Here is a 72,089-nt window from a genome sequence, read left to right on the forward strand (position 1 = left end):
CTAGAGAGAGGACTCTTCTCCAGAGCAAACAATAATGATGAGAGCTGCACAAGACCAGTGTGGACAGTGCCCGGGGAGCAGAGGCAAAGGGAGAGACACTTGCCTTTCCATGTCTATCAACAGCACAGCTCCCAATGTCCTTACAATGTGCTGTTTCCCTTTCCCAACTTCCTAACAAACAAGTAACCTTGCATATGAACATATTTTCATTTCAACACCTATATTTCTTATCTTTCCTAATAATTTACCACTGATTCACGATCTTTTCTGTTAGAAAGTCTATTCTGTTCTTTACAGAAGTGCAGTTAAAATATGTTTCATTTTAACAGTTTAACATTTAAACGTTGGCACGTTTCCTATGAATTCCCTCCAAATTGATCCTGATGCATGTTTTCCAAGAAATAATATCCTCTCCTTCATACTTATTTTCTTAAAGGCTGGCTATTCTTTGAATATACTATTGATAATATCTGAGATGATGAGTCTTTTTAAAGGGCTGAGTTAGAGTCATACCTAGGTAGCTCTTATACATTCATGGGAACATAACCTGTCTATAATTTCCAGATATTCTTAAAAGTATTTATAAACATTAATAACGTAATGTCAAGTGAAATGAAATATTCTAGATCACAGCCATAGTAACAGATCAATAAATTGTGGCTATCCACCCAGGCATTCTTCTGAGAAAATGAATAGACCAGGGAAAATAATGGAGTTAAAGTATATAAACATCATGAAAGTCTGGGTATAACAAACAAAGTGTGTGTTTCTGGGAGATTAGCTAACGCAAAACTTAGATATAATTAGGTAAAATGCACTTATGGTTTTAAACGGCATGGTTGTGTCACACATTAGTATACCATAGAACTAGAAATCTCATTGTCAGTAACATTTACAATATATTCAGACACTTAACATGTCACTACAAGAATTCTTTCCTCTAATGTGATCTGTGTATATATCTATCCATATATATATATTCTGTATTATAGTTTATAACAAGTTCACTTAGGTTTTATGAATGATATACTTAATAATGATTTGCAAATTTACATTAATTGCATACTTATGCAAAATTCTTTTTTTTTAAATTGAATTAGAATAACTCCTGTAGTTCCTCAACTAGACAGAAAACAACTAGAAAATAGTATTAATTTTTACAGCAAGGGGATTTTCTGATTTTATTAAAGGTTGAAAACCAAGGCCAGGCAGACAAATGCATCTGTCTAAAAGTTTCAATAGCTTACGTAATCACTACTTATCTGAAATATTGTCTAGGATTCATTACGTATTTTCAAAAGGTTATTTATTTATTTATTTTGAATGATTGAATTTTATTTTATTTTTTTTTTATGCAGCAGGTTCTTCTTAGTCATCCATTTTATACACATCAGGGTATACATGTCAATCCCAATCTCCCAATTCATCCCACCACCGCCACCACCACCCGCCACTTTCCCTGCTTGGTGTCCACACGTTTGTTCTCCACATCTGTGTCTCAACTTCTGCCCTGCACACCGGTTCATCTGTACCATTTTTCTAGGTACACATTACCACATTTCCACTTACTGAAGTCACTGTCAACACTACATATTTACTCTACTAACCAACTAATTCAACTAAAATGAGACCTGGTAAAACTCATCTTTGCATACCTGCAGAATCTGATTTTTGAAACTATATGCAATCCTTACTTACATTGTTTCACAAATCACTGCACTGCTCAATTGCATTATTAACCTTTATAATTGATTTTAAATCTAGTATATCTTACATCTGAACTCTATATATTCATTAACTTTTGACTGACTGCAAAATTAGTTGAACAAAACTCAACTGTTATTTTACCATAAGGACCCCAGAGTTTCACTGGTTCGTGTAGCAAATTGTATCTACAGGCTTTCAAGAGAAGCCATTTCAACTCAACTTGATCAAACTTAACAAATATTTCTGGAACATTCCAGAGCCTTCAAGATGCTAGGCGAATAAAGATGCGTATGTTTTAATTCCTGTCTGTAAACATGTTTTAAACAATAATGCTAAAAGGAAAGTAAGATGCTGCAGGACTGCTATTTAAAAGCTGCAGCAATTGTCTGCCTCTGGAAGACAATTGGGATTTACCTTTGGGACAGAGTACCTTCAAGAGTGACAAAATTGTGGGGGCTTCCCTGGTGGCGCAGTGGTTGAGAGTCTGCCTGCCGATGCAGGGGACACGGGTTCGTGCCCCGGTCCGGGAAGATCCCACGTGCCGCGGAGCGGCTGGGCCCGTGAGCCGTGGCTGCTGAGCCTGTGCGTCCGGAGCCTGTGCTCCGCAACGGGAGAGGCCACACAGTGAGAGGCCCGCGTACCGCAAAAAAAAAAAAAAAAAAAAAAAAAAAAAAAAAAAAAAAAAAAGAGTGACAAAATTGTGGAGCCCTTTTACTCATGTAGCTGTAGAGAAAATACCTTCTGATTTTTCCTGAAGGTCTTCCCAAATGCAGATATCGAAAAATCAGTTATATTGGGTGCTTCTGACGATTTAGAATGATTTTCCTTTCTTATATTTGGAATTAGATTTCCCAATGTCTAAAGATTATTACTCTTAGAATATACTTAAAAATTTTTGTCCTCAGTTGTCACAGAGATTGGAAGCTAAAACCAGAAATGCTAGTGAGGATTAAACTTCTTTTTAATCTCATCCTTTAGAAAAGCCCATGAAAAGACAGTTGTCTTGGTTTGGGTTCCCCTCGAAGCAGACTCTGAGGTAAGATTTTGAATCCAAGTAATTGATTTAGAAGTGATACCAGTGTGACAAAACATCAGTAGGAGAGTAGACATGAGGCATGGGAGAGAGAGAAAAAACAGAGTTTGCATGAGGAAGCCAGTGACCACGGAGGGCAAGTGGAGCTCAACCCTATTGGCAAGATCTGAGAGACAGTATAGATGATACCTGAGAGTTATCCAAGGAGGTAGAAGTTCAGGTTTTTATCACTAACATCTTGTCCATTATTAGTCTAGGGCACATTTGTGAATATCAATCCTTTGGCACTTTCAGATAGCCCCATGGCCAAGAAAAAACCTTCAAGAATCATGGTACTCACAGTGAGCAGCCTTTAGTATATAGATGTGTATTAAAGAAAAATAAAGACTAGAGAAACCAAAGATTGAACACTAAGTAGAAAAAAAAAAAGTTTTACTGCTAAGCAGAGAACCTCATCTAACATGGAGTTCAGGAAGGCTCCTGAAGAGGAAGAATGGGGTAGATGTGGAGTGGGTCTTTTAAACCCCAAAGACCCCAAACTCTCTCTGTCCCGTGTTAGGAAAGCCAAGTCTCCGGATGTGGCTGAGGGGCTAACTGTACTGGAGTTTGTTTGTTATTTAAGCTCTGAGTTAGCTGCAGATGGTCAGCCGTGAATGTGCAGTGCTCAATCTGAGTTGGTGGTGTTTAGGTGCTTCTGCTTTGTACCTGAGGTCTCCACTGTGTGTGACCCTGCTTTCTGTGTGACCTCCGAGAGATGGGATTGCGCTGCCTGTCAGGTCTGCCCCAGTATCAGCAGAATAAGTAAGGGTTAATCAGGTGAGTGCTAGCGAGAAAAGAACACCATTTTTGAGAAGTGTTGTATTAATCTTAGCATCTGGGGAATAGGCCACATCCTTCCCACAACTGGACCTGAAAAAAAAAATGACGTCCCCGCAACTAATCATCATGGGACTTGGGAGTCCCAAGGAGGAAACTAGGTGAGATTTCCTTAGTCTTAATTATGTGGTTTCTAGCAATTAAATGTTGTAGTGTTAATGTAAGGTCTGTCCATATTGTAGAAATCTGGGATACAACAAAGGTAATAATTTGTAAATGGAGATAGGTTTAACAAGGTTTGGCCTAAAAGTGTGTGATTGTTTTTTTGTTTTGTTTTGTTTGTTTGTTTTAGTCTAGAAATGTAGCCAAGAGAGATTAAGATTATTGTAAAGATGACGAGAAGAAAGAAGATAGCACCAATGAATGTTTAATATATATATATATATACAATTATAAGAATGTAAGAGAAAGACACATATTTTATATTTACAATAACCCTAATTATATAGATTAGGAAATAGGCATTTCCTAAAGACCTAGAGATAAAAATTTAATCCAAGACTCTCAAATGCCAAATCTGCAACTTATTACAATATACCACATAATCTGACACCCCAGAAACACCCAGAAACACAACAGCGGCACTTATAATGTGCCATCAGTTTAATTAATTTTGCCCTGTTAATATTAGTAGATTCTGAATCAGAAGAACCTATGGGGCCAATGAGACACTGAGCCTGTTAGCATACAATCCCCATGTGTCAGACCCCCATGTGTCCTGGTTGAAAAGTGAAGTTTGTGTAGAATACTTCCACTCAGAGAGAGGGGGCCTCAGAAGACCCTGTTTAATTGAATATTTAGTCAGTTAAATATCATCCTGATCCATGTAGTTGAAACATTCAATGGCAAGAATGAAAGTCACTTCTCATTTCTAAAACCAAAAAGTATATTTACAATATGAGAGGTAATTTTCTTTTGTTATATTTAAACAGATGAGACCCAATGGTCTTATAAAAAAACAATATATTTATTTACACTGCAAAAGGTTATTTGTAGTAAGGTAATTTTATATTAGTTTTCATTTTTCTCTTTTTGGAAAAAAATGTAAATTAAAACTGAACGAAAAATGAAGCGAACACAACTTTACTTCAATAAATCTTAAGCAAACTGAAAGGAAAAGGAAAAATAATCTAGTCCAAATAGTTTATGAATATATTTCAATCTTTAGTGGTGTGTTGGTGGGAAAAACTGCAAACAAATCCTGAACACTTTTTCAATAGTGTTTTTTTTTTTTTTTAATGGTATGGGTGTAGCAACTCTGAAACTATAAAATAAATGTATTATAGGATTCAGCAAATAAGTAAATATGTTGATATTTTGGGGGTCAGAGTTCTCACTATGGGGGAAGAGGCATTTAAATCAGAAATAGGGGAAGGTAAAAAAGAATCTTATGGGGGGTTGCGTGGAATTGAAGGTATTGGTATGGGCTCATGATTTCTAAAATGTGTGCATATGTATATATATGTGTTTATGTGACATATATACAGGTGCTTAATTTAGTGTATAGTTAATATGTATAATTAGATGTATGAATATATATATATATATATATATATATATATATATATATATATATATATATGCATAGCTCTAGACAGCAGCCAGGTCTAGAAGGAACAACACCTCAGCAGCAATGAGTATACCCACCACCCCACATCTTGCTCTCTAATAACATACATCTCCTGCTAAAAGGAAACAAGACTTCTAGATTGGGGCAAGATTGGTACAAGATGAGGCTGGAACAGCTTGCTATGCCAAGAAAATTAAGATGTGCTCAAAAAAGTCATGGAGCATCTCACAAAGAAAGACTTTGGGCCAGCTTGAAAAATCCCCCCACTGGCCAAATATAGAGCAATTTATGCCCCCAAATAATTAACGACAGTAATGAATTGTAGATCATTTCTAAAAAGTAAGCATTCATGATTCTAAAGCAAGAGTAAATAGACAGATAAGTAACTGAGAGAGAAAGGAGGGCTTTCCTTACTGTAGACAGTGAAAGGCCAACTGGCAGATATGGAGAAGTGCTGGAGTTGGATCAGGAAAGGATCAATGTACACTAAATCTAGAGAGAAATTTTGAAGAGGTGCAGGATATTTGCATTGTCGTGAGGTGTCTTTCCAAGGATTGTTCAGTAATTCAAGAGGAAAAACAGTAACTATACGGTGGAGAAATGGGATGACACTTTGACAATTTTGTCAAAATTAGCATCAGCAAAAAAGCCAAAGGTCCCCATGTGCCTCCCATGTAGTGCCCTGGGAAGGATACCTTTCACTATTACAGCATTGCAACTGGTAATGCATCTGAGTCTAATCATGAAGAAACCTCAGACAAACCCCAAATGAGGAACATTCTAAGAAAGGGGAGGGGAGAGGATATATTCTTCAAAAATGCCAACGTCATGAAAAACAAAGGAAGGTTGTGGAAATGTTCTAGATCAAAGGAGAAGAAATAGACATGCCAACTAAATGCATACCTGATTCTAAACTAGGTAGAAATTTTACTATAAAGAACATTATTGGGGCCATTGAAAATATTGGAATATGGTTGTAAAATTATATAAAGCTTTGTATTAATGTTATAATTTACTGAAGTAGATATCTGTACTGTGGTTATTGTAAAAGGATATCCTTATTCTTAGAAAAGACATACTGAGAAGTTTAGAATAAATGGCCATTATGTATGCATTTTACTCTTAAATGGTTCAGGAAAAATTATATATAATTATATTAATTTTAATATATAAACATATAATATATTAATATATAACATAAATACATATAACATTTATCATTAATACTTATTAATATCTCTTTATATATATTTATATGTTTATTATATAAACAGAGAGAGAGGAAGAGCACATGGCAAAGCAAATGCGGCAAACTGTTAACAAGAGGTGAGTCTGGGTACAGGGTACATGGGTATTCTATGTGCTTTTTTTTTTTTGCCACCTTCTGTATATTTGCAATTACCTCCAAATAAAACTCTTTTTAAAAAAAAGAATCATGGGTTTTAACTCAGAAAGATATAGGTTGGAATCCTGAGTGATCTTAAGTCAGCTACTTCATTTTCTCTGTCTCAGTGTTCTGTTCCTTGAAACAGAGATAATTAATCACATCACTTCACAATATTATCATGAAACAAAATGAATTGCTGTTTGGAATACAGCAAATAGGTGATCAGCAAAGGCTAGCCCTTCCCTCAGAGCCCAAATTCCTCTCCCAGATAAGTATCATTAAATCTAGTTTCCACAAGATTGATTAAATTTGCTCAGGTCTTTTAAGTAATTTTTACCTAACAATTTAAATTTGATTTAACCTAATAATGCTTTTAAAATTACACAACGGTAGAGATTTTAAGTCTAAATTATGGTCTTACTCTGATAGAATGGGAAGTCTTTCAAGTTCAGAAATATTTTGTATTCATGTTGGCATTCCTAGCAATATGATTCTTGGCACTTAATAGATGTTTCACTGTGTGTTTATTGACAAGAGTACAATAATCCATGCAGATATAACTAAAGTTTGACATAATTACGGAATTGAAAAGATGATAATATTTCTGCATTGTAAGATATGCATCTGAATACCTTCAGGATTAAAGAGCCGTGTGGCTAGTCTGAGGTTACCTGAACTGACTGAAGTGCCTCCTTTAGTTTCTGCTCTAACCATTCAGATCTAGACCACATACCAAGCCATTTTTCTTTCTCCTGCAACCCATACTGGTTGTTTCAAAGAGATTCAATGCCAAGCATTTTATGTAGTCTGCAGTCTTATTCCATAGAACAGCTTGGCTCTAACATTTTCTTTTTTTAACATCTTTATTGGAGTATAATTGTTTTACAGTGTTGTGTTAGTTTCTGCTGTATAACAAAGTGAATCAGCTATATGCGTATGTATATCCCCATATCCCCTCCCTCTTGTGTCTCCCTCCCACTCTCATTATTCCACCCATCTAGGTGGTTGCAAAGCACCAAGATGATCTCCCTGTGCCATTTAGCTATTTCCCACAAGCTATCTATTTTACATTTAGTAGTGTATATATGTCAATGCTACTCACTCACTTCATCCCAGCTTACACTTCCCCCTCCCTGTATCCTCAAGTCCATTCTCTATGTCTGTGTCTTTATTCCTGTCCTGCCCGTAGATTTATTAGAACTATTTTATTTTTTTGGATTCTGTATACATGTGTTAGCATACGGTATTTATATTTCTCTTTCTGACTTACTTCACTCTGTAAAACAGACTCTAGGTCCATCCACCTCAATGCAAATAACTCAATTTCATTTCTTTTTATGGCTGAGTAATATTACATTGTATATATCTGTCACATCTTCTTTATCCACTGGTCTGTCAATGGACACTTAGGTTGCTTCCACGTCCTGGCTATTGTAAATAGAACTGCAATGAACATTGTGGTACATGTCTTTTTTTGAAATTATGGTTTTCTCAGGGTATATGCCCAGTAGTGGGATTGCTGGGTCGTATGGTAGTTCTATTTCAGTTTTTGAGAACTCCATACGGTTCTCAATAGTGGCTGTATCCATTTACATTCCCACCAACAGTGCAAGAGGGTTCCCTTTTCTCCACACCCTCTCCAGCTTTAATTGTTTGTAGATTTTTTGATGATGGCCATTCTGACCGGTATGAGGTGATACCTCATTGTAGTTTTGATTTGCATTTCTCTAATGATTAGTGATGTTGAGAATCTTTTCATGTGTTCGTTGGCAATCTGCATATCTTCTTTGGAGAAATGTCTATGTAGGTCTTCTGCCCATTTTTGGATTGGGTTGTTTGTTTTTTTGATACTGAGCTGCATGAGCTGCTTGTATATTTTGGAGATTAATCCTTTGTCAGTTGCCTTGTTTGCAAATATTTTCTCCCATTCTGAGGGTTGGCTTTTCGTGTTGTTTAAGGTTTCCTTTGCTGTGCAAAAGCTTTTAAGTTTCATTAGGTCCCACTTGTTTATTTTTGTTTTTATTTCCATTTCTCTAGGAGGTGGGCCAAAAAGGATCTTGCTGTGATTTATGTCATAGAGTGTTCTGCCTATGTTTTCCTCTAAGAATTTTATAGTGTCTGGCCTTACATTTAGGTCTTTAATTCATTTCAAGTTTATTTTTGTGTATGGTGTTAGGGAGTATTCTAATTACATTCTTTTACACGTAGCTGTTCAGTTTTCCCAGCACCACTTATTGAAGAGGCTGTCTTTTCTCCATTGTATTCTCTTGCTTCCTTTATCAAAAATAAGGTGATCATATGTGTGTGGGTTTATCTCTGGGCTTTCTATCCTGTTCCATTGATCTATATTTCTGTTTTTGTGCCAGTACCATGCTGTCTTGATTACTGTAGGTTTGTCGTATAGTCTGAAGTCCGGAAGCCTGATTGCTCACGGTCCATTTTTCTTTCTCAAGATTGCTTTGGCTATTTGGGGTCTTCTGTGTTTCCATACAAATTGTGAAATTTCTTGTTCTAGTTCTTTGAAAAATGCCATTGGTAGTTTGATAGGTATTGCACTGAATCTGCAGATTGCTTTGGGTAGTATAGTCATTTTCACAATGTTGATTCTTCCAATCCAAGAACATGGTATATCTCTCCATCTGTTTGTATCATCTTTAATTTCTTTAATTAGTGTCCTATAGTTTTCTGCATACAGGTCTTTTACCTCCCTAGGTAGGCTTATTCCTAGGTATTTTATTCCTTTTGCTGCAATGGTAAATAGGAGTGTTTCCTTAATTTCTCTTTCAGATTTTTCATCATTAGTGTATAGGAATGCAAGAGATTTCTGTGCATTAATTTTGTATCCTGCTACTTTACCCAATTCATTGATTAGCTCTAGTAGTTTTCTGGTAGCATCTTTAGGATTCTCTGTGTATAGTATCATGTCATCTGCAAACAGTGACTGTTTCACTTCTTCTTGTACGATTTGATTCTTTTATTTCCTTTTCTTCTCTGATTGCTGTGACTAAAACTTCCAAAACTATGTTGAATAATACTGGTGAGAGTGGACAACCTTATCTTGTTCCTGATCTTAGAGGAAATAGTTTCAGTTTTTCACCACTGAGAATGATGTTGGTAGGGGGTTTGTCATATGTGGCCTTTATTATGTTGAGGTAGGTTCCCTCTATGTCTACTTTCTAGAGAGCTTTTACCATAAATGGGCGTTGAATTTTGTCAGAAGCTTTTTCTGCATCTATTGAAATGATCATATGTTTTTTCTCCTTCAATTTGTTAATATGGTTTATCACATTGATTGATTTGCATATATTGAAGAATCCTTGCATTCCGGGGATAAACCCCACTTGATCATAGTGTATGATCCTTTTAATGTGCTGTCGGATTCTGTTTGCTAGTATTTTGTTGAGGATTTTTGCATCTCTGTTCATTAGTGATATTGGCCTGTAGTTTTGTTTCTTTGTGACATCTTTGTCTGGTTTTGTATCACGGTGATGGTGGCCTCGTACAATGAGTTTGGGAGAGTTCCTCCCTCTGCTATATTTTGGAAGAGTTTGAGAAGGATAGGTGTTAGCCCTTCTCTAAATGTTTGATAGAATTCGCCTATCTGGTCCTGGGCTTTTGTTTGCTGGAAGATTTTTTAAGCACAGTCTCAATTTCAGTGCTTGTGATTGGTCTGTTTATATTTTCTATTTCTTCCTGGTTCAGTCTCGGAAGGTTTTGCTTTTCTACGAATTTGTCCATTTCTTCCAGGTTGTCCATTTTATTGGCATTTATTTGCTTGTAGTAATCTCACATGATCCTTTGTATTTATGCAGTGTCAGTTGTTAATTCTTTTTCATTTCTAATCCTGTTGATTTGAGTCTTCTCCTATTTTTTCTTGATAAGTCTGGCTAATGGTTTATCAATTTTTTTTTATCTTCTCAAAGAACCAGCTATTAGTTTTATGATCTTTCCTATTATTTTCTTCATTTCTTTTTCATTTATTTCTGATCTGATCTTTATGATTTCTTTCCATCTGCTAACTTTGGGGTTTTTTTTTTGTTTTTCTTTCTCTAATTGCTTTAGGTGTAAGGTTAGGTTGTTTATTTGGGATGTTTCTTGAGGTAGGATTTTATTGCTACAAACTTCCCTCTTAGAACTGCCTTTGCTGCACTCCATAGGTTTTGGGTCATCGTGTTTTCATTGTCATTTGTTTCTAGGTATTTATTTCCTCTTTGATTTCTTCAGTGATCTCTTGGTTATTTAGTAGCGTATTGCTTAGCCTCCATGTGTTTGTATTTTTTACGTTTTTTGTTTCCTGTAATTGATATGTAGTCTTATAATGTTGTGGTCAGAAAAGGTACTTGATACAATTTCAATTTTCTTAAATTTACCAAGGCTTGATTTGTGACCCAAGATATGGTCAATCTGGAGAGTGTTCCATGAGCACCTGAGAAGAAAGTGTATTATGCTGTTTTTGGATGGAATGTCTTATAAATATCAATTAAGTCCATTTTGTTTAATGTAACATTTAAAGTGTGTTTTTAAAATTTTGGATGATCTGTCCATTGGTGAAAGTGGGGTGTTAAAGTCCCCCACTATTATTGTGTTACTGTTGACTTCCTCCCTTATGGCTGTTAGCATTTGCCTTATGCATTGAAGTGCTCCTATGTTGGGTGCATAAATATTTACAATTGTATCTTCTTCTTGGATTGATCCCTTGATCATTATGTAGAGTCCTTCTTTGTCTCTTGTAATAGTCTTTATTTTAAAGTCTATTTTGTCTGATATGAAAATTGCTATTCCATCTTTCTTTTGATTTCCATTTGCATGGAATAGCTTTTTCCATCCCCTCACTTTCAGTCTGTATGTGTTCCTAGGTCTCAAGCAGGTCTCTTGTAGACAGCATATGTGTGGGTCTTGTTTTTGTATCCATTCTGCCAGTCTATATCTTTTGGTTGGAGGATTTAATCCATTTACATTTAAGGTAATTATCAATATGTATGTTCCTATTACCATTTTCTTAATTGTTTTGGGTTTGTTATTGTAGGTCTTTTCTTTCTCTTTTGTTTCCCACCTAGAGAAGTTCCTTTAGCATTTGTTGTTAAGTTGGTTGGGTGGTGCTGAATTCTCTTAACTTTTGCTTGCCTGTAAAGGTTTTAAGTTCTCCATCAAATCTGAAAGAGATCCTTGCTGGGTAGAGTAATCTTGGTTGTAGTTTTTTCCCTTTCATCCCTTTAAATATGTCCTGCCACTCCCTTCTGGCTTGCAGAGTTTCTGCTGAAAAGTTAGTTGTTGACATTATGGGGACTCCCTTTTATGTTATTTGTTGCCTTTCCCTTGCTGCTTTTAATATTTTTCTTTGTATTTAATTTTTGATAGTTTGATAATATGTATCTTGGTGCGTTCCTCTGGGTTTATACTGTATGGTGCTCTCTGTGCTTCCTGGACTTGACTATTTCCTTTCCCATGTTTCCCAACTTCCCAGGGAAGTTTTCGACTATAATCTCTTCAAATGTTTCCTCTGATTCTTTTTTTTCTCTTTGTCTTCTGGGACCCCTATAATTCAAATGTTAGTGATTTTAATGTTGTCCCAGAGGTCTCTGAGACTGTCCTCAATTCTTTTTATTCGTTTTTCTTTATTTTGCTCCCTGGCAGTTATTTCCACCATTTTATCTTCCAGGTCACTTATCCGTTCTTCTTCCTCAGTTATTCTGTTATTGATTCATTTTAGAGTATTTTTAATGTCAGTAATTGTGTTGTTCATCATTGTTTGTTTGCTCTTTAGTTCTTCTAGATCCTTGTTAAATGATTCTTGTATTTTCTCCATTCTGTTTCCAAGATTTTGGATCATCTTTACTATCATTACTCTGAATTCTTTTTCAGGTAGGTTCCCTATTTCATCTTCATTTATTTGGTCTTGTAGTTTTTTACCTTGCTCCTTTGTCTGTAACATATTTTTTTGTTGTTTCTTTTTTTTTTTGATGGGTGGTTCTGCATTCCTGTGTGTTACTGGTTGTTTGTCCTGAGACGTCCAGTACTGGAGTTTGCAGGCAGTAGGATAGAGCTGGGTCTTGGTGCTGAGATGAGGACCTCTGGGAGGCCTCACTCTGATTCATTCCTGGGGTCTGAGTTTCTCTGTTAGTCCAGTGGTTTGGACTCAGAGCTCCCACCACAGGAGCTCAGGCTCTGGCCTGGGAACCAAGATCCTGCAAGCTTTGTGGCATGGCAAAAAAAAAAAAATAATAAGGAAGAAAGAAAGAAAAAAGGAAGCAGTACAATATCAAAGAATAAAAGACAAAATAGAATTAGAAAGATAAAAATTATATTAGGAAAAGTAAAACTATATTTGAAACCACTGCAACTTGGTAAAATAAAACCACAGCAGAAAAAAGAAAAAAAAAAGGGGGGGGGTGCGGGGGGGAACAAGCCAAAGAGAGAACAATAACAAAGTATAAAGAATAAAATAAAATTAGAAAAATAAAAAATTAGGAAAAATTAAAATATAAAAGAATCAACAACAGTGAATTAACAAGGTAAAACAGCACCGCAATCTAAAAGAGGAAAAAAAGAAAAAAGCCTTGGCTATGGGGGCAGAGTTTAGGCAGGGGTGGAACTTAGGCAAGGGCAGGGTTTAGGGTGGGGAGGGACCTAGGCGGTTGCAGTGTGACATTCAAGCCTGGGGCGGCACCTCTGATTGGGACTCCCGCAGAAAGGGAGAGGCAGCACGTGGAAAGGAGGGCCTCTGGAGTGTGGAGTTCCGGAGTTTAGAGGTAGGAACCTGGTGAGGGTGTGTGGGTGGGGTTTAGGCCCAGCCTGGTTAGAGGGGTCTCAGAGGGGGTCTCAGAGTGTAGAGGTGGGGCCCTAGGTGGGGGTGTAGGGGTGGAGCTTGGGTTCTGCGCATCAGGAAGGAGGCTCCGAGGGCAGAGGATTAGGCCTGGGAGCCCAACAGGCTCTCCAGTGCCTAAGTGGACAGGGAAAGCACTGGCCCCGTTCCCTTCTCTTCCTTCACACCCCTCCCCCCACCGTCTCCCCCAGGGTCTCCCCTGTCACCGCCAGACACCTAACCGTGGGTGGGTCCCGCTGGGTGTAGGAACCCCTCCCCTCCCCTACCCTCAGGGGTGCTGGTCCTGTAGGTCTGGCCTTTACTTTTGCTCCCCCTTCCTTCCCTCCCACTTCCTCAGGACCTGCGTGGCTGGAGCGGGACTTGGTGGGCAGAGGATCAGGCCGGAGATCTCAGCAGGTTCCCGGGGGCCCAAGTGAGCAGGGGAAACCTGGCCATGCTCCCTTTTGATCCTCTGCCCTCCCAAAGGTTCCCCAATTTCCCCTTTCAGGCATGGGATCCCTTCCCCTCCCCCAGCCACCTCTCAGGGGCGCCATTCCTGTCCCACCTCCACTTCTCCTCCCCCTTCACTCCCCTCACATCCCACAACCTACCTGGTCCCTGGGGGTTCCTCCCATCCCCTTAGGTGTCCGTGGTCCCCCCCCAGTGCCTGGTAGGTGCCCTAGTTGTGATGAGATGCGAATTCCACTTCCTCCTAGTATGCCACATTGACTCCATCCTCGATTCTAACATTTTCTTAAAATTTCTGTATATATATTTTTTTTCTTGAGGCAAACAATGTTTAAATTGAAATCAGTCTTTGTTTCCCTATTTCTCATTTTGAGTCCAGGAAATGTTTTTAAATGGAACCAATGAAGGCAAATTTTTTTTTTTTTTTTTTTTTGCGGTACGCGGGCCTCTCACTGTTGTGGCCTCTCCCGTTGTGGAGCACAGGCTCCGGACGCACAGGCCCAGTGGCCATGGCTCACGGGCCCAGCCACTCCGCGGCATGCAGGATCCTCCCGGACCGGGGCACGAACCCACGTCCCCTGCATCGGCAGGCGGACTCTCAACCACTGCGCCACCAGGGAAGCCCAAGGCAAATATTGATTGAAGTTGCATGTGTGTGGTAGTCCATTTAACACAGTGGTTCTTAACTGGTGTAATTCTGTCCCCAGGGGACATAAGGTAATGTCTGGAGACATTTCTGGCTGCCAGAACTGGGGGTGGTGGTGATGCTGACATCTAATTGGTAGAAGCCAAAGATGCTTCTGAATATCCTATAATGCACAGGACAGCTCCCAACTAGGAAGAGTTATCCAGCCCCAGATGCCCATAGTGTTGGAGTTGAGAAACCCTGATTTAAGTGAAGGGGAAAGATTGCCATTATGAACATTTAGGCAGATTTGATTTTCAGACAGAAATGAAACTATAAATTACTGAATTGGAGTCATACTTGCGTTTTGTAGCAACTTTAATTACATTTCAGCCTTGCATTTTACCATTACAATAGGTCCAGCATAGATGCTTACAGATTATCCATACTATCACGTGACAGTGATGCTTTCCATTTATGAGAGCTTTTCTAAGGCTTGTCCTACTGTTTTCAGAGCCATCTAAAGTTTGAAAATCAAAATCAAGCTACTTTTATGGAAATTACTTGCATTTCTCATTGATTTCTAATATTTCCCACAGCCTATACAGCATTTGGTGAAAATGTTTTCTATTTTCTTACCTTAGTATAGAGGTTCTCCACTTAAGATCTATGTTGGAATCTCCTGCAGAGCTTTTAAAACTCCTACTGTCTGGGTCCCACCCCAAACATTTTGATTTGATTGATTTGGGGTGAGGCCTGGACATTGATATTTTTAAGAGGTCCCCAGATGATAGTAATATGTAGCCAAATTTTAGAAACATTAGTATATTGTCTTTCACTAAATTTACCCATGACAGTTATGATATTTTAATTATTAAAGTGCCTTATTGCAAAACTATGACTTTTTTCTTTTGAAATCAACAAAATAAAATAATACACTGTGAATAGATTCTGAGAAATAAGTCCTTAACTACCAGGGTCTGTTATTGTTCCAGGAAAAAATTTTTATTAGCCTCTTCCTCCATCATGTTAATGAATGTGGGGATGATCCTATTAGGCTGAGCTCATAAAAGGAACTATAATTTTCTTTGAACCTTTAACTTTTGTCTCAGTACCTAATTACTTTATATAAGTTGTCAATATCATGGAGCATATACACCACCTCAAGTTAATTTATTATTCCTAAAGGTGTTCTAAACTTTATGGCAAGTGTTTATGGATGTCATGTCATCCAATTCTCAGAATATCTCAGTGAGGTGGTCATTATTTTCCTCCTTTACAGATGAGAATTATTGTTTTACTTGCGACACCTCTGTTGCCTCTGACTGGATCCGACTGGATTCTTCATCCCTCTTTTCACCCTTATCTTTCCAGAGGTGTTGGAACTGATATATCCAGGTGTCCTTTACTCAGAAAACACACATCTGAGATCAGGAGGGCAAGTCACTAAGACCTCTTCTGGAGATGAGCCCTGAGCTTCCACACAGTTCTTCAGGCCAAGAACTTCTATAAGACCTCTCCTCTAAGCCTCTGTGTTTTCCCTTTTGGTACTGCTTCTTTCTGAATCATTCAGTTTTCATTGTTCTACCAAACTACCAATTTAGTCCATTAAGACATTTGCCACTTGCCCTGGCCCATGCATCTGGAGCCCCTTAGACTTTGACATTGACTCATTTCCCAATAAATAAAGCCAGAATTCATTCTCCAGCTGGTCTGGTAGGAACAGTGATTCCACACATGGCCATGAAGGCACTAATGATTCCCTGTGCCTACTCTCCCAACATCTTCACCTGACACATAAATCATCTATGGCAGGTTGTGTATGGCGTTTGCAGCCGTCCTGGAGAAATCCCACCATAGACATGATGTTTACTCTTCAGCCGATTGTGCTGGGATACAGTCAACAGTCAGCTTCATGCATCTTTTTTATCTGGCCTTTAAGTAGGCATTTGAGAAATACGTGAGGGATAGAGCAAAGTTTATTATGTCACATCCACAGAACATTTTCTTCTGACAAATGGAGTGAAAAGATTGAAAAACTGAAGAGCTACAGAGAAAAGTGAGCAAGGTGTCTTAGAGAAATCTCCCTTTTATGTGTAGCCATTTTAACACATAAATATCAATCGTAGCAAAAGGTTTTTGTTTTAGCTCTCTAGGGATTACTGCATAAAATGTGCTTTGGCTTTTCTGCTTAGGTAGGCTAATTAGATGAAGAAATAAGGAAAGACTAAAAACCCACTGACACATACATGTGTGAGCAGGGGGTGGGGGGGGGCTGATGTGATCAGAGCCACCTGCCTGCTTCTGCCATATTGGTCAATTCATTCTTATGGCCTTTGACTTACAGGTCTGTAGGTAACTTTCATCAACCAAACCCACATTTCAGGGGTTAGATTAAATAAGTTATTGTTTGTCCCCCACCCTCCACATATGTGCTAATTAAAAAAAATTGTCAATCCAGACTACAATGACAAAATAGAATTTTTTATGCTTGGCTACCACTTTATTCTCTCTTATTTGTGTTGTACTTCAATTCTATCTGTTTGAAAATAAGCTTTATTCCCATTTTCACTATTTTTCATGGCTTACAGATTTGTATGCAAGCTATTTGGATAATACCTTACTGTAAAACTGATTTAAATGCAAACAAAAAATAGCAACGGCATTTCCTTTGAATTTCTGCTCTAGAATTTTGTAGTCCAGAAGAGGTTATGACATTTAGAGAATGTGTTATCATTCTGTACTCAAAAAGATAGGAAGAAAGAATATAGGGGAACAAAACAGAATTTCAAGAAGGGCCATACAGCTAGAAGAGGTCTGGGAGGGCAGAATATCTTGGAATCCTTTCAGAAACCTGTTCCAGCTTCTTCCTGAGAGAAGTTACTATCCCTGCACATATGTGAGTACACAGGGCTGCAGAAAAATGGCAGGACAGAGAAGACCTATAATTATACTACAGACACAGGTTTATAAAGGGACTTCTTTAAACTATTCCTTGGGCTTTAATTACTGGCTTATTGCTGAAGGGAGAATAGAGTGACCAGAACTGGAATTTTAATGGAGAAAATGAAACAGCAGTTGGACAATTCTTAGTAGGGGAGAAGTGATGCACTAAAGATGTAAATTCTTTGGATTTAGTCTCCCTCCTCTCAATCCCCAGCTCTAGGAGACCTTAAGGTTTCCTCGGCTGCTGTGGTTTGCAATGAGGCATTTAGCTTTCAGATGAGAATGCTAATCTCATTTGTTAAATTCCATTTTAGAGCTCTTTGGGCAGCTAGATTACCAGACAGTAATCATGCATAGTTTACCACCATGTGTCTTTAATAACCCAGGCCTTTGTGTTTATGGGTTTAGCGTGGATTAGAATATATATCAGCTGAATGTTAATAGATTTAATCAATCCTTTCTTAATTCACGAGATTTTTTTTACACTTGTAAATGCACATTTAGGCTTTGACTTTTGCCCACAGACACTTTAGAAAAAAGCAACAGAATAATTTTATTGTATCATTGTCAACATCACTGTCATATTATCTCATTTAATTTATAATAAGCACTGATATCACTCCATTGTTCTGGATGCTGTGTGAGCATCTACAGATGCTTTGTTTTTTCTTTCCCCTAGGTCATAAACAGAGGCTTCACTCAAACTTCCAGTCAGACTCCAAATAAATATGAAATATTGGCATAAAACAACAAATCCTCTTTTACTACTGCAGAAGAAAAAAATACAAACACCCTCTGCTGATGGAGTGGCCACACATATACATTCACACATTCATATAGGCATACACATGTCAGAAAACGTATATCACACTCAGAATGACTGAACCAAACATTACATAAGAAACACTGTTTACTTAGTTTTTATTACCTTTTTCAAAGGAGCGCTACAAACTTTGAATGAGACTTATACAGTGCTACGATCTGTGCTAGGTTTCAGGGGTGGAAAGAATAATCAAGCATGGACTCTAGCTTTGTAGACCTTCAAGTCCAATGTATGCTTAGGAAATGAGGAACTTGGTTCACTGCTTGGAAATTGCACACACACTACAGGTTATTGATACTGCTCAATAACAGTACTGTTTTTCCAAACTAGTTACTTCGTGAAAGTAAATAGAACAGAACACTTTGTGGATGAGAATGGAAGAGTTTTTTATTTTACTGTATGTAACTTTCATCAACCAAACCCACATTAAGTTCTTCAATCCTTAGAACAATGTCCGAAAATATACAGTGGGTACTCCTAGCTATTTCCTACAAAACAATTGGTGACTAGCATTATTCAGTGATGTAAGAGCACTAGACTAACAGATTCTGTGTGTGTGCATGTGTGTGTGAATGTATACATCCAAGCTACTTTTCGTGTATGGCCAATTGTGTCCATTTCCTATGGTAGTTGTGATAAATTGCCACAAATTCGGTGGATTCAGACAACACAAATGTATTATTTTGTGGATCTAGAAGCCAGAAGGACTAAAACCAAGGCGTCATTGGACTGTGGCCCTTGTGGAGCCCTGGGGGGAATATGTTTCCTTGACTTTTCTAGCTCTTAAGGGAACCCTGTATACCTTGACTCATGACTACTTCCTTACCTTCAAAGCCAACTGAAGTATCTCCTAATTCCTCTCTCTCTCTCTCCTCCCCTCTCTCTCTCCTTCTCTCTCTCATTCTTCTTCCATCACTACATCCCCTTCTCTGACCCATCTTTGCTTATATTTCACAGAGATAGTGTGAAGATGTTTAACTTTTAATACTGATAAAGAACAAGAAAACAAGCAAATAAAGTAACCTTAAAATGAACTTACCCATTTCTTAGCAATGAATATGGTCTTTGGTTTCACTATGGCAAACCATTGTGCTGTGACTATAATCTCTTTTGGGCACTTTCTCTGTAAGGAGGCAGAGAAGCATCTCTTTTGCTCACATTTCATAAGGAATGACCTTCACCACAGACTCACTTGGCATTCCTTTGTATAGCAAATTGAGTGGCAGAAATGCTAGGTATTACATCAACAAAGTGTAAAACCAAGAGAGAATTTAAATAAGAGATTGGGAGACTACCAAACCTTTGGGATGGGAAAAAAAAGAAAACTTGGTAAAACCATACACTGCTTTAGACATTCAGTATTTGTGGGTTTTGAGGGATTTGCTGATGGTGTAAAAGTTTTCTTAACATTAAATATATGGAACTTATTTGAATATAAACAAATAGTAATAAGTATTAAATAAGATTAAAAACAAGAGACTTTATGAGAGGAGAAGCCACCCGCTAATTTAAGATACAGGTGAAGAAAAAGAAGGAAACATTTTCAGTTATTTTTTTAAAGACATATGCAAATGAGTGACAGAAACTAGTGGTTCGTGCCAAGTGGAGTGAAATGAGCCAAAGAATTGTCTTGGTATGAAATTTTCTTCACATTTCTTATCCATAAGTGGATTTAGTGACATCAAAGATGACAAGTATGAAGAATGAAAATAAGTAAGACTTTATCTTTTGCTACGTTTGTGACATGCAAAGGAAACTTTAGAACTGCATAAGTCCTTTTAATTTTTTTAAATCTTAAATTTTAATATAAGAAAACTAAAATATTAAAACAAAATAAAACCTTAGAATACTAATCTATCACATATATATTTGGAGTTAGATGTGTCAACTGAAAGACCATTATACAAATATTTATTTGTGAATAGAAAGCATAGTAGCCAAAGGAAGATTATTTTAACAAACAGATACTAAAGAAATAGATGAATCAACCATCACAGTTGAAGGCTTCAAACCCCTTTATCATAAATGGACAGATCCAGCAGGCAGAAAATCAGTAAGGACATGACTGAGCGCAACCACACGCACTACTTCATCCAACAACAGAAGAATAAGCATTCTTCTCAAACTCACATGGGATATTCCCCAAGATAGAGCACATCCTGGGCCATAAAACACATCTTAATAAATCCAAAAGGATAGAAATCTTAGTGTCTTCTCTCAGACCACAGTGGGGTTAACTTAGAAGTCAATAAGAGAAAGATAACTGGAAAATACCAAAATACATGGAGATTAAAGAACGCATTACTAAATAACATACAGGACCAAGAAGAACTCTCAGAACGAGGTGGGAGAAATGACAGAGTAGGAAGATTCTGGACTCACCTCCTCCCATGGACACACCAAAGTTACAACTACCTATAGAGAAACTCCTATAGAGAAACTATCTCTGAGAATAGCCTAAGGACAAGCAGAAAAGATTTTCTACAACTAAAGATAAAAAGGAGAAACCACAGAGTTGGGGAGGAGGGACACAGATGCAATCTGGCCAGGACCCACACTCCTGGAGCAGCAATCCAGAGGCAGGAAGGATATCACAGCCTCGGAGGTTTCCCCCGAGGAGTGAGGGCTCTGAACCCCACATCAGGCTCCTCAGCCCGGGGGAACTGCATAGGGAAGATGAGGCCCCATTAACATCTGGCTTTGAAAACCAGTGGGACTTATGGCTGGGAGTGCTGGAGGGCTCTCGGTTACCAAGACTTTGCTCTGAGAAGGTGTGCACAAAAACACACTTGCTCCCAGTCCCAGTAGAGAGATTCGCTGGTTAAATTTAGAGTGTGTGTAGGCTTCCTTGGTGGCGCAGTGGTTGAGAGTCCACCTGCCAACACAGGAGATACGGGTTCGTGCCCCGGTCGGGGAAGATCCCACATGCTGCGGAGCGGCTGGGCCCGTGAGCCATGGCCACTGAGCCTGCGCTCCGCAACGGGAGACGCCACAGCAGCGAGAGGCCCGCATACCGCAAATAAATAAATAAATAAATAAAAATTTAGAGTGTGTGCCCAAGAGGCAGAGAACTGTTGGAACTTTCTCTAGGTACAGAGGAGCTAGTGTGTGCTAGCTTTCTGTTTGTTTGTGGCTCACCCTCTATCTAGCTAGCCCAGCACTAGCAGGTACCATTTCTGACTCTTCACATCTAACCTATTAGTACTGCTTGCCCCACCCTGGGTTCACCTGCAGACCCGACACTCCTAAGCAGCTGCCCTCTCTGCCAGACCTGGTGACGGCCCTCAGTCAGCAGCTGAACCCCCTAAATCAGCCCCCAGCCCCACCATACCTGGCACCAGAGCCCTTAGAACCTGGTCCCCTGCCCCACCACTCCCAGTGGATGCACTTGGCTGGCACCAGAGACCCTCCAAAGCAGCCCCTCACTCCACCAGTCCTGGCAGAAATCCTTAGCCAGCACCGCAGCCCCTCTAAAGTGATTCCCTGCCAGACCCAGTGGATTCCTTCAGCCAGACTCGCATTCCCCCAAAGAGAGTTCCACCCCCCAGGGGCTGGCCTCATACACCAGAGTGCGTGCAACAATTACAACCAAGCCATACGGCCAGCTGTACCAGGGTCAGCTTTACTAGCAATCTCGCAGCAAACACAGCCCAGTCAACACAGGAGGACATACACAGCTCACACAGGGGACACTCTTGGAACACCCGGCTCTGGTGACAAGGGCAGACCACACTACTGGGCCACACAGGACACATTCTACACAAAACCACTCCTTCAAGACCAGGAGACACACATGATACACCTAATACACAAAGCAAACACAGAGAGTTAGGCAAGACGAGGAGACAAAGAAATAGGTTTTAAACAAAAGAATGAGACAAAACTTCAGAAAAAGTACTAAACAAAGCAGAGATGAGCAACCTTCCAGATAAGGTAATGGTCATAAAGATACTCAATGAAGTCAGAAGAATGGAGGAACACAGTGAGAACTTCAACAAAGAGACAGGTAATATAAAAAAAGAGTCCACCAGAGCTAAAGAATACAATAATGTAAGTGACAAATACACTGGAGGGAACCAACAGCAGATTAGATGATGCAGAAGAAAGCATCAGTGAACTGTGGAAATCACCTAATCACCTAATCAGCAAAAAGAAAAAAGAAATAAAAGAAATGAGGATAGTTTAAGGAAACTCTGGGACAACATCGAGCTTATTCATATTTGCGTTATTGGGTCCCAGCAAGAGAAAAGAGAGACAATGGGACAGAAAACCTATCTGAAGAAATAATGGCTGAAAACTTACCTAACTTGGTGAAGAAAACAGACATCCAAGTCCAGGAAGCACAGAGGGTCCCAAGCAAGGTAAAGCCAAAGAGACCCACACTAAGACACATAGTTAAAGTGTCAAAAGTTAAGGATATAGAGACAATCTTAAATGCAGCAAGAGACAACTAGTTACATATAGGAGAACTCTCATTCATGGCTGGTAGAAATGCAAAATAGTACCACCAGTTTGGAAAATGGTTTCCTACAGAACCAAACATACTCTTACAATATGATCCAGCAATTACATTCCTTGTTATTTACCTAAAGAAGTTGTAAACTTATGTCCACACCAAAAACTTCACACAGATGTCTATAGAAGTTTTATTCTTAATTGACAAAACTTCCAAGCAAACAAGATGATCTTCAGTAAGTGAATGGATAAATAATATGTGGAATATTACTCAGCACTAAAAAGAAATAAGCTATCAAGGCATGAAAAGACCTGAAAGAAATTGACTGCATATTACTAAGTGAAAGAAGTCAATATTTAAAGACTACATATTGTATGATCTCAACCATATAACATTCCAGAAAAGGAAAACAATGGAGACAGTTAAAAAAAAAAAGCAGGGGCTTCCCTGGTGGCGCAGTGGTTGGGAGTCTGCCTGCCGATGCAGGGGACACGGGTTCGTGCCCCGGTCTGGGAGGATCCCACGTGCCGCGGAGCGGCTGGGCCCGTGAGCCATGGCCGCTGGGCCTGCGCGTCCGGAGCCTGTCCTCCGCAACGGGAGGGGCCACAGCAGTGAGAGGCCCGCGTAACGCAAAAAAAAAAAAAAAAAAAAAAAGCAGTGGTTGCCAGAGGTTGGTGTTGGTGGGTGGAGGAGGGATGAATAGTAGAGCACAGAGGAGTTTTAGGGCAGTAAAAATACTTTGTATGATACCATAATGATGAATACATGTCATTCTACATTTCTCCAAACCCATTCAATGTATAATATTAAGGGTGAAACATAAACTCTGGTCTTTGGGTGATTATGATATGTCAATGTAGGTTCATCAATTTTAACAAATGCACAACTGTGGTGAGAGATGTTGACAAGAGGGAAGTTATGCATGTGTGGGGCAAGCGGTATGTGGGAAATCTCTGTACCTTCTGCTCAATTTTGCTGTGAACCTAAAACTGCTATAAAAAATAAAGTCTTAGCAAGAGAAAACAGATACTGTATTTTGATACAAAGCACATTATTTTTCCCCTCTGAGATTGTGAATGAGAGTTCAAAGAACTGTATATTCAGGAATTAAATGCAGCCATAATTGCTTCTGGCAGGGGTGTGAAAGAATCATACTGTTTCCTGTGTAGGAGAAATCAACCTCCTGACTTAAGCCTGAGTTTCTAGCTTTGTGTAAGAAATTGGTGAAAAAAACATCTATGGAGTCTTCTACAAGGCTTAGGTAAGTTGAATGCTTAAATGTTCAGACATAAATGTTACATAGCCTGTGGGGAAAATTGCAATGTCATTCATATGAATTCTATTGCTACTGTCTTGATTAGCACTTACCACAAACTGATTGTATTTGATTTCCTACAAAGTGAGAAAGATATGCTAGGGTATTAAAGAAACAATTAGCAGTCTTATCAAAGAGATTGTTTAGATGAGTTGGGGTTTTTTTGTTTGTTTTGTTTTGGTTTTGGTAAGTTGCACTGCATTCATTTTCCAGGAAATAAATTATTCATCTAATTTAATATGACCTTACATTATCTAGGACAGCTAAATATTTTGTGAAATTAATATCAAGCTAGAGATGAGCAAGTTCATTTCCAAATCACTTCCAAGTTAACAGGTGTTATATTTTAATAGAAGAACTGAACATACAATGATTATTTTAGTAATTGAAAGATAATATATATTTTAGACATTTCTTTCTAATATGCAGCTTTTTCAACTATAATTATTAAAATATATTGATTAGTCTAGTTATTAACCTCTTTTTAAATATATGTGTATGTATACATACACATTTATGTATTTACATAAGAACATACTGTAGTGTTACTAATGACCTTAAGAGGTAAAAAGGAAGCAAGTTATATTTCTTTCTTTACCTCTGCTGCTGTGCTTGTCTTACTGTCACTGAAACATTTGTTTAATAATAATAGTAAAACAACAGGGAATTTCCTAAGTTAAGACTACCACATTTTGGGTCCTGCAACTTTATTTGAAACCACAGAAGAGAATAATTTAAAAATTTTCTTTAGAATATTATTAATCACTTAACATAATTATTATATAAAAAGTGATGGGCAGGGTGAATAAAAGTTATGTCACAAGTAAGTACAGCATCTAGGTAAGGGCATTGATTTCGCCTTGAAAGTGTGGGCACAGAGGTTTGAATCTTGGCTCTGCAATTTCCTAGGTATGCAACATTGTATTATCTGTTGAAACTCTGACTCTACTGTTGCCCTCTGTAAAATCCTAGCAAAATTACATTGTGTATAAGGCTGTTGAGAGGTTTTAATTAGATAATGTCTGTTGAGTACTTATTCTTGTATCTTGTACCTAGTAAGTACTCAAATAATATTCCTGTCCTTACGAGCAGAGAGCATTTTTCTTTTCACATCTGTTGTCTATGGGAGAAATTGCAGTTGTTTGTTAAATAATTTGGTGCTTAAAATTTTTTTTAAAAAACGAAAAGGAACATGATATTTTGACTGTCTTAAATTGTGCAAGTCCATATTCCTTGAGACAGTGATGAATTTCTGATTTCAGAATTCTGTTTTCACTACAGGTTAGAGCTGGAACATTGATATATTAAATTGGATTTTCTTTATTTAATCTTTTCGTCAGCAGCAGCAAAATATGCTTGAATTTCCCTGTTGAGTATTAATGTACACTTGCTTTGCCATTTACTTGCCTAGGAAAGACATTAAAGTACTTTTGCTTAGCAAATGTTATATTGTTGGATTAGAGGCAACCCTACAGATACACTGTAAAGTATAATTTAATAGCAAAATGCAATAATACCTACTCCAGTTCATCACCATGTGGCTGTTTCTATACAAAGCCTCCTAAGATGTGTTGCAAACTGACATATCTTGCTAAAAATCATAAACAACAGACTAGGCACTCGTGACAAGTGACTCCCATCTACTCTCAATGAAGCTGTCCTCATTTTAGAATTTCAAATCCAAACTTCTGCTGGAAGGTATTGTTGCTCTTTGAATTTGAGGATAGTGCCTGGAAATTGGTAATATCTGGTTCAGTAAATTCTCGTAATGTGTCCATATGACAATACTCAACTCAAAAGGGGGGATACACATCTTTTAAAAGTATTCTAGGGTTCTTTATATATATATATATATATATATATATATATATATATATACATACATATATATACACACACACATACATACATATATATACATACATACATATATATGATGTATATATAGGCTTTATCATGTCATGGCATGTCCTCTGGTCAACAAATTTCAAATGCTGTCTTATTGCCACTCAAGTTCCATAGAAAATCAGGTAGAAAAAGGTTTGACAAACATATTTTAAATTAACATATACACCTTTCCAAGGACATTAAGAGTTTGGAGGGAAATTGAAAAACTTAATCCCTAAAATGCTCTGGTGGAAAACCTTGGGAGAGCTGAATGGTAAGAATTTGAGAACAGACTAAACTCCTCTCATTGTGTTTAAACTTAAGTGTCTCTATCACCATCAGAGCACAGAGTTTCTATTCCTTTGTTTCTCATCGGGAAACAGTAAATTCTAGCTTTGTGGGAGAGCAGGGCAGAGGGTACAGTAAGAACTTCAGCTATGGAATCAGGACACCTGGCTTAATCTAGCTCTGCCGCTGCAGTGGGGTATGAATTTGAATCCGAGTATAACTCAAGCTCTTTAAACTTCAACTTTTTCGTCTGTAAATGGGCACAGTAAGGATCACCTTTCAGGATTGTTCCACACCCCAGATGATATAATGTCCAGAAAGTGCATGCCATACAGTAAACACTTTCAATAATGATTGTTCTCGTGATTACTACATTGGCAGACAGAATGGGGTATAGTAAGATAATAAAATACTGGATAAAACTGTGTGCTTTTGTTCAAATCTGTGTAAGAAAGGGAGGCCAATACTTTGTTATCCACTGAGATATCATGGATATTTTATATATTAATTAAAAAGATAGATACTTTATATATTAATTAAACATTTTAAATTCTTTCAAGTCTGATTTTAAAAGATCCAGCTGTCCATTGTATCATCTCTTTGCAGTAGAACACAACGATTTCCTCCACTGATGGCCTTTATCATTAGCTATGTAAGTAATTCCATTTGTGAATGGATCAGTCAGAAGCTGCATTTTACTCCTAGTCTACAATCTAGTTAACAGAGGATCTCCCTAACACCCATCGCTGAGGGAAGATCAATCCAGCCACAAAGAAAATAATCCCACATCCATATGCATGGATCTCTTCCTCTCTGAAACAGAAGCTTACTTTACCCAAACTGCCCTACAGACTTGCTGGTTCAGAACTTGGTATGAGTTCCTTCCTCCTTGGAAGTAATCCAAAGAATCTTATTATAAAAAAATGCCAGAAGGCCTTAAATATTAATAAAACTTTATCTACAGCATTTTCCTCTGTGCTTGGTTGACTATTTTATCCAGTCATTTGGGGGTTTTTAATAAGCACTTTTATTACCAAACAGTAATTCCTATATTGGATGTCCATCTCTAAAATGTTTCCCATAAATATCCCATGTTAATTATCCCAACAGCACATTTAGGAGTCATGATGGATAGGATGGAAATACACAAGGCTGTGGTTTGCTTTCACCTCCTGTTTTCCCTAAATGGGTTGGAATCAATTTTACATAGAATAAAATAACCACTTCTTTCAAAGATTTTAACTTTCCCCCACGGATTTAAGATTTATATAGGCAACTTTACATGAACCTTTTCCTTTGTAGAAAATGGGAAGATGAGTCAGAGCAGGGTGAGTGGGGTAGGGGAGGAAGAAAGGTGAGTCATGGTCCAGTGTTAAAAAAGGGAGAAAACAGATGCTTTAATTGTGTCTATTAAGAGGAAAAGAAAGAGATTGATATTCTATTCCCTGGCAATTCTACTGTCCAGGAATCTCTACTAACCAGTTTAACTGAGCAACTACTGTATGACCCCAGACAGGTAAGGACTGGTTTCCTAAAATCTGTCACTTTAGAGGAAGGCCCCGTGGTAGTTCTTCAGCCAGCTCCCTGGTCCCAGAATGAGGGCCACTACCAGATATAAAATTCGAATCACATGCCTTCTTCAGGGTCTGGCCCTAGAAGCTGTAACTGGGGTCTTACCAGTTATGACCACCCCCTTTAAGATTCTTGCAAAAATGTTTCTACAATTCTCTCTAGATTAAAGTAACCCGTGTAAGTTTAATAACTTACATGACTTGCCATTTATATTCTATAACAGTGAATTGAACACCTACTAAAATATACTCTTCTTACCTTGTAAAGCAATAGTATTGATTAGAGCACACACAATTATGAAAGGATACAAAGGTGTAATAATGGTAATTATGCTTTACCTATTTTTTTTTTTTTTTTTTTTTTGCGATACGCAGGCCTCTCACTGTTGTGGCCTCTCCCGTTGCGGAGCACAGGCTCCGGACGCGCAGGCTCAGCGGCCATGGCTCACGGGCCCAGCCCCTCCGCGGCATGTGTGATCTTCCCGGACCGGGGCACGAACCCATGTCCCCTGCATCGGCAGGCGGACTCTCAACCACTGCGCCACCAGGGAAGCCCTACCTATAATTTTTGAATCACATTTTTTACATAATTTTATTAAACTTTTTCTCTCAGTTTTTAATAACTAAACCAATGCTCACATAGCATCAAAAATCTAGCTTATTATAATCATTCTTGTTAGCAGTTTTGCCAATATATCATTTTATTGTTGTTTCAGATGGATATATATAATATATATGTTATATTGATATTATATATATAATTTATAATTTGATTTTCAAGCAACTTGCCTCAGAACTTTTTCTATGTGGATCACCTTAGCTTTATACAAGCTGATTTAACTTCACTTTTGCTTTCTCATATAAGTCATTTAGTTTCAGAATCATAACATCTCAGAATGGAAGTGAATTTAGTGGTCACCTAGTCCAATCAACTATTTTGGGGAGAAGAGGGTGGAAGTGAGTGTATAAATCCTAAATAAATGACAAGATGTATCTGCCTATTGGGATTTAACACCTGTATGGAAGTCAAAAACATTATTAAACTACTCGACAACTTATTTTTACCCAGTCAAGTAAGTTAGCCCTAAACTCAGTGGAAATCGGTATGTAATATGATTAACATCAGCACCTGATATATAGCTATTAATGAATATGTGTTGTAAGTTATACAAAAATAGTATGGGTTTCACCCTTATCTTCAAGGAAAGCAAACAAACAAACAAACAAACAAAACTTTTGGATTTCAACATTAGAGAAAACGTTGGCTTACACTGGGTAAATACTGATAGCAAATAGAGCAGCATTAGAAAGGGAAAATCTCAGTGGGGTAGAATATCATGGAAGAAGAAACATAAACTGGATCTTTAAGGATTGGAAAATGTTGGTAGCTAAAACAGGTGAGAGGAGGTAACTTTTATAGCCAAGTGAGTGGAATAGGTTTTATATATGTTATGTATAGTGTATCATATATAGCACATAGTAAAAGTATAATCTGCATATTAGGGAGTAGTAATGAAAAATAGTATTTATAAGAGAAAAACAGACAATGTAAAGACATTGCACGTTCTTGAGCAGGGAGATGATCCATTAAAAATAATTTTTTAAGAAAGCTTGCTTAAGTGAGAAGTTTAGAGATAAGTGACTTCAGGAAACTGAATTTAAGAAGAGTAAATAGGAGAACATCAACTGATTTGAATATCTGGTGATGAAGAATGGGGTAACGGACAGGAATGTGAAGAAGAATTGGAACATACAACTTAAGAGAAGTAAATGTAAGACCTTGTTTCTATACATATAAGTGATTAAAGAGTGGAGGGGATAAATTGTATGAATTCTGAATTAAAATGAGAGGTTGAATGTTTCTCTTGGGATAAAGGTGGTTTTCAATAGTTGAAAAAAATACTGTTTGTTCATCAGAATTTTAGGACCAAAATGCCCTTTAAAGTCTACTGAATTTGGGGCTTCCCTGGTGGCGCAATGGTTGAGAGTCCGCCTTCCGATGCAGGGGAGGCGGGTTCATGCCCCGGTCCAGGAGGATCCCACCTGCTGCGGAGCAGCTGGGCCCGTGAGCCGTGGCCGCTGAGTCTGCGTGTCCAGAGCCTGTGCTCTGCAACAGGAGAGGCCACAACGGTGAGAGGCCCGCGTGCTGAGAAAATAAATAAATAAAAATAAAGTCTACTGAATTTGAGATGATGGTAGATATAACCAGTAGCACTAGAATACAGGTAAGAGATAATGAGAGATATATAAACTTTGGAGTCCCCCAAATAGACATGATAGTTGAAGTCAAAAGTAAGTAGATAAATTTTTATGTGCTTATTTATCTTTAGATTTCAGTGTTCATCTTCCTTTCTGCTTCCCTGGTGTTATTTTACACAGAGCTGCATTCTGACATTCTCCAACTCCACCACAGGCTAGTCAGAAACGTATCACAGCAGAGTTGACCAGAGTCCACGGTGCTTTTGGCCTCATTTTGAATCCACCACTACTCTCTTCAACTATGAAAACTGACTCTTAGTGGGAAAAAACTAAGAACCATCATGTGCACCTTATTAAAAATCTTATCTAATATATTCCCTCAACCATGAATATTTGCATGTTAAGCCTTATCTGTATTAGTACATTTAAAAATATTTGTCCTCTGGTCAAATCACTTCAAACATTTTTGAACAGCCAATAGAAGGTGTGCCTCTGAAATCATGCTTATAAGACAGTCCCTGTTTCACTCTGGGCCCATGATAAATGACTCCTACAGAGCAAACTGTGAGGTAGCATGGAAATGAACTACCTTCTGAATTACTGAATATTTAATAAACTGTGCTTAATGCGTTTTATGTAAGTGGCTATGTATTTTGAAACTTTGAAAATACTATCTCAAAAAATTAAAAATTAAGTAATTGACCAGAAAAATCTGTTTTTATGCCAAAATATTTGCTATGATTCTTTCAAACGTTTGGTAACTATTGATAAAGAGTCAGGGACAAAGGACAAACAACTTCTCCAAATTTTGATCCATAGACACAAAACACCAAGCTGACCTCCCTGCGTTATGCAGCTGCTTCCCACTAGCTATCTGTTTTACATTTAGTAATGTATATATGTCCATGCCACTCTCTCACTTCATTGCAGTGTACCCTTCCCCCTCCCCGTGTCCTCAAGTCCACTACCTACATCTGTGTCTTTATTCCTGTCCTGCCCCTAGGTTCTTCAGAACCAATTTATTATTTTTTTTAGATTCCATATATATGTGTTAGCATATATTTGCTTTTCTCTTTCTGACCTACTTCACTCTGTATGACAGTCTCTAGGTCTACGCACCTGACTGCAAGTAACTCAATTTTGTTTCTTTTTATGGCTGAGTAATATTCCATTGTATATATGTGCCACATCTTCTTTATCCATTTATCTGTTGATGGACACATAGGTTGCTTCCATGTCCTGGCTATTGTGAATAGAGCTGCAATGAACATTGTGGTGCCTGACTCTTTTTGAATTATGGTTTTCTCAGAGTATATGCCCAGTAGTGGGATTGCTGGGTCATATGGTAGTTCTATTTTCATTTTTTTAAGGAACCTCTATACTGTTCTCCATAGTGGCTGTACCAATTTACATTCCCACCAACAGTGTAAGAGGGTTCTCTTTTAACCACATCCTCTCCAGCATTTATTGTTTGTAGATTTTTTGATGATGGCCATTCAGACCGGTGTGAGGTGATGCTTCATTGTTGTTTTGATTTGCATTTCTCTAATGATTAGTGATGTTGAGCACCATTTCATGTGTTTGTTGGCAATCTGTATGTCTTCTTTGGAGAAATGTCTATTTAGGTCTTTTGTCCATTTTTGGATTGGGTTGTTTGTCTGTTTGATATTCAGCTGCATGAGTTGCTTGTATATTTTGGAGATTAATCTGTTTTCAGTTGTTTCGTTTGCAAATAATTCCTCCCATTCTGAGGGTCGTCTTTTTGTCTTGTTCAAGGTTTCCTTTGCTGTGCAAAAGCTTTTAAGTTTCATTAGGTCCCATTTGTTTATTTCTGTTTTTATTTCCATTACTCTAGAAGGTGGGTTAAAAAGGATCTTGTTGTGATTTATGTCATAGAGTGTTCTGCCTATGCTTTCCTCTAAGAGTTTTATAGCATCTGATCTTACATTTAGGGCTTTAATCCATTTTGAGTTTATTTTTGTGTATGGTGTTAGGGAGTGTCCTAATTTCATTCCTTTACATGTATCTGTCCAGTTTTCCCAGCACCACTTATTGAAGAGGCTGTCTTTTGTCCACTGTATATTCTTGCCTCCTTTATCAAAGATAAGGTAATGATATGGGTGTGGGTTTATCTCTAGGCTTTCTATCCTGTTTCAGTGACCTATATTTCTGTTTTTGTGTCAGTACCATACTGTCTTGATTACTGTAGCTTTATAATATAGTCTAAAGTCAGGGAGGCTGATTCCTCCTGTTCCATTTTTCTTTTTCAAGATTTCTTTGGATATTCAGGGTCTTTTGTATTTCCATACAAATTGTGAAATTTTTTGTTCTAGTCTGTGAAAAATGCCACTGGTAGTTTGATAGGGATTGCATTGAGTCTCTAGATGGCTTTGGGTAGTATAGTCATTTTCACAATGTTGATTCTTCCAATCCAAGGACATGGTATATCTCTCCATCTGTTTGTATGATCTTTAATTTCTTTAAGCAGTGTCTTATAGTTTTCTGCATACAGGTCTTTTGTCTCCTTAGGCAGGTTTAGTCCTAGGTATTTTATTCTTTTTGTTGCAATGGTGAGTGGGTGTGTTTCCTTAATTTCCCTTTCAGATTTTTCATCATTAGTGAATAGGAATGCAAGAGATTTCTGTGCATTAATTTTGTATCCTGCTACTTTACCAAATTCATTGATTAGCTCTAGTAGTTTCCCGGTAGCATTTTTAGGATTCTCTATGTATAGTATCATGTCATCTGCAAACAGTGACAGCTTTACTTCTTTTCCAGTTTGGTTTCCTTTTATTTCTTTTTCTTCTCTGAGTGCTGTGGCTAAACTTCCAAAACTATGTTGAATGATAGTGGTGAGAGTGGGCAACCTTGTCTTATTCCTGATCTTAGTGGAAATGGTTTCAGTTTTCCCCTATTGAGAACAATGCTGGCTGTGGGTTTGTCATATATAGCCTTTATTATGTTGATGTAAGTTCCCTCTATGCCTACTTTCTGGATGGTTTTTACCAAAGATGGGTGTTGAATTTTGTCAAAAGCTTTTTCTGCATCTATTGGGATGATCTTATCGTTTTTCTCCTTCAATTTGTTAATATGGTTTACCACATTGATTGATTTGCATATATTGAAGAATCCTTGCATTCCCCAGATAAAACCCACTTGATCATTGTGTATGATCCCTTTATGTGCTGTTGGATTCTGTTTGCTAGTATTTTGTTGAAGATTATTGCATCTATGTTCATCAGTGATATTGGCCTGTAGTTCTCTTTTTTTTGTGATATCTTTTTCTGGTTTTGTTATCAGGGCCTCGTAGAATGAGTTTGGGAGTGTTCCTCCCTCTGCTGTATTTTGGAAGAGTTTGAGAGGGATAGGTGTTAGCTCTTCTCTAAATGCTTGATAGAATTCACCTGTGAAGCCATCTGGTCCTGGACTTTTGTTTGTTGGAAGATTTTTAATCACAGTTTCAATTTCAGTGCTTGTGATTGGTTGGTTTATATTTTCTATTTCTTCCTGGTTCAGTCTCGGAAGGTTGTGCTTTTCTAGGAATTTGTCCATTTCTTCCAGGTTGCACATTTTATTGGCATTTAGTTGCTTGAAGTAATCTTTCATGATCCATTGTGTTTCTGCAGTGTCAGTTATTACTTCTCCTTTTTCATTTCTAATTCTGTTGATTTGAATCTTTTCCCTTTTTTCTTGATGAGTCTGGTTAATGGTATATCTATTTTGTTTATCTTCCAAAGAACCAGCTTTTAGTTTTATTGATCTTTGTTATCATTTCCTTCATTTCGTTTTCATTAATTTCTGATCTGATCTTTATGATTTCTTTCCTTCTGCTAACTTTGGGGGTTTTTTGTTCTTCTTTCTCTAATTGCTTTAGGTGTAAGTTTATGTTGTTTTTTTGAGATGTTTCTTGTTTCTGGAGGTAGGATTTTATTGCTATAAACTTCCCTCTTAGAACTGGTTTTGTTGCGTCCCGTAGGTTTTGGGTCATTGTGCTTTCATTGTCATTTGTTTCTAGGTATTTTTTGATTTCCTCTTTGAGTTCTTCAATGACCTCTTGGTTATTTAGTACTGTATTGTTTAGCCTGCATGTGTTTGTATTTTTTACAGATTTTTTCCTGTAATTGATGTTTAGTCTCATAGTGTTGTGGTCAGAAAAGATGCTGGATAGGATTTCAATTTTCCTAAAATAACCAAGGCTTGATTTGTGACCTAAGATGTGATCTATCCTGGAGAATGTTCCATGAGCACTTGAGAACAAAGTGTACTCTGTTGTTTTTGGATGGAATGTCCTATAAATATCAATTAAGTCCATCTTGCTTAATGTATCATTTAAAGCTTTTGTTTCCTTATTTATTTCCATTTTGGATGATCTGTCCATTGGTGAAAGTGGGGTGTTAAAGTCCCCTACTATGATATTATTTCTGTTGATTTCCCCTTTTTTTTTTTTTTTTTTAACATCTTTATTGGGGTATAATTGCTTTACAATGGTGTGTTAGTTTCTGCTTTATAACAAAGTGAATCAGCTATACATATACATATGTTCCCATATGTCTTCCCTCTTGCGTCTCCCTCCCTCCCACTCTCCCCATCCCACCCTTCCAGGCTGTCACAAAGCACCGAGCTAATATCCCTGTGCCTTGCGGCTGCTTCCCCCCAGCTATCTACCTTACTACGTTTGTTAGTGTGTATATGTCCATGACTCTCTCTCGCCCTGTCAAAACTCACCCCTCCCCCTCCCCATACCCTCAAGTCCGTTCTCCAGTAGGTCTGCGTCTTTATTCCTATCTTACCCCTAGGTTCTTCATGACATTTTTTTCCCTTAAATTCCATATATATGTGTTAGCATACGGTATTTGTCTTTTTCTTTCTGACTTACTTCACTCTGTATGACAGACTCTAGGTCTATCCATCTCATTACAAATAGCTCAATTTCATTTCTTTTTAAGGCTGAGTAATATTCCATTGTGTATATGTGCCACATCTTCTTTATCCATTCATCCGATGATGGGCGCTTAGGTTGTTTCCATGTCCTGGCTATTGTAAATAGAGCTGCAATGAACATTTTGGTACATGACTCTTTTTGAATTTTGGTTTTCTCAGGGTATATGCCAAGTAGTGGGATTGCTGGGTCATATGGTAATTCTATTTGTAGTTTTTTAAGGAACCTCCATACTGTTCTCCACAGTGGCTGAACCAATTCACATTCCCACCAGCAGTGCAAGAGTGTCCCCTTTTCTCCACACCCTCTCCAGCATTTATTGTTTCTAGATTTTTTGATGATGGCCATTCTGACTGGTGTGAGATGATATCTCATTGTAGTTTTGATTTGCATTTCTCTAATGATTAATGATGTTGAGCATTCTTTCATGTGTTTGTTGGCATTCTGTATATCTTCTTTGGAGAAATGTCTATTTAGGTCTTCTGCCCATTTTTGGATGGGGTTGTTTGTTTTTCTGTTATTGAGCTGCATGAGCTGCTTGTAAATTTTGGAGATTAATCCTTTGTCAGTTGCTTCATTTGCAAATGTTTTCTCCCATTCTGAGGGTTGTCTTTTGGTCTTGGTTATGGTTTCCTTTGCTGTGCAAAAGCTTTGAAGTTTCATTAGGTCCCATTTGTTTATTTTTGTTTTTATTTCCATTACTCTAGGAGGTGGGTCAGAAAGGATCTTGCTGTGATTTATGTCATAGAGTGTTCTTCCTATGTTTTCTTCTAAGAGTTTGATAGTTTCTGGCCTTACATTTAGGTCTTTAATCCATTTTGAGCTTATTTTTGTGTATGGTGTTAGGGAGTGATCTAATCTCATACTTTTACATGTACCTGTCCAGTTTTCCCAGCACCATTTATTGAAGAGGCTGTCCTTTCTCCACTGTACATTCCTGCCTCCTTTATCAAAGATAAGGTGTCCATATGTGCGTGGGTTTATCTCCGGGCTTTCTATCCTGTTCCACTGATCTATCTTTCTGTTTTTGTGCCAGTACCATACTGTCTTGATTACTGTTGCTTTGTAATATAGTCTGAAGTCAGGGAGCCTTATTCCTCCAGCTCCTTTTTTCGTTCTCAAGATTGCTTTGGCTATTCGGGGTCTTTTGTGTTTCCATACAAATTGCGAAATTTTTTGTTCTAGTTCTGTGAAAAATGCCAGTGGTAGTTTGATAGGGATTGCATTGAATCTGTAGATTGCTTTGGGTAGTAGAGTCATTTTCACAATGTTGATTCTTCCCATCCAAGAACATGGTATATCTCTCCATCTATTTGTATCATCTTTAATTTCTTTCATCAGTGTCTTATAATTTTCTGCATACAGGTCTTTCGTATACTTAGGTAGGTTTATTCCTAGATATTTTATTCTTTTTGTTGCAATGGTAAATGGGAGTGTTTTCTTGATTTCACTTTCAGATTTTTCATCATTAGTATATAGGAATGCCAGAGATTTCTGTGCATTAATTTTGTATCCTGCTACTTTACCAAATTCATTGATTAGCTCTAGTAGTTTTCTGGTAGCATCTTTAGGATTCTCTATGTATAGTATCATGTCATCTGCAAACAGTGACAGCTTTACTTCTTCTTTTCCGATTTGGATTCCTTTTATTTCCTTTTCTTCTCTGATTGCTGTGGCTAAAACTTCCAAAACTATGTTGAATAAGAGTGGTGAGAGTGGGCAACCTTGTCTTGTTCCTGATCTTAGTGGAAATGCTTTCAGTTTTTCACCATTGAGGATGATGTTTGCTGTGGGCTTGTCATATATGGCTTTTATTATGTTGAGGAAAGTTCCCTCTATGCCTACTTTCTGGAGGGTTTTTATCATAAATGGGTGTTGAATTTTGTCGAAAGCTTTCTCTGCATCTATTGAGATGATCATATGGTTTTTCTCCTTCAATTTGTTAATATGGTTTATCACATTGATAGATTTGCGTATATTGAAGAATCCTTGCATTCCTGGAATAAACCCCACTTGATCATGGTGTATGATCCTTTTAATGTGCTGTTGGATTCTGTTTGCTAGTATTTTGTTGAGGATTTTTGCATCTATGTTCATCAGTGATATTGGCCTGTAGTTTTCTTTCTTTGTGACATCCTTGTCTGGTTTTGGTATCAAGGTGATGGTGGCTTCGTAGAAGGAATTTGGGAGTGTTCCTCCCTCTGCTATATTTTGGAAGAGTTTGAGAAGGATAGGTGTTAGCTCTTCTCTAAACGTTTGATAGAATTCACCTGTGAAGCCATCTGGTCCTGGGCTTTTGTTTGTTGGAAGGTTTTTAATCACAGTTTCAATTTCAGTCCTTGTGATTGGTCTGTTCATATTTTCTATTTCTTCCTGATTCAGTCTTGGCAGGTTGTGCATTTCTAAGAATTTGTCCATTTCTTCCAGATTGTCCATTTTATTGGCATAGAGTTGCTTGTAGTAATCTCTCATGATTTTTTTTATTTCTGCAGTGTCAGTTGTTACTTCTCCTTTTTCATTTCTAATTCTATTGATTTGAGTCTTCTCCCTTTTTTTCTTGATGAGTCTGGCTAGTGGTTTATCTATTTTGTTTATCTTCTCAAAGAACCAGCTTTTAGTTTTATTGATCTTTGCTATTGTTTCCTTCATTTCTTTTTCATTTATTTCTGATCTGATTTTTATGATTTCTTTCCTTCTGCTAGCTTTGGGGTTTTTTTGTTCTTCTTTCTCTAATTGCTTGAGGTGCAAGGTTAGGTTGTTTATTCGAGATGTTTCCTGCTTCTTAAGGTGGGCTTGTATTGCTATAAACTTCCCCCTTAGAACTGCTTTTGCTGCATCCCATAGGTTTTGGGTCGTTGTGTCTCCATTGTCATTTGTTTCTAGGTATTTTTTGATTTCCCCTTTGATTTCTTCAGTGATCACTTCATTATTAAGTAGTGTATTGTTTAGCCTCCATGTGTTTGTATTTTTTAAAGATCTTTTCCTGTAATTGATATCTAGTCTCATGGCGTTGTGGTCGGAAAAGATACTTGATACAATTTCAGTTTTCTTAAATTTACCAAGGCTTGATTTGTGACCCAAGATATGATCTATCCTGGAGAATGTTCCATGAGCACTTGAGAAAAATGTGTATTCTGTTGTTTTTGGATGGAGTGTCCTATAAATATCAATTAAGTCCATCTTGTTTAATGTATCATTTAAAGCTTGTGTTTCCTTATTTATTTTCATTTTGGATGATCTGTCCATGGGTGAAAGTGGGGTGTTAAAGTCCCCTACTATGAATGTGTTACTGTTGATCTCCCCTTTTATGGTTGTTAGTATTTGCCTTATGTATTGAGGTGCTCCTATGTTGGGTGCATAAATATTTACAATTGTTATATCTTCTTCTTGGATCGATCCCTTGATCATTATGTAGTGTCCTTCTTTGTCCCTTTTAATAGTCCTTATTTTAAAGTCTATTTTGTCTGATATGAGAATTGCTACTCCAGCTTTCTTTTGGTTTCCATTTGCATGGAATATCTTTTTCCATCCCCTTACTTTCAGTCTGTATGTGTCTCTAGTTCTGAAGTGGGTCTCTTGTAGACAGCATATATAAGGGTCTTGTTTTTGTATCCATTCAGCCAATCTGTGTCTTTTGGTGGGAGCATTTAGTCCATTTACATTTAAGGTAATTATCGATATGTATGTTCCTATTTCCATTTTATATATTGTTTTGGGTTCGCTACTATAGGTCATTTCCTTCTCTTGTGTTTCGTGTCTAGAGAAGTTCCTTTAGCATTTGTTGTAAAGCTGGTTTGGTGGTGCTGAACTCTCTCAGCTTTTGCTTGTCTGTAAAGGTTTTAATTTCTCCATCAAATGTGAATGAGATCCTTGCTGGGTAGAGTAGTCTTGGTTGCAGGCTATTCTCCTTCATCACTTTCAGTATGTCCTGCCACTCCCTTCTGGCTTGTAGGGTTTCTGCTGAGAGATCAGCTGTTAACCTTATGGGGATTCCCTTGTGTGTTATTTGTTGTTTTTCCCTTGCTGCTTTTAATATGCTTTCTTTGTATTTAATTTTTGACAGTTTGATTAATATGTGTCTTGGCGTGTTTCTCCTTGTATTTATCCTGTATGGGACCCTCTGTGCTTCCTGGACTTGATTAACTATTTCCTTTCCCATATTAGGGAAGTTTTCAACTATGATCTCTTCAAATATTTTCTCAGTCCCTTTCTTTCTTTCTTCTTCTTCTGGAACCCCTATAATTCGAATGTTGGTGCGTTTCATGTTGTCCCAGAGGTCTCTGAGACTGTCCTCAGTTCTTTTCATTCTTTTTTCTTTATTCTGCTCTGCAGTAGTTATTTCCACTACTTTATCTTCCAGGTCACTTATCCGTTCTTCTGCCTCAGTTATTCTACTATTGATCCTATCTAGAGTGATTTTAATTTCATTTATTGCATTGTTCATCGTTGCTTGTTTCATCTTTAGTTCTTGTAGGTCCTTGTTAACTGTTTCTTGCATTTTGTCCATTCTACTTCCAAGATTTCGGATCATCCTTACTATCATTATTCTGAATTCTTTTTCAGGTAGACTGCCTATTTCCTCTTCATTTGTTAGGTCTGGTGGGTTTTTATCTTGCTCCTTCATCTGCTGTGTGTTTTTCTGTCTTCTCATTTTGCTTATCTTACTGTGTTTGGGGTCTCCTTTTTGCAGGCTGCACTTTCGTAGTTCCCGTTGTTTTTGATGTCTGTCTCCAGTGGCTAAGGTTGTTTCAGTGGGTTGTGTAGGCTTCCTGGTGGAGGGGACTAGTGCCTGTGTTGTGCTGGATGAGGCTGGATCTTGTCTCTCTAGTGGGCAGGTTCACGTCTGGTGGTGTGTTTTGGGGTGTCTGTGGCCTTATTATGATTTTAGGCAGCCTCTCTGCTAATGGGTGGGGTTGTGTTCCTGTTTTGCTAGTTGTTTGGCATAGGTTGTCCAGCACTGTGGCTTGCTGGTCGTTGAGTGAAGCTGGGTGCTGGTGTTAAGATGGAGGTCTCTGGGATATTTCCACCGTTTAATATTATGTGGAGCTGGGAGGTCTCTTGTTGACCAGTGTCCTGAAGTTGGCTCTCCTACCTCAGAGGCAGAGCCCTGACTCCTGGCTGGAGCACCAAGAGCCTTTCACCCACACAGCTCAGAATAAAAGGGAGAAAAAGTAGGGAGAATTAGTAGAAGTATGAGGAAAGAAAGAAGGAAAGGAGGAAAGGAAGGAAGGAAGAAAGAAGCAAAGAAGGAAAGAAAGGAGGGAAGGAGGGAGGGAGGGAGGAAGGAAGGAAGGAGGGAAAGAAGGAAAAAAGACAGAAAGAAAGATGATACAGTAAAAATAAAATAAAGTATAATATAGTTATTGAATTAAAAAATATTTAGAAAAAAAAAAGGGACGGATAGAACCTTAGGACAAATGTTGGAAGCAAAGCTATACAGAGAAAATCTTACACAGAAGCATACACATACACCTTCACAAAAAGAGGTAAAGGGGGAAAAATCATAAATCCTGCTCCCTGAGACCACCTCCTCAATTTGGGGTGATTCGTTGTCTAAAGGAGGGAAGGAAGGAAGGAAAGAAAGAAAGAACGAAGGTAAAGTATAATAAAGTTATCACAATTAAACTTAATTATTAAGAAAAAGAATTTTTAAAAAAAAGTCATGGACGGATAGAGCCCTAGGACAAATGGTGGAAGCAAGAGTATACAGACAGGATCTCACACAGAAGCATACACGTACACATTCACAAAAAGAGGAAAAGGGAAAAAAATCATAGATCTCGCTCCTAAATTCCACCTCTTCAATTTGGGATCATTCCTTGTCTATTCAGGTATTCCACAGATGCAGGGTATATCAAGTTGATTGTGGAGCTTTAATCCGCTGCTTCTGTGGCTGCTGGGAGAGATTTCCCTTTCTCTTCTTTGTTCTCACAGCTCACAGGAGCTCAGCTTTGGATTTGGCCCTGCCTCTGCGTGTAGGTCGCTGGAGGGCGTCTGTTTTTTCGCTCAGACAGGACGGGGTTAAAGGAGCCGCTGATTCGGGGCCTCCGGCTCACTCAGGCCGGGGGTTGGGGGATGGGGGTAGGAGGGGCACTACGTGCGGGGCGGGCCTGCAGCTGCAGAGGCAGCGTGACGTTGCGGCAGAGGCCGGCGTGATGTTGCACCAGCCTGAGACCCGCCGTGCGTACTCCCGGGGAAGTTGTCCCTGGATCCCGGGAACCTGGCAGTGGCGGGCTGCACAGGCTCCGCGGAAGAGGGGTGTGGAGAGTGACCTGTGCTCGCACACAGGCCCTTGGTGGCGGCAGCAGCAGCCTTAGCGTCTCCCGCCCGTCTCTGGGGTCCGCGGTTTTAGCCGCGGCTCGCGCCCGTCTCGGGGGCTCGCGCCCTCAGCCGCGGCTCGCGCCCGTCTCTGGGGTTCGCGCTTTTAGCCGCGGCTCGCGCCCTTCTCTGGAGATCCTTTAAGCAGCGCTCTTAAACCCCTCTCCTCGCGCACCAGGAAACAAAGTGGGAAGAAAAAGTCTCTTGCCTCTTCGGCAGGTGCAGGCTTTTCCCCGAACTCCCTCCCGGCTAGTCGTGGTGCACTAACCCCTTCAGGCTATGTTCAAGCCGCCAACCCCAGTCCTCTCCCTGAGCTCCGTCCAAAACCAAAACCCGAGCCTCAGCTCGCAGCCCCGCCCGCCCCGGCGGGTGAGCAGACAAGCCACTCGGGCTGGTGAGTGCCGGTCGGCACCGATCGTCCGTGCAGGAATCTCCCCGCTTTGCCCTCCGCACCCGTCGCTGTGCACCACTCCGCGGTCCCGAAGCTCCCCCCTCCGCCTCCCGCAGTCTCCGCCCGCGGAGGGGCTTCCTAGTGTGTGGAAACTTTTCCTCCTTCACAGCTCCCTCCCACTGGTGCAGGTGCCGTCCTTATTCTTTTGTCTCTGTTTTTTCTTTTGCCCTACCCAGTTACGTGGGGAGTTTCTTGCCTTTTGGGAGGTCTGAGGTCTTCTGCCAGCCTTCAGTAGGAGTTCTGTAGGAGTTGTTCCATGTGTGGATGTATTTCTGGTGTATCCGTGGGGAGGAAGGCGATCTCCGCGTCTTACTCTTACGCCATCTTCAAGGTCCCCCTGATTTCCCCTTTTATGGCTGTTGGCATTTGCCTTATGCATTGAGGTGCTCCTGTGTTGGTTGCATAAATATTTACAATTATATCTTCTTCGATTGATCCCTTGATCATTATGTAGTGTCCTTCTTTGTCCCTTGTAATAGTCTTTATTTTAAAGTCTATATTGTGTGATATGAGAAATGCTATTGCAGCTTTCTTTTGATTTCCATTTGCATGGAATATCTTTTTCCATCCCTTCACTTTCAGTCTGTATGTGTCCCTAGGTCTGAAGGGGGTCTCTCTTATTTTTTTTTAACATCTTTATTGGAGTTAAATTGCTTTACAATGGTATGTTAGTTCCTGCTTTATAACAGAGTGTATCAGCTATACATATACATATATCCCCATATCTCCTCTCTCTTGCGTCTCCCTCCCACCCCATCCCTATCCCACCCTAGGTGGTCACAAAGCACTGTGCTAATCTCCCTGTGCTATTTTGCTGCTTCCAACTAGCTGTCTATTGTACATTTGGTAGTATATATAAATCCATGCCACTCTCTCACTTCGTCCCAGCTTACCCTTCCCCCTCCCCATGAAGTGGGTCTCTTTTAGACAGCATATATACGGGTCTTGTTTTTGTATCCATTCAGCCAACCTATGTCTTTTGGTTGGAGCATTTAAACCATTTACATTTAAGGTAATTATAGATATGTATGTTCCTATTACTGTTTTCCTAATTCTTTTGGGTTTGTTTTTGTAGGTCTTTTCTTTCTCTTGTGTTTCCCGCCTAGAGAAGTTCCTTCAGCACTAGAGAAGTTCCTTTAGCATTTGCTGTAAAGCTAGGTTGGTGGTGCTGAATTCTCTTAACTTTTGCTTTTCTTAAAGGTTTTAATTTCTCTGTCAAATCTGAATGAGATCCTTGCTGGGTAGAGTTATCTTGGTTGGAGCTTTTTCCCTTTCATCCCTTTAAATATGTCCTGCCACACCCTTCTGGCTTGCAGAGTTTCTGTGAAAGACCAGCTGTTAACCTTATGTGGATTCCCTGTATGTTATTTGTTGCTTTTCCCTTGTTGCTTTTAATATTTTTTCTTTGTATTTAATTTTTGATAGTTTGATTGATATGTGTCTTGGAATGTTTCTCCTTGGATTTCTCCTGTATGGGACTCTCTACGTTTCCTGGACTTGATTGACTTTACCATATTAGGGAAGTTTTCTACTATAATCTCTTCAAATATTTTCTCAGTCCCTTTTTCTTCCTTTTCTTCTTCTAGGACCCCTATAATTCGAATGTTGTTGCCTTTAATGTCGTTGCAGAGGTTTCTGAGACTCTCCTTAATTCTTCATTCTTTTTTCTTTATTGTGCTGTGCAGTAGTTATTTCCATTATTTTATCATCCAGTTCAGTTATCCGTTCTTCTGTCTCAGTTATTCTGCTATTGATTCCTTCTAGAGAATTTTTAATTTAATTTATTGTGTTGTTCATCATTTGTTTGTTCTTTACTTCCTCTAGGTCCTTGTTAAACATTTCTTGTATTTTCTCCATTCTATTTCTAAGATTTTGTATAATCTTTTCTATTATTTCTCTGAATTCTTTTTCAGGTAGACTGCCAATTTCCTCTTCATTTGTTTGGTCTGGTGGGTTTTTACCTTGCTCCTTCATGTGCTGTGTATTTCTCTCTCTTCTCATTTTGCTTAGCTTATGGTGTTTGGGGTCTCCTTTTGCAGGCTGGTAGTTCCTGTTGTTTTTGGTGTCTGCCCCCAGTGGGTAAGGTTGGTTCAGTGGGTTGTGTAGGCTTCCTGGTGGAGGGGACTGCTGCCTGTGTTCTGGTGGATGAGGCTGGATCTTGTCTTTCTGGTGGGCAGCACTACGTCCGATCATGTGTTTTGGGGTGTCTCTGACCTTATTATGATTTTAGACAACCTCTCTGCTAATGGGTGGGGTTGTGTTCCTGTCTTGCTAGTTGTGTGTCATAGGGTGTCCAGCACTGTAGCTTGCTGGTTGTTTAGTGGAGCTGGGCTTTAGCATTGAGATGGAGATCTCTGGGAGAGCTTTCACCATTTGAGATTATGTGGGGCCTGTAGGTCTCTGGTGGACCGATGTCCTGAACTTGGCTCTCCAACCTCAGAGGCTTAGGCCTGACAGTTGGTCAGAGCACCAAGACACTGTCAGCCACTTGGCTCAGAAGAAAAAGGGAGAGAAAAAAAGAAAGAAAGAAAGAAAAAGAATAGTAAAATAAAATAAAGTTATTAAAATAAAAATAAGTATTAAAAATAAAAAATACTTTTTAAGTAACAATAAAAAAGAAAGGAAGAATGAAGAGAGCAACCAAACCTAGAAAGAAATCCACCAATGATAACAAGCACTAAAAACTATACAAAAAAAGAAAAAATAAACAAACAAACAAAACAGACAGACAGAACCCTAGGACAGATGGTAAAAGCAAAGCTATACAGATAAGATCACACAAAGAAACATACACACTCACAAAAAGAGAAAAAGGAAAACAGTTATATTAAAAAAAAAAGGAAGAGAGCAACCAAATCAATAAATAAATCTGCCAATGATAATAAGCTCTAAATACTAAACTAAAATAAACATAAAAGTAGAAACAAATTAGATGCAGAAAGCTACCCCAGTCTACAGTTGCTCCCAAATTCCACTGCCTCAATTTTGGGGTGATTTGTTGTTTATTCAGATATTCCACAGATGCAGTCTACATCAAGTTGATTGTGGAGATTTAATCCAGTGCTGCTGAGGCCACTGGGAGTAATTTCCCTTTCTCTTCTTTGTTCGCTCGGCTCCTGGGGTTCAGCTTTGGATTTGGACCCACCTCTGCGGGTAGGTCACCTAAGGGTGTCTGTTCTTCGCCCATACAGGACGGGTTTAAAATAGCAGCTGATTAAGGGGCTCTGGCTCACTCAGGTCCGGGGGAGGGAGAGGTATGGAATGCAGGGCGAACCTGCAGAGGCAGAGGCTGGCATGATGTTGCAACAGCCTGAGGCGTGCCTGTGTTCTCCTGGGGAAGTCGTCCCTGGATCACAGGACCCTGGCAGTGGTGGACTGCACAGGATCCCAGGAGGGGAGGTGTGGATAGTGACCTGTGCTTGCACACAGGCTTCTTGGTGGCTGCAGCAGCAGCCTTAACGTCTCATGCTGGTCTCTGGGGTCCACGGTGAGAGCTGCAGCGCGCCCATCTCTGGAGCTCGTTTAGGCGGTGCTCTGAATCCCCTCTCCTCGCACACCCCGAAACAGTGGTCTCTTGCGTCTTAGGCAGTTCCAGACTTTTTCCTGGACTCCCTCCCCGCTAACTGTGGCGCACTCACTCTGTTCAGGCTGTGTTCATGCAGCCAACCCCAGTCCTCTCCCTGGGATCTGACCTCCAAAGCCTGAGCCTCAGCTCCCAGCCCCGACCTGCCCCTGGCGGGCGAGCAGACAAGCCTCTCGGGCTGGTGAGTGCTGGTCAGCACTGATCCTCTGTGCGGGAATCTCTCCACTTTGCTCTCTGCACCCCTGTTGCTGTGCTCTCATCCATGACTCCGAAGCTTTCCCCACCCCACCCACCATCTCTGCCAGTGAAGGGGCTTCGTAGTGTGTGGAAATTTTCCTCCTTCACAGCTCCCTCCCACAGGTGCAGGTCCTGTCCCTATTCTTTTTTCTCTGTTTTTCCTTTTTTCTTTTGCCCTACCCAGGTACGTGGGTACTTTCTTGCCTTTTGGGAAATCTGAGGTCTTCTTCCAGCATTCAGTAGGTGTTCTGTAGGAGTTGTTCCACATGTAGATGTATTTTTTTTTTAACATCTTTATTGGCATATAATTGTTTTACAGTGGTGTGTTAGTTTCTGCTGTAAAAAAAGTGAATTAGTTTGTAGATGTATTTTTGATGTATTTGTGGGGAGGAAGGTGAGCTCCATGTCTTAATCCTCCGCCATCTTGAGGGTCTCCCCTGGTGGAATTTTAAAACTGATTTCTGTTATCATACAAATGGCCACCAGAGAAAAAAAATATAAATACTTTCTACATTGGTGAGTCCTGCTATATTCAACACTAAGAATTTTCTATCCATTATTTCATTGTAAAAACTTAAGGGACTTTGCTTTTTCTGATCATTAGTTACGATGTAAACATAGATATATATTTTTAATTAAGTAATTATTTTTCTCTAAATTTTTCACTGAGCATTATTTCTGTGGATTGCATAAAGAAATTTCTCTAAATAAACTGAAATGACTCTAAAGGATGCCTGCGGCATGTGTAATCTGCAAACAAAACCAACAGTTATAATGCAAGCATATGGTAGCTATATTGCTTCTCAAATTATGATGTAATTTCATTACTTTCACACCAATTAGAGTGGCACTAAGCAAGTTCAGTGCAAAATGACTATCAAAGACTCTCACCCATTTACTTACAAGCATGCCTGGAGAAGTACAAAACAATATTGAATACTAGTTTTATTTGCTACTGATATTTATTTATGGAAAGTGGCAGCTATAATTAATGTAGTCAGAGTTCATAACATGTAAATGGGCTGTTAAAACACAGTGAAACTAGATATATTTGAAATACTGCTGGCAACTTGCCTCATAGAGGCTGAGTTGTATTGTGCATTCAACTCTAAAATGGCACTCCACGGAGGTTTCAGAATCCTTTTGGAATTACCATTGTTCCTTTGCATTTTCAGGATTGGCAAACTGGAATCCAGAGGTAGTGACGCTACTTGCTCTGCCAATAGATTCAGCCATCATTTAATAGCAAGTGAACTCTAACTTGATTTCTGCAATAAATATGGATCCAGGTTTCCTAGAGTCTGTTCCCTATACAAGTGGACCAACCTATTTATTTAAAGGACTGTTACCACACTCTATAGGAGAAGCAGAGGATTGTGGAGTCATTAGAGAATCCACTAAAAATACTAAATAATTCACCAGTCATTTACTGAGAGCTCCTTACGTGTGAACCTGAAGAACTTAGAGTGGATTCTATTATGGAAGTTAGAGATTGTGGAAGGTTACATACACAGAAGCTAGTCTCTGCAGCCAGACAGACTAGGATTCAAATCTTGACTTGTCCATTTGTGAGATGTATAGATGTATACAGCTAAGTCTTTTAGCCTTCCAGATCCCAAGCTTGCTTCTCTGCCCAAAGGACATATCCCTAACAGCAAGATTTTTGCCTAGATTGTATAAGATAATATTTGTAAAGTACATAGCACAGTTCTTGCTATAGAGTGGGTGCTCAAAAAGTGCTCCTTTTGGTGTTGTTACTATTATCCATGCTATTATTATAATCTAATGAGATAAATACTCATGAAGCACGTGAACACAATACCAGAAGAAGTGTAAAGGGGGCTCAACCACAAAGAATGAAAAGGATTTTATGCTATGGAAAAGGGTAAAATTGGGAGAGGAGACGGGAATAGGTCAACTAGAATAAGCATAGTCATGAAAACGTGTGATTTTGCACATATTCTGGCTTCCCTACCTAGTTGTGGTTATACAATGTGCTTCGCTGATAGAATGGGAACATAAATTATATGTATCACTTCAGAATAGATGCATGCAAGAGCCAGTTCAAAATGTTCTAAGTTCACCATTCCCCACTGTTTCCTGCAGGGGTGGTCAGCCTGCATTCTTGAGTGAGGAGGACATGAAGCAGTCCTCTGTCAACTTGTGATAACTGTGAAATAAACCTTTGTTGTTTAAAGTCACTGAGATTAAGGAATTATTTGTTCAGCTCCTACAATTCAACAACAACAAAAAGCAAACAACCCAACTGAAAAATGGGCAGAAGATCTGAACATACGTTTCTCCAAAGAAGTCATACATATGGCCAATAGGCACATAAAAAGATGTTCAACATAGCTAATTATTAGAAAAATACAAATCGAAACTACAATGAGGTACCACCTCACACCAGTCAGAACAGCCATCATTAAAAAGTTTGCAAATAACAAATGCTGGAGAGGGTGTGGAGAAAAGGGAGCCTTCCTACATTGGTGATGGGAATGCAAATTGGTACAGTCACTATGAAGAACAGTATGGAGGTTCCTTAAAAACTAAAAACAGAGTTACCATATAATCCAGCAATCCCACTCCTGGGTATATATCTGGAGAAAAACGTGGTTCAAAAGGATACATGCACTCCAGTGTTCACTGCATCACTGTTTATAATAGCCAAGACATGGAAGCAACCTAAATGTCCATAGACAGATGAATGGATAAGGAAGATGTGGTACATACATACAATGGAATACTACTCAGCCATAAAAAAGAATGAAATAGGGCTGCCCTGGTGGCACAATGGTTGAGAATCTGCCTGCCAATGCAGGGGACACGCGTTCAAGCCCTGGGCAGGGAAGATCCCACGTGCTGTGGAGCAACTAAGCCCATGTACCACAACTACTAAGCTTGCACTCTAGAGCCCATGAGCCACAACCACTGAAGCCCACACGCCTAGAGCCCATGTGCCTAGAGCCCGTGCTCTGCAACAAGAGAGCCACCACAATGAGAAGCCCACACACTGCAACGAAGAGTAGCCCCCACTCGCTGCAACTAGAGAAAAAGCCCGTGTGCAGCAATGAAGACCCAACAAAGTCAAAAATAAATAAAAAAATAAATTAGTTAATTAATTTTAAAAAAAGAATGAAATTAGCAGCAAAATTAATGGAACTAGAGATTATCAAACTAAGTGAAGTCAGAAAGAGAAAGACAAATACCATATGATATCACTTATATATGAAATCTAAAATATGATACAATCTAAATCTATGAAACAGTAACAGACTCACAGACACAGAGAACAGACTTGTGGTTGCCAAGGGGAAGGGGGAGTGGGGGAGGGATGGACTGGGAGTTTGGGATTAGCAGATGCAAACTATTGTATATAGAATGGATAAACAACAAGGTCCTACTGTACAGTACAAGAAACTATATTTAATATCCTGAGATAAACCATAATGGAAAAGAATATAAAAAAGAATGTATATATATGTATAACTGAATCACTTTGCTGTACAGTAGAAATTAACACAACATTGTAAATCAACTATACTTCAATTAAAAAAAAGAAAAAAAAGGGACTAGTTTGTTACTATAGCATATCCTATTTAATCCTGACTGATATGGCCTGATGTAGTAGTATTTGAGGAGGAGGTGTGGTTAGAATATGAGGTAAAGAGATTAGAAAGAATCTGGGAATGAGACTGTCATCAACTATAAAGAACCTAGAACATCATTATGAAGAGTGTGGAATGTTTTCTTATAGGCAACATGAAAACTTCAGATGTACTCTGCACTTTTTTTCTTTTTTTGGCCTCACTGCATGGCATGTGGGATCTTAGTTCCCTGACCAGAGATCAAATATGAGCCCCCTGCATTGGGAGCTTGAAGTCTTAACCACTTGACCGCCAGGGAAGTCCCATACTCTATGCATTTTTAATAGAGATGCTGACATAATAGATTTATAAGGATGGTATGCGGCAGGTAAAAACTGGAGGCAGGAAGAAGCTTTTGTGGTAGACAGCAACGCAGAAATAGGAATGTAAAGGGAAATAGGATGAGAAGAATTTGGAAGATTTCAAAGTATTGGTGGAATAAGTTGGTTAAATTTATAGAAAACAGGAGATCTGAGAAACAAACAAACAAAAAATGTCTATAACTTCTTCTGTTGACTGGGTAGGTGTTAATGACATTAACTGAACGAGGTAACACAGAGGAAAATCATTAACCAAATGCATATGATTTTAAAAGCTTAATCTTTGGAAATTTAGGGATAATTACAAATCATCTTGCATATAGATAATAGGACACCTTTAGGGAAATTATTGGACCTAGTTTAAGAAGTGCATAAACCTCATAAATATCATAAATTGTCATTCAAAAATTCTGAGTTGTCGATCATTTATGAACTATTCGTATTGAAATAAACAGGAAAGAGAGACCCAAATAGTAGTGAAAGTAATTAAGTATGAAGATTTCGATCATGGGTTCTGTGCCTAATGATTCCTATAATTTCATTTAGAAGCTATTTGCAGTGAGATATTAAATCAAAATTTGTTATATGTATACAGAGCATTGATTTTCTAAAATAATCAAATGGAAAATAATTTCTCTTCTGGAATATATGTGTTATCATTAGGATGCTTGCATAAACAATTTAAGTAACAATGCATTCTTTATTATAATACTAGTTGGATGGTAACAAAAATATATTTAATCAGAAAAAAATGAAATGTACTTTATAAGTCTTTAATCGTTAAAGTGTATTGGTTGAATGTATACTGGTCTCTCTTATTAGGCCTTGAACTTACTGATTTCAGGAGCTCTATGGTTGTCCTTCCCTGAAATTTCATCTCATAGTAAGTACTCAATGCTTGTTGGTCACAGGAACTGACTCAGTGATACCTTTTGATGCAAAAATCCAAAGACGTTTTCATATGCATAGCATAAATCTCCTGAGAAACAATTTCATGGTAATTCAGAGAACATGAAAAGAATGGTAAATAATGAATGCTTCTAGAAATATCCATAGCATCAAAATGTAATTATGCTCCAAAACACTAGTGTAAATACTGTAGCAAAGAGTTTCAAATTGTTGAACTATTAATATGGAGCAATTTTATTTTTCCTAATAATTGCCACTAAGTGCTTGTGGCTACCCCCTCTCACTCTGAGTAACAGACTTCATCAATAATAAATATATGAGTCAGACTCTCTAACTTTGCATTCTTTTCTTCTTTGTTTACTAGATCAGTATAATTCCATTTTTATGACTTAGCTCTTAGTCCTTTAAGATCATCAATCTAATATCTGAATCACACTAGAGTTATAGTTTCAACAGCTTGGGTCTGGGGTAGGGCTTCTCCTTTCCTGAGACATATCTTCTTCCCTGTGTTGGCATTATCTGGAATCATTGTCTACTTGTTTGATTTTTTTTTTTTTTTTTACTCCAATGTATATCTCTTGACAAAGGGCTCTCTCCACCACTGGTGGTCCTGTGGCTATATTTATGGACTGAAACTCACCTGAGAACATCATACCTGAGGGCTTCATGGGACTGAGATTCCAGGCAAGACTGGAGCCTCCAATCTTACCTGCCTTCCATAGTACCAAAATTCACGTGCAATGGGCACAGTAAAATTTATCTTCTGTATCACTTGGAAACTAAAAAATTAAGGAGGTGGCTCTGTACCTCCTTTTGGTCAACCTCCCCTTCCCCCATCTTATCATCTGTTCTCAAGTCTCCCTTGCTCTTTTTTTTTTTTTTCTTTTGGCGGTACGCGGGCCTCTCACCACCGTGGCCTCTCCCGCTGCAGAGCACAGGCTCCGGACGCACAGGCTCCATGGCATGTGGGATCTTCCCGGACCGGGGCACGAACCCGTGTCCCCTGCATTGGCAGGTGGACTCCCAACCACTGCGCCACCAGGGAAGCCCCTCCCTTGATCTTTGTATTAATCTGTTTTGACTGTCATAACAAAGACTGTAAACTGTGTGCTTTAAACAACAGAAATTTCTCACAGTTGTGGAGGTTGATGGCCAAGATTTGGGTGCTAGCATGGTTGGGTTCTGGTGAGAACTCTCATCTTGGCTTGCTGAAGGCCACCACCTTTTCTCTGTGTCCTCACATGGCAGAGAGAGAGAAACAGAAAGAGAGAGAGAGAACCATCTTTGGTGTCTCTTCTTAGAAAGGTACTAATTCCATCATGAAGGCCCTACCCTCATGACCTCATGTAAACCTAATTACCTCCCAAAGGCCTGACCTCTAAATCTCATCACACTGGGTGTTAGGACCACTACATATGAATTTGGGAGGACACAAGTCCACAGCACACCGCCAGCCGCAATTTGGGTGCCTTAGCGACATCCACTCAGGCAACAAAAGTCAACAGCTTTTGCCATAATTATTTCCTAATTTTAGGAGCAATTCATTTTTCTTATGGGCTCTGTACCTGACTCTGTTATGGGGAGTAGATGCACCACTTTTCCCTTCTTCAGCAGGGATGCGGGAGGAGAGAACATTCTCTTTTCAAAAACACTACATTTACTTAAAATGTGATTTTGCTCTCCAGTCTTCTCCTCAGTCCTGTCCTGCACTGCCCAGGGAGAATGGTGAGCTGGGGGCCAGTACTAGTCCCTTGATGGGCCTGGGCTCTCAGCAAAGGCTGGTCACTCTTGGATCCTGGATTCTGGTGTTCCTCCTGCTGCCTGTTCTCAGCTATGATCTCTGAGTAGGATTCTTGAAGAGGGGATCCCATTTAGAATTAAACGTGATTCATCTTAAATTTGAACCACACGCAAGTGCTAATATTGGACTTATACAAGTAGCAATGCCATACAGTGTAACCCAACCCATTGGTGCCTATCAGGATTTGTAATCTGCTCATGTTTTGAACTGTGTGGGGACCAGGTAGAGAAAGGAGGTATTCTTAGAACATTTTCTTGTTTGGTGATTGGAATCCATGAAGTACAACATTGTTGCTGTTCATGATAATATACAGATCACCTCCCTAGACTCTGGTCCCTAACGAAGTGGGGCGCATCAATTTGCCATAGTTTGACTGTAGCAGATGTGCTTGCTACATGTGACAAATGACAAACATACTGGAAACTCTCTATTAGAACAATGCTGCCTCTGTGCTCTGAATTTACATCCTAAGACCATGTCATCATCAATAGGAAGTGGTATAGTAACAAAACAACTGCATTCTATCTGTCCATTTAAATTGTCTCAACTTTAACTCAGTTTGAATTAAAGCCTTCTCCATACCAAGAGCACAGCTTACTTTCCAAGCTATTTCCAGATGCCACTTTTAATTTCAAAACGAGTGAATCAAACACTTGCCAGTTTCCATTTGGAGTGTGCTGCTCTCATGCTCTTGGAATGCATCTTCAGGCTGTCTCCCTCACAAAGGGGATAGCAGGCCAGCTTGACTGTTAAAGTAGTTTCCAACTAAAGAATCACTGGGATTCTCTCTCTCTCTCTAATCATTCATTCATAAATGGATTCTTTTTATTTCCAATTTTATTGAAAAAACCTGATCATTTTATTATTTTATATTTCAAGAAAATCATATTTCTGGAACTAGGTTTAAAATATAATAATTTGCTTCTAAAAGAAATCATATTTGGTGGAACACATGAAATAAACCCCATCACACAGTTGCTCTAGATGATGGAGAATTATGAACTCTTGGTAACCATTGAAACAATGACATGACTAATGCTTTCTTTTAACCTTTATTATTCTATTTCTCACTGGCTAACTCATATTCACATTTGGCCCAATTTCATAAAAACTTACGAGTGTGAAAAAAGGGAGAAAATTCTCAGATAGTTTAAAAGTTGTAGTTAAAGCTGCCCTTTGCTATTGTAAAACAAATTATTTTCTTATTTGTGTACAAACACAGGCCAAATTTAATAACCACTGAAACTAAAATGCCTGTATTGGTCTTATGCTCTGGACCTCTCTTTCCTCTGACTTTGTAATATAATTTTTTTCTTTACAGATATCTTTAATGAATGTTTTCCATTCTGAGATGATTTCTAAATCATTGTAATATATCTGTTCTGGACAATTCATTTCAGGAACCACACCAACCAATGCTGGTATAATAATAATGCAAAATAATAGCATGATTCTAAACCAGAATGATAGTTTTCTAAAGTTTAGCCAAAATAAGCCGCAAGAGAGTTCTTGTAAGTCAGCATGAAATGTTAATAGAAATATAGGTAAATGAATGAGTTTAAAAACAGACTTCTGGTGTCTCTCTTCAATAATACTCTGTTAACTGAAGTTTGTAAGATAAGAATAGAAGTAGTTCATTTCTTTCTTATAGAGACAGATAATTCTATGTATAATAGTTTTCCTCCATTATTACACATAATATATCAGTATTTTTATGATTATTTTATGTAATAAATTATCTTTAGTTCTAGAACTATTAATATTTATAACATATTAAAATTGAAACTAAGTATTTAAGTGTCCAGGTAAGCAAAGGTTTTTGTCATATTTCAATATACATGCTTATCTAAGCCCAATGTCTATTTTGCTAATATAATTTTTTTCTTATGACCTTTTACTAATGGTTTGGCCCTGTATGATAGGGAATAATTGGTTTTTTAAGGAATAATTCGTTTTATTAAGACTCAATAAAAAGTGTATTGTGATTTACTTGGAGGTCATTGGCAAGAAAATTAAATTATAAAACCCGAAAAATGTATCTACCTGCATTATGTGAAAAAACGATAAATAACCAGAATTGAATTGATAATCCATAACAGTGTTGAATTTTGAGACAGAAATTGCCAAAACTTTTCCAGCTTGCTTCTCCATTCAGCTAGCTGAAGAAACAGATCTGTATCCAGAAATGTATCCAAGAATCAAATACGAGTATGGGATTTGGATTCAGACTCTTGACATTATTGAATATGATTAACTGTAAAATTGCAAGAATTCACTTTATGTTTTCCTCATATAATTGATAATTCTGGAGGTATTCTGAAGTCATAAAATTCTGCCTAATAAATAGACATTCGTCACAAATTGTGCATTTTGACATTGTACAATTCATTTTAAAGAAAGTAATCTAAAATTTTTCACAGTAGCAAATGACACACTGTTTTTCCACATGTATTCACTATATTTGGCCACTGGAAGGTTTCATAACACATGAAAACTCAGAAGCAAATATTCCATGGAAAAAGAAATGAAAAGAAAAATGTAAAAATGTTATAACTCTTTAAAATATTTTACTCTTAGTTATTCAGGATTAATGTCAATACTGAAGATACATCTGAAATAAACACATTTCAATAAGGTTTAAATACAAAATAATCTAGTCAGTTTCTTTCTAGTCTGACACAAAAATTATCACTATTACAAATCTAAAAATAAGAAAAAGGAAAGTGGCTATCCCATTCAAAAGTTGGTTTTCCCTTAGATGTTGACAGATATTGGAGGGAAATTTCAATCAATGAAAACAGAGCAATGTAGCCAAACTGTCCCTAATTAGAGACTATCTGGGAACACCTTCTGGAAAAACAGTTCTGCATAAGATTTCTAAAATAAGATATTGTTTCTATTTGCCTTCTAAGTATATTCTTTCCCTACATCAGCTCAGGCCATGATACTTTTATAAATGCAAGTATAAAATATGTCTATGAGATTGCCCTGAATAAAGAAGAAAAGATATCATTACCTTGTTTTATCATGGAAAATCCACTAGAAGCCTGAATGATGCTAAACCCTGACATGATCTCAAGTGAGTCAATATGACCTCCTACCCAGGTTTTGGTTTTTGGGTAGTTTGAATGTTAAAAATCTTAATGACGTAACTCTAATTGAAACAAAATGCAGAGTCCTCAGTGTGTAATATCCAGACAGACCAATATTCAAGAAAGACTATATTGTCATATGGAATTACAAGGACTAGATTGCTTATGAACATTTGTAAAGGTATGGAATTAAATAATTTCTTAAAGATTATGCACACTACTGAACTTTTAAAAATTCAACATATTATATAGGCGAACAAATTTTTAAAATTTCTTGCTTAAACTTATTTTAAAAGCTCTAGGATCTTTCAATGAAGAACTTCAAATAGTTTCATTCTCTTATAAATTTGCTTATACCTATAAATTAGAAATCTTCAAAGGAAGTAAATCTAAGTAGACAAATATCTCATCAGTTTATAAATTACACTTGTAGTTTTTATTTATAAAATTTATGTGTAGTAAACTTTTACAGCTGTCAATTTAAAAATTACATTTTAGCTAATCAGATGTTATTAGTGTGGAATGTTGTCTTTCCAACATTTGAAAACTGGCTGGTAAGAAATATAGTTGCCGTTTGCAATGCAAAGCACTATTTTATTACTATACTTACAGGATAGATATTTCTTTATTGCAAATATTTCACACAGTTTTCCTTTCACCCTTCATGATATTCATCTTTGAATAAAAGCTACAATATTTTATTCTTACAATTTCCTAGGGAATAAAAAATGTAGTCAGTGTGGTAAGCTCTGAATTAAATTAGAGATGCCAAATATATCTTCTAATTTAGGGAACCTGTTGGTATTTGCAATGGGTTATGGCACCTTTAGTTTGATTGCTCTGCATGTATGTGTTTGCAATACGTCTCCTTTAAGCGAATGTGAAAATAAGCTGTGTTTTTTTTTTTTTTTTTGCGGTATGCGGGCCTCTCACTGTTGTGGCCTCTCCCGTTGCGGAGCACAGGCTCCGGAAGCACAGGCTCAGCGGCCATGGCTCACGGGCCCAGCCGCTCCGTGGCATGTGGGATCTTCCTGGACCGGGGCACGAACCCGCGTTCCCTGCATCAGCAGGCTGACTCCCAACCACGGCGCCACCAGGGAAGCCCGAAAATAAGTTTTTGTCATTTGAAGGAAATAGTTTATTGTGACTAGTGTTTGTAGCTTATTAAACTTCAATACATGGAATCTGAAGTAAAAAAAAAAAACTGTTGCATTAATTCATCTTGAATAAATCATAAAAATACAGAAAATGGAAATGGGAAAAATGCTGCAACTTATCTAGTCTAGCCCCTGAGGCTATAATAAAATTTTCCCACGAAATATATCCGCTAGTCTTTTATCTTTCCCATATTAAGCCATTTAATGGCCCCTGTTCAATATATATTCTGAGTAACTGCAACACTCGACAGCACAAAATGCACACACGACAGAGTTGTAATCTTTAGAGCCGCTTTTCAGGTGGTTGGTTTATCACATATACAAATACTACAACCAACAAATACCCTTAAACAGGAATTTGCTTTTCAAGAGGTAATTTAAGCATTATGTGGACCAGGGGTTGGTCAACTATGGCCAGCTGGCCAAATCTGGTCCCTGCTGCCTATTTTTGTAAACAAACCAGTGGTTACAAGAGGGGCAAGAGAAGAGGGTAGGGGCAAATTAGGGGTAGAGGATTAAGAGACACAAACTACTATATATAAAATAGATAAGCAACAAGGATATATTGTACAGCACAGGGAATTATAGCCATTATTTTGTAATAACTTTTAATGGAGTATAAATACTGAATCACTATGCTGTACTGAATCACCTGAAACTAATATAATATCGCAAATAGACTATAATAAAATCAACTTCATTAAAAAAGAGAAGGATTTAAAAAAAGGTTTAATTGAAACAGAGGTACATTCATTTATGTTTACATATTGTCTATGACTGCTTTTGCATTTCAAAGGTAATACTGAGTAGTTGTGACAGAAACTGAATGACCCACAAAGTCAAAGATATATACAGTCTGGTCCTTTACAGAGAAATGTGTTGACTCTTGCTGAAGTGGTCCTAACTGAAGAAAGGCAAGATTGGCTTCCTTCTCTCATCCAAAATATCTCATCTTTGTGTATGTACTGCATAATTTCATCCTCTTTGTTCAAAATATGTGGCCTTATGATACTACTGGTTCCTTTTATTTCACTATATTGACTGGGGTACATTTAGTATGGTGGATTTATTGTTATTTATTGCTTGTAAGTTTAATTAAAATAATTCATGCTCGTGTTTCTCGCTGATAAGGTGATATTCATGTGGAGAACAGCAATGGCCTTAAGCTTTGTCACACTCCCTCCAGTGCCTAACCTTGTGTTTTTGTTTTTTCTTGCGGTACTCGGGCCTCTCACTGTTGTGGCCTCTCCCGTTGCGGAGCACAGGCTCCGGACGCGCAGGCTCAGCAGCCATGGCTCACGGGCCCAGACGCTCCGCAGCACGTGGGATCTTCCCGGACCGGGGCACGAACCCGTGTCCCCTGCATCGGCAGACAGACTCTCAAACACTGTGCCACCAGGGAAGCCCTAACCTTGTGTTTTATACATAACAGGAACTCCATTCATATGTATTGAAGGTATATCATTTACATTTCAAATTGATTTCTCTAATAGATAAAATTCTGGCATATTTTGAAAACGAATGGCTTTATTTCTGTAATTTCATTAGACTTCCATAAACTATCTAGTATTTAAATGACTATTTTAAATGCAAATATCCAACTGAATAAATCCAAGTGGTGAGATAAGAATGTGCTTCTCTAATAAAAACTTTTGGAGGTAATAGGGTAGAGAAGTTCTGTTTTGACCTAGTCTGCAACCCACTATTCATTAATTCTCACAATCCCCTTAGATCACTTAGATCAAGAATACTTAAAAGTAGTCTTTCAAGTACTGCTGAATCCCCAGAGGTTTTACCTATACTGTGATGTTTTATTTTTTTTTTAAAGAACAACTTTTCCTTTCACTTTCCAGCAAAGTTTAATTCTTTTATTAAAGACACAAGAAAGCCCTCACTGTGGATATTACATGCATATAGACTTTCTAACATGATAAGGTATGAAAGTTCATGCATGATGCTCGCAGTGGGAGAAGTTTGCATCCAGAATTGGAAAAGGAGAGGTCGCTGCTCTAACCCTAGAACATTTTCTATAGGAGTCCCTTTGACATGAAGTTACATCATTTTTACTTATCATGTGACCATGTAAGCAATTTGGAGAGGTTAGATACAATGTCTAAATGCTAATAGCTTAAACTGTGAGTATTAATACAATTCTGGTGATTTCAAATCAATGATGCAGATGTATTTTTAACTATGCAACTTAAATTTTGCTTATTAAATTACTGTGATTACCTGGACACATATTTTACAGTTTCTGCTTATTTGAACAACAGAAGAAACTTGTCCTAGGCAAATGCAATTATTGCCAGTTTCTGATTTTCTCAACGCAGGCTAGAAGACATTTCCTATTACCAGAAGTGTGAAGTTCACGGGGACAACGCAAAGCTTCCAGCAATCTAGCTGCCTGAGAGGATTAGATTAGGGGTCTGGGCTTGCTACAGCCTCAACCTACCCAGGTGATGAAAAAGTGTACGTAGTATGTGATCACATTTTCACAAAGCTGAATGGATTATCTATGACGTGGATCATTTCCCCAGATGTCAGTCCTCAGAAACCACTAACTTTCCAGGTTCCCTCTCCCACCATTAAACAGAGGCAGAAACAGACGCCATCACTCATTTGTATGTTCAATTTTCAGTTTAAAAAATGTGGTTAAAATCTGAAAAATGCTCCTCCAAGTAGTAATTATAGGGACACTTTTATTTTTTAATGAAAAAGACTGACAAAATGTCTAGTAGTAAAGCATAATTGTGGTGGATATCATAGAATAGTGCCATAAGTTCTCCACTTATGCCATAAGTTCTCTGTGCCATAAGTTCTCAGAACTTCCCCATTTTATTGCCCAATTAGAATACTAAAAATTGGTTTAGGGGGCTTCCCTGGTGGCGCAGTGGTTGAGAGTCCACCTGCCGATGCAGGGGACACGGGTTCGTGCCCCGGTCTGGGGAGATCCCACGTGCTGCGGAGCGGCTGGGCCCCCGTGAGCCACGGCCGCTGAGCCTGCGCGTCCGGAGCCTGTGCTCCGCAACAGGAGAGGCCACAACAGTGAGAGGCCCGCGTACTGCAAAAAAGAAAAAAATAGATTTAGGAAAGAATTTAAAAAATAAATGGGGGAAAAGTCCAGTCTAAGTTACACTGTTTTTTTTCAGATTTAATACCCAGGTTTGTTACATTTTGTCCTAAACTCCCAAATTCAAGTACCATCAGAGGAATGAGAAACTAGTTAAGTTTGATGCTAAGTTAAGAGGAGAATGTATTTGCCTTGTCATGCTTTCCACTCGCTTACTTCAGAGAATGGCCTGACATTCATATTCCAACGAGTTATCTTTACCAAAAAGCTCCCTAAATCTGCGTATAAAGGATTCCTGAAGAAAATGACTTTCGGGGGTATTTTCTATCTTATAGCTCTTTTGGGGAATAAAAGAACACATTTAAGGCATTTTTCTCAAATCAGACCAAGGCAGTTATTTGTTGTGAATGATACTTTTAGAATTGCTTAGTATTACAGGACATAGGACATATACAGCATTGGAGCCAAAAGCAACAAAAATAATGAGAAAGAAGCAGAACTGCACGGCCATGCTGAATAGTACTGATACATTTTGGAACCCTGGCAGACTCTGCAGGTAAAGCCATGGAAACAGAATTATTTCCAGAAATGCACAGGCTCTTTAGGAGGCAACAATTGGAAGGTGTTCTGAAAGCAAACACCTTCCTCTTTTAAAGATAATGTTTGTGTGTCAACTTCAGAATGACTCACTAAAGAGAATAGTAACCCCCGACCACAAATTTACAAAATTAAGCATTGTTTTAACAAATTTCATTCACAATTCTCCACAACAGACAAAATATGTTTGCTCACTCTTAAGATTTTTGACTTAGAGACATTGAGCAAAGCAGTGTTTTAAAGCCATGGGTTTCGAACTTTAATATACCTTCAAATGGGGATCTTGATAACATACCAGAGTGATTTTCACTCAGTAGGTCTGAGGGTGGGGCTGAGATCCTGAAGTTTTATAAGCATCCAGGTGATGCTAGAGCTGCTGTCTGAGGAATACATTTTTAGTAGCAAGATTTAAAAGGCTTTCTGAAGTCTCAGTGGTTAAAATTAGTTGCTGGTCAACGGGTATAAAGTTTCAGTTAATGCAAGAGGAAAAATTTTCAGAGATCAGCTGTGTGACAATATGCTTATAGTTAACAATACTGTACTGAACGCTTAAAATTTGTTGAAGGTAGGTCTCATGTGTGTGTGTTTGCTTGTTTTAACCACAAGAAAAAAAAATAGTGCCCTGAAGGTCATTTCTCCATAGCTACAAATACAAATGTCTTGTCTGTTCTTGTAACTCACCTAAGACTGGCAAAGTGAGCTACATCAATTTCTAGAACAAGTCTATGTCCTGTTGACTATTTTCTGGTAGAGTCTGAAAAATCTTCAGGCATAAACAAAAGAAGTCATAAGATATGATAATTTAATCTAAGAAACATTATTGCCCTCCTCTTATCTTGTTTTTTTTTAAGTCACCAGTGTCCCCTGAGGTACACAAACCCTGAACGAGTTGGTCTGTGTGTGTATAGGATATACAGATCATTTGTTGATACAGCTCAGTGTGTGTTCACTAATTCATGTGTAGTACATTTACAGTACCATTTTGTTTGATTGTTTGTTTTAAAGGAAGATTTCCTAGATTTGGCAAAATCTTCCCAAACTACACAGAAAAAGGATTCAATCTATTCCCTGCTCTTTATATACTCTTATAATGATACTGATATGTATAGAGTTAATTAGAAAGTTTTCTGGGGGTTTGTTTATTTGATTGTTTTTCATTTTTCATGATTTTTATTTAAATGATCTTTAGCTATATGGAGTATTGAATTTACTTTAAAGCTTTTATGCCTGAAACCAAATTCCACTATTCAAATTGTTTTCTCTTATATGTACCCCATTTTCCAGCTTAAACTACAATCAGGAAGTTACTCTTCTTACCAAAATATAGTTTAAAACCCAACTCAATATATTCTGTTATGGTACGAATATTCATCCTGAAAAACCAGCAGGACATAGAACAACAAAAAATAGCTACATGTAATCCTTATTTAAAATTAGTTTTAATAAAATAAAGTTTTAAATACCCATACATTCTAAAATAACCATATAATTAATTCATATTGATAATAAAGGAATACATATCTAGAGGGGAGTTTTATTTTGATGAAGCCAGGTGAAGATAAAAAAAAGAAAGAAATTCAAATGCTGAGTATACTCAACAAGTAATAAAACATAAAACTTTTATTGTGTAAAATGGTCATCTCTTTTATGAGAGAAAAAGGGCAAAGCTACTTTCAGAGAAAGCAATTGAAAGTTATAAAATTTCACTAAAACTTTGAATAATCACTCAAATATATACTACAAAAGCTGGTTTAAAAAGAAAACACACAACATGAATATGTATACATGAAGGTTTTAAACAATGTATATTTAGAGGCAGCACTGTATATGTGTCGCACATGATGCTGAGTGGGAAATCATTAAAAAAAGTTTCGTCCAGAATTGTTGTGGCCAAAAGTCTGTTTAATGTTATCACGCAAGTTCCATAGAACTTTCAATGGTTTCTAGGATTCTGGCCAATGGGGAAAATCAGTTTTCAATTTGGATGTCACTCACGAAGTCAGTTGCTTCTCAAAATATTATAAAACATAGATCCGGGGCTTCCCTGGTGGTGCAGTGGTTGGGAGTCTGCCTGCCGATGCAGGGGACACGGGTTCGTGCCCCGGTCCGGGAGGATCACACATGCCGCAGAGCGGCTGGGCCCGTGAGCCATGGCCGCTGAGCCTGCGCGTCCGGAGCCTGTGCTCCGCAACGGGAGAGGCCACAACAGTGAGAGGCCCGCGTACCAACAAACAAACAAACAAACAACAACAACGAAAACATAGATCCCTTCTCTGTAGTCTGATCAGAATTGTAGAATAGGAGACATTGCAGGGAAATAGATAGGCAGGAAGCCAACATTCCTCATAAACAGAAACAGAAACGCACAAACCAGCAGAGATGAAAGCAGTGTGAGACACAGAGAGAAGACAGCAGAACTTGGAAGAAGTGGAGGATTATTCATGGAATATGAATGGAAAGAATATTCCTAGCAATAGTGGCTTACTCTAGATTTTTATTGAGTAACTAGAAAACAGATATTGATATTAGGACTTAATTATTTAACAGTTAAATTTTGTTAGGTATATTTATGCTTAAATTAATTGTATTACAACTGGGACAGTCCTTGGGCAAACTGGCAAACTGAAAAATAGGTCTGAGTACTTTGAAACCCTGGGGCCTATTTTTCTAACATAATTTAGCAAGTATGTTATTTTTCCTAATTCTGAGCTATTATTTCATTTGGACCAAAGGAAAAAAGTGGGGCAGCTAATTATTTACTTTGAAGAGATGATGAGAAGGAAGAGAAATATTTAAAACTCCCATCAGAGTGACTCGTTCAGTTTTTGTGTCTCGTGCTGGTGTTTTTGTCGACTATGTTAACTGGTTTGGTTCTGTCAGAACTCAGATCACTACACTTGTTTGTAAGGTTTAATTACTCTTATCAAAAAGAAGCCCTGCTGTTAAGGCATCTGGCCAGTCTCTCATCTTTATAAAATGAAGGGAATACAGGATTCCAGCCACATGTCTTGGGCTTAGTTGGTTCAGTTATGTGATGTTGCCATTCTGTGTAGCAACTCCGTTGCTTTGTAATTAAAACTCTGGTGAGTTAAGTCGGCTGGGCTCAGTCACTTGGAGATCATGAAAGCAAAAAAAATCAAGAGAAATTTACTTCACCACATGAGTCAAATAGCTAAGAAAGAAAGAGAACAAAGATGTAACCCTGAAAGCACATTTACCTTTCAGTGTTGTTTCTTAGAGTCACATTGATTTATTTGAGCTTGCCAGGATGTTCCTTTTTTAAAAGACCTAATTTACTAACAGTGTGGGATTTTCCAAGTTATTCACTCCCCTCAGATTGCATTTTCATTTGCTGTAGCAATAAAGACCTCTAATATAGAGACATCACAATTGAACTCAGTGTGGGAGTCTCTCCAAGGCGGAGGAACTCCCATATATCTTGTTGTCTTGTATGGAACATTTTCAGAGTCTTTGGGTCCTAAAAATGGAGAGCAATTTGGCACTTGTTGCAATTTATTACTGGTATTTACCTCCTTTGCTTTTCTTGTTCAGTTGAGGGAAGTTGTGTCCAACCAATTTTATTTTTTAATAGACCAGGTTAAATAACCATAATAACTCATCAGAAAAAACAAACAAACAAACAAAACCTGTAGCTGGACTTCTGCCTCTGTTTGACTCTAGTCTAGTTCCTAAAAGGGGTGAATTTCATTTCTTTATTTTGAACTTGGGGAACCCTGATGTTTTTATACTGGGTGTGAAAAGATTCAAGCATGGTGGCCTCAACCAAGAGCAGGGGTACTATATAATTTGTTATCTAAACCTGGCACTTTTCAGAGGGAAAGGGAGTGTTGTTAATAATTATGCCTGGACACCTGGTGCAAACCAACTCCATCCCAGGCAAACCAGGACTTGTGGTCACACTTAAGAGCCTCTAGAAGTATAACAGTGCTCAGTTCCGAACTGGATTAAAGGGTATGAAGAAAAGATAAGGTCAAGGAATTACTATTCACACTACTTATCAACCTGCTCTTATAGGTCAAAAGGACACTGGGAATTCTATTTCAAAACACTCACAAAAAGAAAAAACAGGGCTTCCCTCGTGGCGCAGTGGTTGAGAGTCCGCCTGCTGATGCAGGAGATACGGGTTCGTGCCCCGGTCCGGGAAGATCCCACACGCTGCGGAGTGGCTGGGCCCGTGAGCCATGGCTGCTGAGCCTGCATGTCCGGAGCCTGTGCTACGCAACGGGAGAGGCTGCAACAGTGAGAGGCCCGCGTACCGCAAAAAAAAAAAAAAAAAAAAAAAAAAAAAAAAAAAATATATATATATATATATATATATATATATGGCAGTACACAGTCTTGTGAGAACAATATGGGAAAGCCCAGACCTAAATCTGGTGGTCTCAGAGAGGCTCTTCTGAATTGGAGTTGCATGGTTTGAGGGGTAGGGGTGGGCAGCATAGGCCTTCCTGGCCAGGCTTGGGTTCCTAATTGCTCACTGGGAGTAGCTCCCCTATCAATTGTTCCTCATGGCTCTGGGGTCTGCTCACTAGAAGTTCCTTGGTTTTCAATTTGCCTTCGCGGTTAAATCTGAAGGGAAATTAGAAAAATATGTCTTCCTTGGGGGTTGAGCAGATTTCTCAGCCTGCTTTCAGCCAGTACAGATTGGGATTGTAAAAGTGAGTTAAGTTTCTAGGTCTTTTAGTCTGTTGGTTCTTTTGACATGCAGTTCTCTTAAGAACCTGAGTCAGCTTTTTATCTATTTGGTTACAATCAGCTCTGCTTGTAAATCGCCAAAATCCACATGTTTAATAAAACAAGTCTTTCTCTCTCAATGTATTTTGCAATGATTTGAGTCTATCAATTTTCTTAAGATAGCAATACGTTCAGTTTCTTACTTGAGTCATTTCAACCATTTGAAAGGATTCACTGGGTGCCTAGATTCTCATGAATTCTTTTCTTTCTCTCTCTTTCTTTCACTCTTTTTTTCTTTCTTTCTTTCAGGGAGTTACAAGTATGCCTTGATTTGCTGCATATTTCTAGGGAGACTGAGTTTTAATCAGCCATTGTTTTTCAAAGGGCTTCTTAGTTTCTATTTTTTCTTGTTGGATATGATAACCAGTTACATCTCCTACCCTATACTTCCTGGAATTTCAGGACTTTCTCAATCATCTTCCAAATGAATCTGCAATCTATTCAAGTCTTGTTTGAACTCATTTCATTTTGTCTTGTCAAATGCAAACAACTCAAGCTCTTAATATCCTAATTTCTCGCTTCTGCCACCAAAGCCAAGATGTACATTAGGTACCTTATCTGCTTTCTAAGATATAGCAGATAATAATTTTACTGATTGTTTTGCCACTGCAAACATATGTCACCATCTTTCCTGCCTTCATTAGTAATTTCCTCACCATCTACTATGTGGCACTTCAAAGACAATATTTTGCATTTTTCTTTGGTTATAGCAGCATTTCACTTTTGGGTATCATTTTCTGTGAAATCAGCTTATATTACTTAGGCTGTAGCAATAACTGACATCCCAAATCTCAGTGGCTCAACAACAACCATTTATTTCTCACTCATGCTGCTTATTGATCATGGGTCAGTTTAGCTCTTGACTCCAGAGCCCAAAGTAATGGAGCATCCCTCATCTTGGATACAGGTAAATAGAAGAATGGATTAACCAGTGGTTCTTCAGGTTTCTGCAGAGAAGTATCAGATGCCACATCCAATAGAATGGGATGATTCTTTCCTCATCAGGAAGGAGCTTCAAAAAAGAGAAACTTCAACTTTTAGGGAAATGGGGCTATAATGTCACTAACTGTTCTTCCCCACCAGTCCCCTGACCACCATTTCATTCCCTGCTTCCCCTTTGAGAACTGCCCCATTCTCTTTTCTTTGTTCAACAAGGCAAGTTCAAGATATTATAGACAGGTTATAAATTAGTATATTTAATACAAAAAATTCACCCATGTCTGTTTACCAGTAGTTCAATTTCCTGTTAGATGATAAAGGGCTAGAAATGTAAATAAATGTAATTAAATGTAAATAAAATTTATATTGAATTTTATTCTTTTTCATAAACTTTATAGACTAAGAGATTAGGTAGATTTATATTTTCAATATATGTTTAGAAAAGGACTAATATGATTCATGCATTTTGATAAGCAAAATGTAAATAAAGGGAGAAAAAGAATATAGTTAAATATAATATGAACCAATATTTCATCAAACTGAGTGAAAATTTATAATTTTATATGTATATTTGTATCAAAACTGTTTAAAATACTCTTCTGTTTTAGCACTACATTATTTTTCATCAGTCTGACCCTCAGTTTCTCACTATAAAAATTAGGAGTGACAATATTTACTTTATATTTTAAATTTAGGATAAATAATATATGGAAAGCACACAGTTCCTATATGGTTCATTTTGATTGCTCAATAATTGCTGAAAAGTATTATTTCAGTAAAGTTTCAGTTGTAGGGTACATATGTATAAAAATAAAATAAATTAAAAATATTCAGGGATGGTTAGAAATGCAATAATGCCAGGCCACAGAATGTGTAGGACCCATGAAAGATTCAAACACTGCTATCCTTATGACTCACACACCCTTTATAAAGTTCCCTGATTCTCTACTCTTCCTATTGTTATTGGATACCTTGCTCTCTCTCTTAATTCTGTACAACTTGTGTCTATCTCTGAGCCCCTTCTTACTTAGAACTTCTACATCTTCTTTCATACATGCCCTTATTCCTCATAATTTTGTCATTAAAAGATGCTGGAGAGTCATGGAATAGTTTTCATGCCATCATCAAGCTCACAGATTTTCTATCATTGCTTTGACTTTTGGCATAGTCACTTAAAACTGCTGCATTGACTTCCCAGGTAATATCTTCTTCACCTCAGAGTTCTTTACTCCTCTGCACTGGTAGTGGCCATGGCGTATTTTGGGCACATCGAATGTAGCTACAAGATCAAAGCACAGTATCTGGAACATTTTAATGCAAGTTTCAGGTGTACAGCATTATAATTTGACATTGGTATAGACTACAAAGTTATCACCACCACAAGTCTAGCCACCATCCATCAACATACAGTGCAACTCCTTTACCTATTTCATCCACCCTTCCAGCACCCTTCCTTTCTGTAAGCACTAATCTGATCTCTGTCTATGAGTTCATTTTTATTTTATTTTGTTTGTTCATTTTTTTCGATTCTATATATAAATAAAATTGTACAACATTTGTCTTTCTTCCTCTGACTTATTTCACTTAGTATAATATCTTCAAGTCCATCCACATTGTTACAAATGGCAGGATATCATTCATTTTTTTTATGGCTGAATAGCATTCCATTCTGTATATGTTCCATATCTTCTTTATCGATTCATCCATCAATGGACACTTAGGTTGTTTCCATATTTTTGGCTATTGTAAATAATGCTGCAATGACCATTGGGGTGCATACATCTTTTTGAATTAGTGTTTGCATGTTCTTTGGACAAATATCCTAGAGTGGAATAACTGGGTCATATGATACTTCAGTTCTTAATTTATTTGAGGAATCTATACTGTTTTCCATAGTGGCTGCACCAGTTTACATCTCACCAACAGTGCATGAGGGTTCCCTTTCTCCATACCTTTGTCAACACTTATTTGTTGTCTTTTTGACAATAGTCATTCTGACAGGTATAAGGTGATATTTTATTGTGGTTTTGATCTTCATCTCCCTATTCAATCTCTTTACTAGTATTCAGTCTATTCAGATTTTCTGTTTCTTCATGATTCAGTCTTGGAAGATTGTATGTTTTTAGAAATGTATCCATTTCTTCTAGGTTATTCAATTTGTTGATGTATACTTTTTGTAGTATTCTTATAATCCTTTATGTTTCTATGGTATCAGTTGTAATTTCTCCTTTTCCACTTCCAATTTTGAGTTTCCTCTTTTTTTCTTGGTTAATCTAACTAAAGTTTTGTCAATTTTGTTTACCTTTTCAAAGAGCCAGCTCTTAGCTTTGTTGATATTTTCTATTGTTTCTTTCTTTAGTCTCTGTTTAATTTATTTCCACTCTGATCTTTATTATTTTCTTTCTTCTACTAATTTTGGGCTACATTTTGTACTCCTTTGTCTAGTTCCTTTAGGTGTAGAGTCAGATTTTTTTATTTGGGCTTTTTCTTGTTTCTTGAGGTAGACCTGTATTGCTACAAACTTCCCTCTTAGAACTGCTTTTGTTGCAACCCATAGATTTTGGTATGTCGTATTTCTGTTTTTATTTGTTTCTAGGTATTTTTAATTTCTATTTTGATTTGATGACCTATTTGTTGTTCAGTGGCCTGTTGTTTAATCTCCACTTTTTCGTGATTGATTTCTAGTATAGTATAGTATCTGTTTGTTGAATGAAAGACACTTTGGGGGAAAGTTTTCTTTCTTCATGGACAAAAGAAGGAGAGGATGGAGTGAAAAGTGTAAAAAAAAAAACCTAAAAATCTCTATCTGGGCTTTACTTACTTCAAACAAGGAAGGATCTGTATAACTGGGCAACATAAGAAAAAAGGGACATTAGAAGACTTCTTTTGGAATTCTAGGGACAGAAGGCTGCAGGAAATAAAGTTTCCAAGTCCTCCAGAGCTTGGTCCACAATGCAGAAGCAGGGATTTAGGAATGTGACAAACAAGGAATCCATCAAAGTATGCCTCAAAACTTCTGGTGCCAAAACGAGGATGGAAAAAGTTTGACCCAAAGGGATTCCTGGTAAGCATACAGCTGGTCTTTGGTAATGAGGAGAAAGCAAATCAGGGATTTAGAGGTTGAGTAACAGCCAGGCTGTGAGTTGTCACTGAGAAAACTGACACTCAAGGAGACTTTTTGTATGTAGTGATGTAAAAATGCCTTCCACTTCTTTTGTGAGAGATGTACCCAGTGGGATAGACAAGTTGGAAACCACACATACAAGATGGAATGGTTCCAGGCTTGCCATATTACAGCATCTCTTCTCCTCTTTCCCACCATATTCCCTAGAGTAACTCTATATCACAGGAAGGTAAGGCAAATAGGGGAAGCAAAATACAGCTTGAACCCTGTGTGGACTGATGAGGGACCTTGTAAATAAAAGCATAAAGTTGCTCAGCAGTCTAATCTTATTTTGTGGAGCTTCAAGTTTGTTTTGAACTCATAAAAGAAAGGATCCTAGGCCATCCTTGACATTGATACTTTTGTTTTCCTAATTTTGTACATGTGAAATGGCTCAATATAGAATTTTGCCAGGAGCTTTAATCAAGCACTTTTTGGCAATTTCCAGAGCTGATCCTTCGCTGCCATTGAAAAACCAGAGCTCATATGAATGTTTCCAGTCCTCTAGAGTGTCTCCATTCCATAAGCAGTTTATTCACAGATTCTTTAAAGTCCCTGGAAAATAATTTGGGTACAACTGGCACCAAAAAAATATTTAAAGTGTTCAAATCACTCCTTTATGGTCTCATTACCTATTTTGTCTTTATATTTTTTCTTTTATGTTGCTCTAATGTCTAGATTATACCTGTATAAACTCATGTCATCTTATAGTTTCTACATTGACCATTCAGTTAAGAAATCGTGTTCAGTTTTCTAAATAAAGCATTCTTTTCTTTTATATAAAATAAATAAATACAGTATATACTATTAATACTTTTCACAATTCTCTATGGTCTTCTAAATACGATTTCTCTGCCTATGCCAATCCGTTTAGGTATAATTCATTTCCTATCAGAGAAGAACTTGCTTTGAAGTCATAACACATTGTGCAGTAATGACTCAATTACAAAAAGATGATTAGGTATTTTTTTATTCTTGGGATTATCCTAAACTTTACTCTTCTTCCTTGTGTTAGAATTTTTTCTTATTTTTAGAGGCTAGCTTGTACAAATTAGATCCTTGATGGGTTGGCAAACTCTGAGAACAGTTAGAATTTCCTTTTTAACAATACTTTCTGAACAATATGGGTATCCTGAAGTGGGGAGAGAGTGAACTGGTATGAGGGGGAGGTGATAATTTGTCAAAGAGCAGTTTTCCCTGGAGCTTACATGCTGTTTCCCATCAGTGCTTAAAACCAGCAGGTTGTTAGAACTAGTTACAGTATTACAGATGTTTCAAGCCATTAACATATTGTTTAAATACCATTGTGGTAGGATTTGCTACAGATATATTTTTGTCTTGCAAACTGGAAGTTAAATGTCTTTTCATTAATCTACCAATGTAATATTTATTTGTCCCCAGAAAAACCAAAGATTTAGTTTGCTACACTTTTTTCTCAAACACAAGAGAGGGGACAAGGTTTGACATGTGTCAGTCCTTTCCACACCAAGTATGTGTGAAGATTCCCTAGGAAATTGTTGGGTGGGTACTACATCTATTTGTGAAGTGGGTGATAAACTATTGTTCCTCTCATTTCATGACCACTAGGGAGATGAATGCAATTTGCACAGTGCAGTGGTAATAACTAATGTGACATTTTCAAAGGAATCTAATCATGGATTCTAAATATTCATACCCAGGGCCTCTGCTGAGAGATTTTTTTTCCTTTTAAAAGTGTTCTTTGAGTAGACAAACACATTGCATGCCTTTAGATAGGTAAATATTATACTTTTAAACATATGGTTTGTAGAGCACTATTCCTGCAAGTTGCTTTAGAACATTTGCTGCTAGTCATCAAAGCCTTATAATTAGGTGACCACACAATTTATCATGCAACCTTCTGAGAGTAGACGGCACCATTAATAATTATACAAAAATAAGAATCTCAAACTGATACTGTTCTGGGCAAACCAGGAGATACATTCAGTCAACACGTAATGAAGTTTTAAAATTGTTAACATTTTAAACTAATTATTTAGGGAGGAAATTAAAAAATCACATATTACCAGAAAGCCAAAAATTCATCGTGATCTGATAAACAGAGGTAAAATCTCAATTCTGCAGTTATGGAAATCCCATTAGGACAGGAATCTTTATAATGTAAATATCTGCCTCTGTGTGCACTAAAGAATTTCATTGATATTTCAGACTGAAGTTTATATGTTAAGGATCACTGATAGGGTGAGGCCTTTCTGCTGTCCTCACCGTCCTTGGTGACTGGCTATCAGTACGAAAATTTGTGAGAAAATTCTGTCTCAAGGCATTTTATTTCCAGAAACCCGTATGCTAGATTATTCCAAGAAAAGAATTTCAGGAACTAGTTTTGACATGAAGGAAAAGATGATTTCCAACTACTTCTTTCATTATATGTTTCTTTTTTCAATTTATGTTAATATGGGAGATTTTGAATTTTTAATGTGACTTAACCCTAAGAAACGCTGCCTGGGAAATAGCCAGGGGGTGTGTGCTATTATTACAAGTCCTTTAGTATCAAGAAGGGCAGTATGTATATCCTGACCTAGCTCTATTAATTTGCCTTAAGGCCAACCAAGAGAGTGTGCACTTGAAGGAGATAAAACTTTCCTTCCCCAGAGTCATTTTAGATTAAGATATTGTCCAGTTTGGATGATTCTAAAGAAATTGTACTATAATCAAGGTACAGAGCAGCTATTGGGTTTGCTAATGCTTAAGAGGAAGAAGAACATGGAAATGTGATGGGAAGACATAGTGGGATAGTGATGATCTACAAATGGGGGAAGAGGAGTCCCTGATAATCAAGTATGGAAGTCAGAACCGTCGACTGGTTTGATGTAATAGAAGTTAAGAGAATAAGAATGGAGAGAAGCTGGAATAAGCTAAATAAGATGAAACGCTTAGTTCAGGAAAGTGGAGCATGTTGCTAAGAGCCCAAAACAAGAAAGTTCATTTACAGAGTTCCTTTTGGAACATTTGATAAGATGCTAGTAATTTACAATGCAAGTAGCTACAAGGACAGAAGTTTTGACTTGCAGAGGATAGCTCTGCAATCCAGACAGCAAAGGACTTTTTACTTCTAAGGACAAAAATCATACTAAGGAAGTTTGTTAAACTTCAAAATAGAAATTGTCCTTATAATTATT

Source organism: Phocoena sinus, chromosome 12 (genome assembly GCF_008692025.1).
Source record: "Phocoena sinus isolate mPhoSin1 chromosome 12, mPhoSin1.pri, whole genome shotgun sequence".
Lineage (NCBI taxonomy): Eukaryota > Metazoa > Chordata > Mammalia > Artiodactyla > Phocoenidae > Phocoena > Phocoena sinus.